Source organism: Ochlerotatus camptorhynchus, unplaced genomic scaffold (genome assembly GCF_037179485.1).
Source record: "Ochlerotatus camptorhynchus isolate MF236.1 unplaced genomic scaffold, CSIRO-AGI_Acam_v1.1 ptg000416l, whole genome shotgun sequence".
NCBI lineage: Eukaryota > Metazoa > Arthropoda > Insecta > Diptera > Culicidae > Ochlerotatus > Ochlerotatus camptorhynchus.
Genome location: NW_027040902.1, coordinates 206,155 through 278,243, shown reverse-complemented (window position 1 = coordinate 278,243; position 72,089 = coordinate 206,155). Strand labels below are relative to the sequence as shown.

Sequence of the window (72,089 nt, the reverse complement as noted above, 5' to 3'; positions counted from 1 at the left end):
TAATTACCATCATTCTTTGTGTATCTACAACAGTATTAACAAGGCATCACAAGAATTTTCACTTCGGTTAGCACATTTTCCACATACCGATATCATTAACTTCCGCTGGTAACAAACTGGCATAAACTTCGAATTACAACTTCCGCCGTTTTACACCTCAGTCAACTATAATCCTAAAACCGAAGTCTATTATGTCCCGCCGCGGCCACACTCACACTATATCGCATAGGAATAGCTTCACATTGCAAACAAAAAATCATTGCACATTTGCTTATTGATTACCCGTCATCGCCGTCGTCGTCTTCGCCATCGTGGGTACCCAGAATGCGATGATGATTATGATGCTCCCACAGGTCTACATATCCCCGTGACCGACAGCACTACTGATATCCATAGGAGTTGCACTTACACGCGATCCTAACTAACCTCGACCGAAACCAACTCCAGGAGAACAGCCAGCGCACCGTTTACAACAACACACGCTCGGAACCGAACCTGCAGCCCATCTGAATGTGGACTCGACCAACAATGAGTTCTTTGTTACGAGGCACTTGCTACAACAGCTGCTACTCCTGCTGCTGCAGACGGTTGTTTAGCCAGGAGTAAACAGTCGGCATGGTGATCGGAATCGGAACATTATTGGTTCCGCCAAACGGAGACGTGAGGTGGAAGGTGCGACCGGTCTCTATTTGAATTACACCTTGCCTACAAGCCTTCACGTTACCCACCCCGGATCCACAATACAACTGACAAAAAAAAGCACCCAGCTCTACCACAACCGATCATCACAATTGTAATACAATTTGAGGAAAATGTTCGCCGTTCCTTTCCATGTTGAGGCCAATCCTGGTCGACCTCATTAGACAGCGCGCTCAATGGCGAACAGCGAACAGGGTTCAATGGGTTGGTGCTAGGAATCGAACAAATTTATCAATAGGAGTCTCCAACATTATAGGTAACGTGCCACCTAAAAATAACGATTTGTGAATGAAAGTTCGTTCTGGAATTCAAGGGTGGCAAATGTAGGTTCACGTTTTGTGCACACTTTTCACAAGGATCAATAGCAGTTCAGTCAGTATTACAATTTAGAATTATCGATTTATGGGCACAGTTTGGGTGTTCACAGTTATTTCAATCAAATCTGAGTGACTGTGTGCTTTCAGGTGCTAAGCGGAAATATTTCGACCAACAATTGAAAAGTGCGGGTAAGTGTTGTAGGTTTGCGAAGGCGAGATTCGGCTCGCGTTAAAAAGGACATTACAAGCTCAGTTTACAAAAGCTGTTAAGCCTTTTTCAATTGTTGGTCAAGAGGTCAAGGCTTACTCCCAGAAGTTACTGCAAAATTAAATCGCAACATGAATATGAATTAATGGAATATGGGGTTATTTATTATAAAGGGTGATACGGTCAAAATTTGGTCAAGGGAAAACGCGTGTAAATCGGTGAAATCGTTTATTTAAAAAATCAAATTAAATTTCTTTTTCAAGTTCAATTAGTATAAAATTCAGGAAAAATATTCAGTTAGGCTTCCGCTTTTCCAAATCTGAATTGCCGGGCCTTACGCTTGACCCCTGCCATCAGATTTTGTACAGCCACCTTGTCCACCTTCTTCGCCGCAGAAAGCCAGTTTGCCTTGAACTGCTGCTCGCCCTTAGCAGTTTTTTTGGTCTTCTTTAGGTTCCGCTTGACAATAGTCCAGTATTTCTCAATTGGGCGGAGCTCTGGCGTGTTGGGAGGGTTCTTGTCCTTGGGAACCACCTGCACGTTGTTGGCGGCGTACCACTCCATGGCCTTTTTACCGTAATGGCAAGATGCCAAATCCGGCCAAAACAGTACGGAACAACCGTGTTTCTTCAGGAAAGGCAGCAGACGTTTATTCAAACACTCTTTCACGTAAATTTCTTGGTTGACAGTCCCGGAAGCTATGAAAATGCTGCTTTTCAAGCCACAGGTACAGATGGCTTGCCAAACCAGATATTTCTTTGCGAACTTTGACAGTTTCATGTGCTTGAAAACATCTGCTACCTTTCCCCTTCCTTTTGCCGTATAAAACTCCTGTCCCGGAAGCTGCTTGTAGTCGGCTTTGACGTAGGTTTCGTCGTCCATTACCACGCAGTCAAACTTCGTCAGCATCGTCGTGTACAGCCTCCGGGATCGCGGTTTGGCCGTCGTATTTTGTTTATCATCGCGATTTGGAGTCACTACCTTCTTGTAAGTCGATAGTCCAGCTCGTTTTTTGGCTCGATGCACGGTTGTAGACGATACACCCAGCTTATTTCCGGCATCTCGGAGAGAGAGGTTAGGGTTTCGCTTGAAACTACCGGCAACTCTCTTTGTCGTCTCAGCGGCTTCCGGTTTTCGATTTCCCCCCGATCCAGACTTCCTGGCTGTCGACAAACGTTCCCCAAACACTTTAATTACATTTGTAACGGTTGATTTGGCAACTTTTAGCGATTTTGCCAACTTAGCGTGCGAGTAGCTCGGATTTTCGCGATTCGCGAGCAAAATTTTGATACGCTGCTCTTCTTGCTTGGACGGCATTTTGACAACTGAAGAGTGAATTCCAAAATCAAAATAGGAGCAACATTCTACACACACACACCTTCAAAATGAGGGGTGTTCAGGTTTTTTAAATACAAAATTGAAAGAAATACGTCAAGTAGATATTGACCAAATTTTGACCGTATCACCCTTTATTGTCGCTATTATGTTTAATTTTTAGTTGGTGACGGTCGAAGCGCGCCACTCATAACCGCAACCCTGCCTGAAAGGATTTTATACAGGTGTACAGGGGACAATGGTACATAACGCACCTCCTGGGCAGAATGCATCAACTCACTTTCATTTGTGTTTTTCAAGGATTTTTCGTAACTTTTTTGATGTCTTATCAAACAGCACTTCTTGCATAGCATCTGAACTTGAAATGGTACATTATAAAACCTAGAATTGGATTAAAAATGTCAAGAAAGACTCAAAATAAAATGGAAAAGTGCATTTTACCCTAGGGGTGCGTTATGTACCATTTTCCCCTACCTTAGATAGTATTTTATGGCTGCGGCTTTATCAGCGAATCCTGCATAAAGAGCCACCAAACTGAGTTGAGTTGACCAACAATCTTCGTGGGGTAGCTGAAGTTGCAAGGCCTGTACTCGAAAAAAAAAATGCTCCAGACAAAAGTGTTCGCCAAAAATTTATTTTAAGTCGGATTTTCTTGAAACTTTCAGGGAATGAACTAATACATATGGATTATGATTCGGCATAATTACTTTATTCAATTTCTTTTCCATCGCTGAAAACCCGCACCTTTCCCTTAAGACCCCTCATTATATTTTGTGCAATGATTGAGCCGAACCTTTTGGTCACTTCATCCATTCTTTCTTCAACTCCAGCTCGTTCTTAAACACCTTGGATGATTTTCGAACTTTGGCCCGGACGAATCTCTGGTGAATTTGGGGGGTTGGCGGTTTTTGGTACAAAAACAACGTTATTGACTCTGTACCAATCCAACGTCGATCGCGCGTAATGGAATGATGCCAGGTCCGGCCAAAATAATGTCTCGCCTTCGGCAGGGCAACAGACGCTTCTGGAGGCACTCGGTGCGGTAAATTTCGCTGTTGATGGACCCATTGTGATTTACGGTTTACTCAGTTTACCGCATTAGCATATGGCCTGCCAGAGCAAGTATTTTTTGGCGAATTTGTCCACTTTCTTCTTCCTTATGTCTTCCGGAACATAAAACCGTGATTTGGCAACGTAGAACTCCAGCCCCGGTATCTGCTTTGCGTCTGCCTTGATGTAGGTTTCGTCATCCATAGCCACACACATCGGTTTCGTTAACCACTCTTGATACAGCTTCCTTGCGCGGGATTTGGCCACCGTGTTTTGTTGATCACGCCGGTTCGTTGCCTTCCGGACCTTGAATACACGAAGCCCAGCTCGTTTCATGGTTTGCTGAACGAACCAGGTGGAACACTTTGCCTTCACAGCCGCGTCGCGAATCGAAAGGTTTGGATTATGCTTGAAATAATCCAACACCTTCCGGGCCTTTACAGGGTCAGTTGTCTTCGATTTTCTTCCACTTCCAGCCCACCGCTCGGTCGTCTGGGACTCCTTAAACGATTTTACCACCCGAGACACAGTTGTATGGGCGATTCCCAGTTGCTTTCCGATCCATCTCATGGCCGCAGTCGGATTTTCCATGACTGGGCGCAAAATTCTCCGGCGATTTTCTTCTTGTTTCGATGACATCTCAATAACCACTGAACCGATTATTATGAAATTTTGCACATGTAAACAATTCACTCTAGTTATACCCAGATTTTCATAAATTTTTACCCACGGATAAAAAAGTTACAAACGGATAAAAATGGTCCATTTTTTTCGAGTGCAAGCCTTAGGTTCAAATTCGTTTGGAACTGGGTACTGCGGAGTCGTCCAATTTTATTTTGCAAGCCAATGGAAAACTGCTTGAAAATTAACGAAAACCGGGACGAAAATGAACTACTTTTCTGTCAAACGTGAACCAGCTCCTGATTGGCCGATTTCATGTGCGTACGATAGAGATAGAGACAGAAATAAAAGAGGAAGAAGCCAATTGTCACCTCTTCCTCTTAGGTCACCACCTAGAACTTCCCGAGTAATAGGGTGCTCATACAACTTTACACGCTATTTCAAAACTACCAAAATTTGGATAGAATCCACCCAGATCGGACGAATGAAAACACGAAGGACACGACGAAATTCCGGCCCATCGCACTCACTTCCTGCATTAGTAAGGTCTTCGAGCGGATGGTGAACCGCAGGCTCAGGACATTCCTGGAGAACAACAATCTACTCGACCATCGACAACACGCCTTTCGGCCAGGATTCGGCACCTCTACTTATTTCGCCACACTAGGAGACGTGCTGAAAGACGCCTTCGACCAGGGACATCACACTGAAATGGTCTCACTAGACATCTCCAAGGCATTTAACAGGACCTGGACTCCGGCTGTACTTGCCAAACTCGTCGGCTGGGGACTTAACGGACACATGGTCAACTTCGTTCGGAATTTCCTCACTGACCGTGCTTTCCGTGTTGCTATCGGAAATGCCAAATCTAGGAGCTTTCAGGAGGAAACGGGGGTCCCCCAGGGATCAGTGATCTCCGTCACACTCTTCCTAATCGCGATGAACGGAATCTTCCGCCAGTTACCAAAGAACGTCCGTATCTTTGTGTATGCCGACGATGTCCTCATCGTGGTAACCGGGCCCACCACAACACGCACCAGGAACCTCACGCAAGCCGCAGTCACAGCCGTAGTAAAATGGGCCGAAGCTGCTGGTTATCAGCTCTCTGCCAGAAAAAGCATCAGATGCCACGTCTGCCCGTCACGACACAGGGTCAACGGGACCGCCATTAAGATTGGCGACCAGGCTATTCCCGTTAAGAACTCCATTCGGATTCTGGGGGTACTTGTGGACCGCACCCTCTCTTTCGTGCAGCACTTCAACCAGGTCAAAAAAGATTGTCGAAGCAGGGTCAATCTGATCCCGATCATCTCCAGGCCTCATGGCACCAAAAATCGGGCAGTTCGTTTCCGGGTAGCGCAAGCTATCATCGATAGCAGGCTGCTGTACGGAACAGAGCTTACGTGTATCAATTCTGAGAAGCAGGTTGAGATTCTCGGTCCAACCTTCAACAGCAGCATCAGGATAATCTCTGGCCTCCTACCTTCCACCCCCACCGATTCCGCTTGTGTCGAAGCAGGAGTTCTACCCTTCCGGTACCGCATCATCAACGCTACCATTTTCAAAGCTGCATCCTTCGCCGCCAAGACAGCAGGAAACGGCAGAATCTTCCTCCTCGACGAGGGGGACAGAATCCTGCACACGATCGCCAGCATCGACCTCCTCCCGGTGGCTAGGACCCACTGGCACGGAGAGAAGAGCTGGCTCTCTTCCAGCATCCATGTCGATTACCACATCAAAAATCGATTCAAAGCATGAGACAACTCCGTGGCCCTCCGTCGCACAGTAGTCGAACACATCAGAACCCATTACGCCGAACAAACTCACCGGTACACCGATGGTTCCCGATCCAACACGGGCTTTGGCATCGGAGTATCCGGAAGTGGCATACTCGCTAGCAGCAGCTTACCACAACAATGCTCCGTTTACTCGGCCGAAGCGGCCGCAATCTTCCATGCGGCCACGTCACCAGCAAACCAACCAATCGTAATACTAACCGACTCCTTCAGTGCTATCCAAGAGCTAGCTTCAGCAGTTCCCGCCCACCCGTGGATTCAAGCTACCATCGAGTACGCCCCGAGCAGCACCATTTTTACATGGATTCCCGGCCACTGTGGAATACCCGGTAATGAGGCAGCAGACCAACTCACTGGAACTGGACCGGCGGGTCCGAGATTCACGGACAAAGTTCCCCTTCCAGATCTCCGGCGATGGATCAAAACAACCGTGCAGAAAGCCTGGGCCGACCAGTGGTTCAGTGGTTGTTATCCGGAGGATCAAAGGAACCACGGAGGCATGGACGGACCTCCCAAACCTCCGGGATCAGAGAGTGCTCTCGAGGCTGAGGACCGGACACTGTCGGTTATACTATAACTTCGGCGGCGGAGGTCCCTTCCGCAAGAGCTGTGCCATCTGCCACGTCCCGGCCACCGTTGAACACGTCCTCTGCATCTTTCCTGAATTCCAGGACCTCAAGGAAGCCTATGGGATCACCTCCAGCATCCGGAACCTACTCGGAGAGGATTCACCCGCTGCAGACGCCCTGCTAGTTTTCCTCAGGGAAGCTAACCTATACCATGGGATCTAGGAAAACTATGGCTGTTATATTCGTTTGTATACTCGTTCATTTGTTTATATGTTTAATTTCTTTCGACTGTCGGGACGGCACCGCACGGGATGAGCCTTTGGACCTCGTCACGGTGTCGTCTCGTTCAGATTTGTGTCATTCATTTTGAACTTGTTTTCGTGAAGAGCCAGGAGAGCTGTCACCTACAGCCTCAGCAGCCGGAGGGGCATCACATGGGATGAGTCTTTTGGCCCTCATGAAGGTGTACCCCCCAGGCATTGTCAGTAGAAATTCAGTTTAGCCTACACGCAAACCAAAAATCTATTACAATGAATGTTAGTTCCGTTTACTATCATCCTCTGTTCATGAACATCGCAACGAATGTTAGAAATTGACCATGCAGGCGATGTAATGGTTTTTTGTCTTTTTTTATTTCGTGTTCCATCTACGCTTTCGACTATACCAGTAAGCTTGTAGAACGACGCACATTGTAGAACATTGTAGAACGACGCACACACTTGTCTCGAATCTCTCCAGCAGAAAAAGCATACGAAGTCGAGCATGCGAGAAAATGAGCGCTTCATGTTTGCTTTTAGGCTATCCATAATATATAAGCATAGAGAGAGCAGTGGAGAAAGCACAGGTCTGATAGTCGCAACGTCCGTGGTTCGAATCCAGTCGGCAACCTTTTTTCTATTTTTTTCGACATAATTAATTTCACTCACTAATACACTCCACATTTTTCGGTCTCCAATTTTCTTACATCGGACCGCAGCTAGGTATATCGCATCCTCGGTTCATGCGGTCTCTACTAACATCCTCTGATGATGAATCACACATAATTGTAAGCGAATCTTACATCCCCCGGTTGGGTGTACTATGTCCAACTACTCCGTAGGAGGTTCTCCTTCTGAGACCTCAACAACTGACTAGAGATGAACTAGCCTAAGGCTAAAAATCTCTTTAATAAAGAAAAAAAAAAAACCCAGATTGGTCAAAATTGACCTACCTCCAAAAATGAGTAAACTGTGTTTGGAGTGACAAGTTGAAAAACGAACAAAATCGATCGGATTCATATCGATGGTGTCCATTTGTCAACTTATCACTCCTAACATAGTTTACCCATTTTTGAGTAGGTTCAATTGTGACCGATCTGAGTGGATTCTATCTAAATATGCTAAGAGATAAGTATTGTAAGTCCTTCCTACTTGGAGAATTTTGCAATCGAACGGCTTATTGCAATGCCTCGTCCCCATCAGCAAAAAATCTGGGATTTTTTAAACCGTTCTATAGCATAATTTTCCAAGTAGGATGGACTTTCATAGCTTATCTAAAAGCATACATAAGAGGTACCGTCTGATAATTTCAGTGTTTGGTACAGAAATCTGTAATCCGTTTCCTGGATTTTCAAACATTGAAAATAACTTTCGAAATGTCACGTTAGTTAAATTTACCTCGGCAAGTGGGACACAGAAGTATTTCTCGATCACTTTTGCGAAGGGACTTATCAGCTTTTGTAAACAGCGCATTTGCTCGTCGATTTGGCGTAGCTGGTAACTCAGTATGCGTGGGCGAGCTGTCGAGGCGACGGCGCTGCCAGCAGCCAGTGATCTCGACAGGAACCGCTGCCTTCCTACTGCTGCTGCTGCTACTGCTTCTGCTGCTACTGATGCTGCTGCTGTTACCTGTTCACCCGCCGTCTGAACCGATAATGAGTTAAGGCAACTTGACTTTAAATGATCTTTATTTCTTGTATTTGTTTGGTTTACATGTATGAATTATCAAATGACACAGATGCGTATTTTCAACTTTAGTACATTTGAAATTTTAATTATTATTTACAGTTCCTAGTCCTATCAGGTCTGTTTTAGAGAATGACCACCTTGTGGGATTAGTTTGTTTTGAATTCGAAAAAGGAGACTACTTATAACTACTATTTACAACTACAACTAACCTATAACTACTATATACACCTAACCTACTATATACACCTAACCTACTATATACACATAACCTACAATATACAAATTGCTTATCAAAGCATTTTCTGATGTATTGCATTCCTGTACAAACCTAGTCTTAATGTCATCAATTTTGAAATCTAATTTTGGAACGTTCGCCTCTTGGTGGTGGTCTGAAATTCTTGTGTCAAAGGGACGATCAAGGATCATCCTCAACGCTCTGTTCTGAGCGACCTGGATTTTATTCCTGTGAGCCTGTGCACATGATTCCCACACCGGAGCTGCGTAGAGGATTGCAGGTGCTATCATTTGTTTGTAGACAGCCAGTTTGTTCACCCTTGAGAGGAGGAATCAGGGCGGGAAATCAGCGCATACAGACACCTAACCAAGGCGGAACACTTGATTACGGTTTTCTTCACATGAGAGTGGAATAGGAGCTTTTCGTCAAACAACATCCCGAGATAGGTTACTTCGGTGGACCACTCAACCATCCACTTGTGCCATCCATGATTACAGTACAAGATGGAGCCGGTTTTAGTTTGGGCGATTACCGATGGAGGAACATGATTGTTTGTGTTTTGGAGGCATTGATTATGATTTTCCACGTGGTGGCATAATCAGCAGTCAAGGCATCGTTGGAGCTTGTTTGTTATTTCACGAGGCATCCTACCCTTGACAGGTATTGCGGTATCATCTGCGAAACAGGAAGAACACGCAACCGTCTCCGAGGGGAGGAATGTCAGAAGTGTAGATGCTGTAAAACCAAGGGCCCAACAGACTTCTTTGCGGAACTCCTGCTGGGATGGAGAACTTGTTTGAAAGGCATCCATTCAATGATACCCTGAACGGCCTTTGCTTAAGGTAGTTACGGATAATTTTAACAAGATGCAAAGGAAAGTTGGAGTTACAAAGCTCATTGTGCCAGACATTGTCAAACGCTTTCTCAACGTCTAACAATGCCATGGCTGTGGACTTGGATACAGCCTTATTACTTCGGATGTTATTCATCACCCGTACTAGCTGATGATTTGTGTAGTCCCCCTTCCTGAACCCCAACTGTTCCGGTAGGAGAATGTTGTGTTCCTCGACAAACTTGAGCAAACGATTGAGAATAAGTTTCTCGAACAATTTGCTCAGCACTAAAAGGAGGCTGATCGGTCTGTAGCTTGAAGCTAGCGTTGGGTCCTTCCCGGTTTTGCGGATAGGTATGATTTTCGCTGTCTACCAGATACTTGGAACGTAGTGCAGTTCCAAGCATCTGTTGAAGACAGCAGCCAGCAGAGAGTGAAGCTTTGTACTGAGATTTTTCAACACTAGGTTGAATATTCCGTCGAACCCAGGGGCCTTCACGTTTTTGGTGCATTTCAGTGTTGAGCAAATCTGTTCCACTGTGATTCTATCCTCCGAAGGGATAGCACAAAAGCAGGAATCAGGGTTGAGTACGCATTGCTCAACCTGAACTTCAAGCGGACTTTGGATGTTAAAGCCAAGCAAGTGCGATTTGACAATATGCTAACCAATCGCATTTACTTTCTCCTGAGGGGTGATTATGAGCCGATCGTCATCATATTCATCTTTGAGTGGTGGAATGGGTTTGGGGTGCGCCTTTAGGACCTTGGAAACTTTCCAGAATGGTCTGGAGCGGTCGTCCAGATTCTGGACGAGCCGCCTGAAACTTTCGTTCCGGATTGAGACCATTCTGGAAGCAATCTCCTTGTTCAGATCGGCAATTTCTCGTTTTCTCGCTAGATCTCCGGTTCTTTGGAACTGGCGTCTACGAACATTTCTCAGGCGAATCAAGAGTTGGGTGTGGGAATCAATGGCAACAAACTTACCCCTTACAGGAACTCGTCGGAAGTACGCCTCGTCAGCCACGTTTATGGCTTGGTGAAGTCCCTCCAACGCTCGGTCGATGTCCTCCACCGTGTCAAGCGGCGGGTTGTCGATCATGTGGAGCAGGGTCCATGTTGTAACCCAGTTCAGCCGCCATCGGTTGGTGGTCGGAGCTGAGTTCGCTCAAGGCTACCGGCTTGGACAAGCCGGTATTTGTCAGGAACAGGTCGAGCGTCGATGGGTTACCCGCCGGTGAGATAAATGTTGGCTCATCCGAAAACCAAACGGAGTACAGCCCATGCTGTGAGTGGTCGAACAGCAGACGACCGTTCTGGTTCTGCCTGTAGTTAAGCCAGGCCTCATGGCGAGCGTTTAGATCTCCTCCTACTACGAAGCGGGAACCGGTACGGGTGATGGTGGACAGATCCTTCTTGAATTTAGCCGCTAGTCCACTCTCGGCGGCACACTGTCGAGAGCAGTAGAGGGCGATGAACTGCACGTAGCCAGTCGACGACTCCACCTCCACACCAACGACCTCGGTGCGGATATGGGACAGAGTGTGGTATTTTATTCCTTTCTTGACGACGACCGCAACAGCACCACCCCTGGAGCTGGTTCGATCAAGCCGAATAATGTTGTAGTTAGGTAACCAGAAGCTGTCGCTGGAATTTAGATGGGTCTCGGTTAGAAGGACCACGTCGATGCTGTGCTTGCGGAGGAAGTCGGCAAGCTGAATCTGTTTAGCTCTTACAGAGCAAGCATTCCAGGTGGTGAAAGTTAGCGGTTTAGACGCCATACTGGATGATGAACTTACCGAGGACTTGGATCTGCTCGGGCTTATTGCGGTACTTACGAAGAGCACCGGTCAAGTTGACGAAGATTTCCATCAGTTCATCTGCTGAGAACAGTCGGGGTTGTTGTTTAGCGCTGGTGGTTGTCTCCAGAATTCAGGAGCGGGGGGGGGGGGTGGAGCTCTTTGTCTAGCAGAATCACCGGAAGCTTCTTGAGGGGGAGCGGGTTGCAACCGCGAATTTGCTTGTCGTTGCTGAGGAACACGAAGAGGAGGGAAATCCTCCGTCCTGTATGCTGGGGTTTTGTCCTTATTGCGTCCTGGTTAATTGTTGCTTGGTGGCTGCTTTCGGATGCGTTTGAAGTCCTCGCGTTTGGAGCACTGTCTGTCGAAACCTTGATGTGCACCACCACAGTTGGTGCATTTTAACGCCACGGCTCCATCCGCAGGGCAGTCAGAAGTGGCATGTTCGTGAGCGCAGTTGCTGCAGTGTGACTTGATGTTGCAGTTGCGGGTACCGGTGAGTTGAGACACTAAAGCAGCGCTTTTTTATAACTTTTCAGATTCAAGCAGCACAATCTGCAACCAAATGGTACTTGATTATGACGACTGGGTTTGGGGAGAAGGTTTACTTGATGAAAACCGCGATAAAATTATCACTTTTTATTTGTACATTTTTCAACAGTTTTTTTTTATCAAAAATTGAAAAATTATTTATGGTAGTTAATTTTGAGAGTTATTTCCTATCGATTGGTCTATTTGGATTTTAATTACATATATAAATGACAAAGTTATAAGCGTTCAAAACCTAACACCTTTTCGTGACGGTCGCAATTTTAGATTTTAGATTTACCCCCAGTACATGTACCTGTACCAAAAGTTAAAACTGAAATAAATATATGAACGACGATCGTCCCTCATTGTACGTAGTCACGTATTGTGATCCCATAGTTATCTATGCGAACAGGGATGCAATCCTGGGATTGACATGGGGACTTCATGTGGACCATTTTCAGAACCGGATCAATGTGACTCAGGATTATTACATCCCACTAACTTTAGTGACGAGTTTTGAACGTACAGTCTACTCTCCATTTTTCGATGTTCTATGTGTCGAAATGTCTCCATATCTGATGGTTTGAGCAGTTCTTTCAGATTTTGATACATCCAGTTCTCTATATCTCGGTATTCTCTCTATCTTGATGGTCCCAAGAAAATAACAAATTATGCTTCATATGTCGATGGAAAAATCTTGTTCACTAGTTTTTTTTCTCCCAGCATTTGAAGTAAGCGAACCGGTTTTGTTTTGGATATGTATTAACAAATACAGGGTGTTCAATAAGCTCGAATACAACTTTTCAACGTTAGCGGTGCCGGTGGTGTAGTGGTAAGCGTGATTATCTCTCACCCCAGCAGGCCTGGGTTCAATCCCAGTCGGCACCGCTGGGATGTTCTGAGGCATAAAATCTCTGATCACGGGAAGTAAAGTCGTTGGTCCCCGGTTCATGAGTTGATGGATCGATAGGTAGGGTCCAGGTGTAGGAGCTGCTTCTCTGGCATCCGTAGCATTGGTGGAAAACAAGGTCGACGGAAAACAAATCAAGGAAAAAAAAACTTTTCATCGTTGTGAAGGTGCGCACCATGTGCAGTCTGTGTATTGGTATTGGTGTCAGCTTTAACCTCATATATAGGCCAACCGACGCGCACGGTGTCGACTTGCTATTATTTGTTGTTAGTTTACCGCGCATGATGAGGAAGTACCGCGACGGCGTAGTAAAGTTGTTTGCGACCCGGCGACATATTCCGGCGGTTTAAATCCCACGGGGTGAAGTGGAATTTTATCTATACCAACATCCGTTGGCACCAGGAGACGAGCTCGGCCAAGGACTGTGTTGGACCACAACAAAAAAACCGAACCGTCATTGCTCTAAAAATTATTACTTAGCATCCTAATTTGAAATGGTTTCTCTCATCAGTCTCATCCAACTGTTCTGGTATTTGTAGGCAGGGTTGGCATGCTCAATTTTTCGCACAACTTTCTCATTTGTTGATAACTCTGCTCTCCTTGGCGAATAATAGTTTTTTTTTTCTTGAAGCAACCGTTAAAACAGAGCTTGAGGATTGAATGGGTATATAAAACACAGTAGATTTGAATTCCGGGACAAAGCTTTTCTCATTTTTGCGTCATAAAAACGAGAAGAAAAATAATCGCTGCTCATTTCGGTCTTTCAATGAAAAACTTATTCGTGTGAATTTAAATAATATGATTCAACTATGCCATGCGTTTCTATAGTGAACTTTGATCTTACTCTATCAATTGCCTAAAGTAATATTAGCTTAATCAACCGAGTGAAAATTTATAAAAAGAGCAATTTGTGTAGAAAAAATAAACATGTCAATCCTGGTTGTATGGTAGGTGAATTAATCAAAGCAGATTAAAAACCTACTAAAAGGTCATTTTGGAAAAATGGCCTATGCGGTTTCTTAAATAAATGATTTAAGTAATTTCCAAATAAACTTCAAAGTGCTACACTTAGTTTGAAGCAAAATGTTTTCCAATTCTAGAAGGATGATCACCGATTTAAATCAGCGGCTATGTATGAAGCAAAATAGCCCAATTTGAACCACCCTAATGTCAACAGTGAATTGATGTTTGCGCTTCTTACCGTTTTATATTGAAGTCATTTACAACCAATTCAAACCTGTAATCCCTAAACATATGTTACAGTATATGATGTTTGCCTTTGAAAAACACAGAAAAATTGTTGTTAAGGGCACTATTGAATTTATTGACTTTCCCTCGCCTTTTTATACCTATTTGCTTTGAACTAAGAAACCGTTCCGATCCCCATTCTCGTATTGAACCGTTCTTCCATGTACGTTGCTGTATATTCAGTGAATAGGAAAATAATGATGTCAAAGGACACCCGTACCGATGCAGCCATCATCGGTCGGTAAGAACGGAACACATTAGGCAGCGGGTGCGTGATGGTCACACGAAACGGGTTGATTTACGAGCGGCATTAGATTCCTTCAACGGTGAAGGACACAGTAATGAGTTTGATGAAAGGTCGTATAAAAGTTCAATTAGTATGACACTTGAAAGGAACGTGTTGATGTTTGGACAACTGGCTATTCGGGAAATTATTGATAATGGAGCAGTCAGTGAATTCAGCACCTTGTCACCCGGAAATGTGGGTCATAGAAGTGATTAATTCGAACAATACTAATAATTCATTACCGCTTTGTTGGAAGGAAAATTTGTTTGATTTCACAGCCTGATGGAAAGTTCTTTTTTAATGCAGTAGCTGATGTAATGCTCAAGTCTTTATAGCTAACTTTTCATGGTCAGTTAAAACTCGATAAAACTTTCGCAATTGAGTCATTATGAAGACATTTCCTCAGAGAAAACTTTCTTGCAAGCGACAACAAGTAGGTCTATGCACAGTTTCAGTAAGGAGGAGGTGGGACTTGGGGGTAAGTGGGATCATTGGATTGTGTGACAGAAATCTAATATAAATTCTTTCTGATTTCCACTAGCATGTGGAAGTTCGTGTTGAATTATAAAGGGTGAGTTAATAATTATTGCGACACTTTTGATTTATTGGTAAATCGGCTATAGTTATCGAAATGAAACCAAATTGTTACAGTAGTTCAGTATACAGGGATGGTTCGCTCTTTCGGGGCTGTTTCAATACTTATTAATATAGATTGCTTACGTTAAATACAATTGAATATTCAGGTAATCAATCTTAAAAAAATAGTTTAGTGCTACTAATCTCCCTATCAAAATGCAAAATTTTTGCACCGCAGAGCCACACCCTGTGTTTTCTTTGAAGGTACACTTGAGAGCGCTATCGAGTGCAACTTCAGTGGAAACACAGAGTGTGGCTCTACGGTACGAAAATTTTGCATTATGATATGGAGATGAATAACATTGAACTTTCTATTTAACGATGGGTTCACGGAAAATTCAACTGGATTTTACGTTAGCTTTCTATAGTAAAATGTAATGAAAAAGAACCAAAAGAGCGATTCAGTACTGAGTACACTGAAGTCTTTTTTTACACGGTTTGTCGCGATTTACACGGTACGTTTTTAACAATTTCTCGACAACGATACAACCTATCGACTTGATTTTAATCAAATTATCCGTTTCAAGCTAAAGGTCATCGAAAGGCATACTTTAAAAAATCACAATTTTTGGTGTAAATACAGAAATTTTTAAAATATATCTATATGGACCATTGCTAGTCTAGCATGCTATAATTACAAATGGCATCAAAATCCGATTTTTTTTAAACATTTAAGCAAGTGAAAAATCAAAATCTCGGTAGTTTTTTTTTAAATGGTACATATCCCCAGTGTAAAAAAAGACCTGATTGTATATGTATTTATTTCAGCTTACACACAACGGTTAAATTTTAGGATGAGTTTGAGTAAAATCGAAGACTACAAATCAAGAAGACTGACAACTGCTCCCTTCTACCATACAAATGTCAAACGTCACTGATAACAGCGCCTCTGTCAATCAAAGGTGGAACTTTTAAGCACAAGTGTTAGTGAGACTGCTCATAAACAGTGACTGTGTGTGTGACCTAATGTCACCGAAACGAATAATCATAACACGGTACTCGTTGTTGTTTTTGTTTTATTCTTCAAAATTTCACGGCAATTTGTATCCGAATCCCAGCAAGCCGGTTGTTTTCCAACTCCAATAAAGTAGAGGATTGAAACTTGGATCGATACCTAGTGAAAAAAAAAACTTTTACTTGTGAACGAGGAACCGAAATATTGTTTATTTTGCCTGTTGGAAGCAATCAATTACAAGGAATTGGCAGTTTCCACCACCATTGAATGAACTACCATCATTCGGAAGCTGCTGAAAAGTCAAAAATTGTTCGGTTGCCTTTCAGTTTATCATTCTTTCCTTGTACTGCTGTCAGTTCTGAGTCGACCTGCAGAGTCACTTGGTTGGAAGCATTTACACTCGTTCGGCAATCTGTTTGTAGGTGCCAATTCAAATGGTCAGCGAGTACTGTGCCAAGTTGTCGAGCGTCACAACTTAACACCCCCCACTGTGGCTAGGGGCCAAAGCCATGCGGAACGGGCATGCATTTTACTAATGCACCATACGAATGCCCATAAATGCATCACTAAAGGGCTTAGGAAAAGTGGAAGATAATTCTGAGATAGCAAATTAATGATCGAGGAAGGTCCCACCATCATTGTGAATGGCATCATTTCGATGGTTTTAATTTTCAAAACAAATTTACTTACGCATCTGTTCAATTTCAGCTGGAATTTTACTCGTTGTCAGCATAAAGCAAAGAAAGAAACGTTTCACTTTTTACGATAATCATAACAAAACCAATAATTGATAGCTATTTATTTCTACCGATGTGTTTGAATGTACTTGTGAATTAACACACACCATCATACACAGGTTCCACTTTTGCTCAGAAGAGGCGTTGCCGTTACTGTCTCCTGATTTTTGGCAGAGTTGCCAGTCTTCTTGATTTGCAGTCTTCGGTAAAATGCTCGAAATTTGCGGTTGACACCCTCCATCAGAACCTTATCGTCCTTTGCCTCTCCTTTGGTCTTCCGAAGATCGCGCTTCATCATGGCCCAACAGGCGAGCGTTCGTCCCGATTTGGGAAGTTCTGCACCTTGTTCGTTTTTAGTCCGGATCTTTTTTGGCCCTCTGGACGAAACATCAAGTTTTTGGCCAAGTCCCGCGTCGAAATGTTCGGATTCCGTTTGAAATGAGCAATCATTGCTCTCCCGGTTTTCATTCAGCTCCTGGCTTGTGGTCCACTGTCATTCATCTCTGGAACCTTTGGAGGACCCTTGAGACGGTCGAATTATGTATATTTATCAACCCGGGGGCAACTTGACAACTCCAGTATATTTCCAGTGTACCCCGATAATTTGGTTCTGGCACTCAGATATTTTTTAACTTAGATGTAACATGAAAATATATATAGATTTTTTCCATCTAGTTTTTCACGTGAATTTTACGTTTTTCATATGTAGATCAGTTCCAAAGTTTTAATTTCAATCCACATAAAACTGTATTAGGTAGTATCGGCCTTTGAAGTAAATTTCACTATATTTTCATGTAACATCTAAGTGAAAATTACACAAAGTGAAAAGATCATTCCCCAATCCACTAGAAAGCAACATTATTATTATTATTATTATAGTCATTTTAACGCTCTTGGGTCATTCGTGACTTGTCCGGGGTGAGAATTGAACTCGTGACTTTGGCGTGAGAGGTATGGATGCTAACCACTACGCCGGGGTCGCCCCCAGAAAGCAACATAGATTTTATAGTACTTTCTAAGTGAATTTTATTACACTTTCACTTAAATTTTAGTACATTTCTTTGTAGCATCCAAACTGTTGTTAGGCGTTCTAGAATGATTTTTCGAAATAATAAAAATAACTGAATAGATATTTGTTTATTTATTTTATTGTTCAGCTTAATGCAGATGGTTTCTTACACCTATTTAAATACCTGTTTAAGCTATTTTTTACACCAAAAAAAAAAAACTTATTGTCAATCCAATGCAATGCAACTGGGGCTGCACTTCCTCCACCGACGAACCGACATGCCACAGGAGTATTTCGTTTGTCCACAATTCGAATTGTTAAACGAGCTATTCGAACTCTCAAACGGGCGATCAGGTCTGACAAACGAGGTGAGACGCAAACCAAGGCAATATAAATTAAACGTGGGTTCTTGTCCTTGCTCATGGTATGACGCGATCGGATGAGTAGATGTTGTTAGTGTTTAACGTATTTTAAATATGGCGTCTTGGGCACTAATTTGCAAGTAGCTTGTATGAGCTGACACGTCGGTTCGTCGGTGCTTCCTCTACCAATGTTTCGAGTGAAATGGTAAGGAAATCAAACTCGTTGATTCCTCGTTCTACAAAAATATATGATTAGTAAATGGTGAATGATGGCGAAAATAAAACAACTTACTATTCAGAAAATTCAACACATCCAATTGTATTTGCAAATCTAGCAACCAGACATCAGCAATGCACCGTTCGGACGCCATATTAGGTTTTGTTTATGCCATCACCACTCAGAAATTTTCACACTATAAATTCATGTAGAATCTAAGTGAAATTATCTTACATGAAATTCACTCGAAATTTATATACATTTCATCTAAGTTTCAAAGCTTATCACATTGCTTTTAATATGATTTGTAATGAATTTTATCAACGTCATGTACTTTTCAGTTCATTTATAATATTGTTTATTGTTTATTGAAAAATTCAACTGACTAATAATTTCGGCTCCGTGGTTCCAAAATAAGAAAGTCGCGTTGACGAAGAGACCTCTCAGGGGCATACATATTTAGCTGTAACAGCAGTGTTGGACAGTCAATGTCACCCGTAAGCAGCTTTCCAGCGAGCATAGCTTGAGCGACCGTCCGTTTCACCTCTAATAGCTCGAATCCCACGAGACCGCACGCTCCTCGTACGGTAGCAAGTTCGTTGGGTCACGCCAGTTGAGGAAACGAAGAGCATATCTCAACAATGGATGAATGGATTCAATTCTAGTGATCCAGCTAGCATGGAAAGGGCACCAAACAACTGAGCTTGATTCCAATAAGGATCGCACAAGCGAGCAGTAAAGTGACCTGAGGCATAGCGGGTCACGAAACTCGTCGGCAATTTTGAAAATAAAGCCCAATTGTCGATTAGCTCTGGAGATGATGTAATTGTAGTGGATTCTGAAAGTGAGTCTGCAGTCCAAGGTAACGCCGAGATCCTTTTTGTGCTCTACATGAGCAAGACAGCGTCCGTAGAGAACATAGTCAAACATGACTGGTTCGATTGTTCGGTGATAGGAAATAATGTTACATTTTTCTATGCTTAGAGAAACCGTACCAATGAGTAAATAAGGCACATTTACCAACCTCTACCATAACGCTACTTGCGTACCGGGGGTAGCTATTCAGGTGGGGGAAATAGCAATCCGCACCTTGGGAAGTAGTGAGTTCATAAATTTAGCAACTTGGTAGCAACGCATCTGACGGTTACTATTTTAATAAACGTCAAAAGTTTGTTTTGCCGGTGTGGAAAACGGTTACTTAAATTATGACTCTGATAGCAACGACCGGTGTGAAGAAGAGTGATTAAGCCAAAATGGAAACGCTGTGCGTTAGCAAAATAGTGCCGCAAATGGCAACGACTGGTACGGTTGCTCTTGTACTCATCAAATTTCTTGAGCACCAGTCAGCAAAAATACAGCAAAAATACATATTCTGGAGATCCCACACACTTAATCACGGGTTCCATGTTCGGTAAATTTTTTTACAGTTTTCGAACTGTAAATCTCAAAAAATACCGATCATTCAGCTATTCTCAACAAAACTGCTGATGCTCAGTAGCTATTGCGACAAACTACTGAATACGGTAAAAGCATGTACTGAATTTACCATAAAATAACAGCTTTACGGTGAATGAATGAAACTCAGTAAAATGAAGTACCGAGTTTTCAGTATTCATTGTTTTTTACTGAAATTTACTGAAAATCACACCAGTAAATTAACTTACATACGCCATCTTCCTCCGTTCTATACACACAGAGTTTAGATTACCGGAGTCGGTAAAATTTTACTGGGTTTTCAAACAGCTGAGTTTTCAGTAATCAACTGAGTACTTTTTGATTTAACTGAAAACTCCGTAAATCGCAGACTCTCTGAAATGTCAGAAATTACAGTTTTAGTCAGTAGAATAATTGCTGTCTTTTCCAGTAATTTATTTGTTTACATTTTTTTGCTAAGTTTATCAGTATTTTTTTCAGTAGGTATTTTTATGAATAATTCATTAAATTTATGATGATTTTTTTGATTAATTTGAATGATTATTTTGGATACATTTTGAACTATTTTTATTCCGGAACTGAGGTTAACATGTTTAGTGGTGGAGTAGCCGTGATTCTGAGCTAGTTCTGGTTGAGCGGTCAGCGCTTCCTGATGATTCAACCGGATTGTGGCTCTCGCGGTGTGCTGGATTGCGTGCCGAAGTCTGGAGCTTTATAAGGCAATTGTATTGAATAGTTCTGCTTCAAAATCAAACATCTGGAAGTCGATGCAGAAGTGCAGAAACTGCCCAATTTTGTGGCAGTTTCTGCACTTCTGCATCGACTTCCAGATGTTTCATTGATTTTCACAATGGTTTGCTTCTTCACGCGGATATTTCCGTTGTCAAGTCAGCGAGGTGTATAGTGTATAGCGATTCACCAAGTAACATCTGAACCAATCCACAGCAGTAGACGAGATGCCAAGTATCTCCAGCTTGGCCAGCAAGATATTATGATGCACCGTGTCAAATGCGGCTTTTAGATCCATATACGCCGCATCGACTTGCCATCCTGAATCCATGCATGACAGTTAGAAGTGAACTGCACCAAGTTCGTGGACACGGAGCGCTTCGGGTAGAAACCGTGTTGTTCTGTATCGATATAATTTTTGCAGCGTGCGAACAGAGCACCATTTATGATAATCTCGAACAGTTTTGAGCAGGCACACAGGGAGGTGATTCCATATCTGAAGGTTACGTGTTTTTTTCCAGTGAAATTTATGCGACTAATTTTTTGAGTGGGTGGTTCTCTCAAAATCACAAGTTTTCAGAAGACAAGACCAACAATTGAAAAGGCCTCAACTCCATTTTGTAAACAAACCTTGTAAGGCCATTTTTTCGCGAACCGGAGGTTCGCCTACGCAAACAAACAAAATGAACAGGTAGGGAAAATTCTCTTCTACCCGATTGTGTTTTAGGTTCGCGAATGTAGGTTTCGGTTGGCGATAAAATTGCCTTATAAGGTTTGTTTATAAAATGGAGTTGAGGCCTTTTCAATTGTTGGTCTTGTCTTCTGAAAACTTGTGATTTTGAGAGAACCACCCACTCAAAAAATTAGTCGCATATCTGAATAGAAAGAGTGCGGAAAGTTTTAAATTCATCTTATTGTCGCGCGCACCAAACCGGAACGCGCGTGTGGTACACGTTAAGCCTGACGTCAAAATTGACATAGGAAGTCCAGTGATGTCCAGTCATATGATTTTCAGTAGTATGTACAATTCATAATCAGTTTTTTATGTAAACTCGTATGTCTTTGAGAAGAACAGAACCAAAAGCTTAAACATATGATTTGTAAATCGAAAATATGTGGTTGTCATCGAATTAATCGAAACAAATGGAAATTGAGCGATAATAATTTTGGTGGATTCTATAACAGTCCCCAGAAAAGCATTCCCCAGAATGTACCATTCCCCAGAAAAGATGATGAAATTAGTAATTTTTACTTTTCTATTTTACTATTGATAATACACTACGTTTACTTTTATGGATCTATGTATTTACCAATTCCAAACCATTTTTTAGCTCTTAATAAAAGGGCAACGTTCAAGTTTTCGAGCACTTCGTTCATCATTTAAAAAGTCAAAGGGTCTATTATGCAATCCAATTCAACCAGTCGGAAACTGTTAAACCTTATCGAAGAATTGTTAGACCTGAGTTGAAGAATTTCTCGTGATGGATTAAAAAAATCTATGCATGGAAAGTTGAACTACCGATTACAAATTTATAACATTATTCCACACGTTATTATCCCGAATGGGCATTACCCCAAATCCCTTGCGAAAAACTATTGATTATATATTTTCCTTATATATTAAAAGAAGGGAATAAGGGAAGTTTTTCTCTTCTTTTTATATACGCGAAAGAAGATTCCAGGAGTGATTTTAGCGTTAGCGTTGTTATGATATACTTCGTAGATTGGATACTAGGGACACTCACGTCTTTTCTGAAATCCTCAGTTAGACTACTTTCAGGAATAATGCTGGGGAGTAAACATTGGTTCCAATCTAAACAAGAGTAACAGAAGCATGACTGTCGCTATTCCCGGCCACGCCCATCTTTACCATAACTAGGAATAGGGAAGGAAATGTTGATGTAGTACTTACTTAACGAGAGGCCACCGACTTAGCGACACCTTCATAAGTGCTACGGAGTTGGAGGGTTGGGTAGGGTATTCGGTTAGGATTCGCCTCAAGTTGGCGATGCAACCAAAAGTATGTATTGTTTATTTGTTGTTCGTTTAATCTCTCGATAGCCCACTATCGAAAGAAAATATTCATTTTGTTTAGTGATCATGGATTTTAAGAGTCACGATGGAGAGCTTGGGATTAAACCCATGATTTTCTGCTCAATTAGCAAAAACGATCCCTCCAGGGTCATCGAGCATCTCAGAACCATAACGCTTCGCGACAATACAGGGCTACGTTTTCGATTGATATGCAAATAGTTTCCGAGGTTAATGTTCAATATCAAATATACAAATGATGGTGCCGATTTATTGTGCTGTGGAAGAGCTTGGGGTTAAATCCATGATTTTATGCTCATTAAGCAAAATCGATCCCTCCAGGGTCATCGAGCATCTCATAATCCACAGCGCTTCGTGTCAAAGTACGAATATATTGATGAACTATCTATTATTGAATAACTATTATTTACGATAATTACATGAAAGAAATAAAATATAAACTACAAACAAAACGTGACTACAAAAATCTCAAAAATATATGCTCACAAATATATTTCACGCAACCAGGAATTTAAAAACCATAAGACGCTATAATGATACTTTGCACTGACACAAGAAGAGGCAAAAAAGCAAGCGTCTGACACACAAAATCCGCCAAATCCACTTCCAGTCACAATCAATGATTCTACGAATCGCGAGCACTCACGAATCATAAAACCGATGACTGCGACACTCTGAAAGCGAAATGGACAGGCTCTATGCGTCAAACACCCGCCCTTCAATCTCCTCCCGCATCCAACAACACAAATCTCCATTACAACATCTAACGAATTCAAAACTCCGATAATCACTCATCTATAGCAAGTGAGTGGAAGCAACCCTGCATGCAACCATTCTTCGTGATACTTTTTTTCTGTCTATCTTTCTATTAGGCTTGTGGACATGCGTTAGCTTCGAAACTTCTAACCAAAGTGGGAAAAAATTCAGATCACAAAAAAAAACTTGAAAAAAATTTCAAAGGTAATTACAAGTAAAATAAATATTGATTATTTTACGCAAAAACGAGCAAGTAATATTAAATATCTTGTATCGTATGCTAATGCTAATTGACTGTAACAAAAATAATATGCTTAAATAAAATAAAATATTCATAAAATTATATGCAAAATTTACTAGAAGATCATTACTTTATTGGTGAGAAGTTTTTCATAAGCCCTCCCAGTTCCTCTGTATACAGAACAAATCTGATACTATAATCAGAATTGCTCAGTCTGCATGAAGCAGCCGATTTCATCAAGGAAGTTCTATTAACAACCAAGAATTAATCGTTTGAGGCATACTGAAGCATTAAGAAGGTGATATGTGTCACTATAGGAAATCATCATCGTTGCAAATATTAAGAAATTAAACATAACCCTTTGCTTCAGTACCGTCAACCTTCATGTCCATGGGGAGGGAGAAGATTCCAGGAGTGATTTTAATAAACAAAAATTGTCAATCTAATACATGGCATACTTTTCTGGAGAATGGTACCGTTCCGATTCAAATTTCGGACGATTCAAATTTCGGACACTTTCATTTTTAATTAAATATTACATCCAGTTAGATAGAAACAAAGTAATAATGTTAGATGATCGTGGAGGGCACTAGTCAAAAAAATTTAAAATTTACAAGACATGTGGATCATATTCGACCGAGATAATCAACTTTTAAAAGTGTCCGAAATTCGAGTTTAAGTGTCCGAAATTTGAATCGGCACGGTACATTCTGGGGACTGGTTTTCTGGGGAATTGTTCATTTTGGGGAATACTTTTCTAGGGAATGGTGCATTCTGGGGAATGAGATTCTGAGGAATGGTTTTCTGGGGAATGGTTTTCGGGGGAATGCTTTTCTGGGGAATGTTATAGAATCCTTCGGTGATTTCGACAACAGTACTCTAGAAAAGTATGGACGACTGCCACCACAAAACTGAAAAAAAGTTGATAAACAAAGAAAGAATGGTTTTGCAGCAAGTAAGAGAGTACTTATTATAATATCCCCCGGCTACTCTAATAAAATGTGATGGTTAATTTGATTAATGACGTGTTCGGGGTATCATCCAAACCATTTGTAGAATAGTTCGATAATTTGGGTTATCGTTCGTTTATGGTAATTTTTTATTAGGGTAATCCGACAAATGTATAGTGTACAATTTGTGTACAATTTGAGTTAAAAGAGTACAACGTTAGTACTACGGTGTACTTTGTACGTCTGTCGAAGGCCAATTTTAGCCTCTCAAACTGTACCCCGTAAGAGAAACACGGGAAAGAAAACCTTCATCGCACAACTATGTTCAAAGCAATAATCTGCAGGCCGATCAAATTCAAGAGCAAAATAGAACTGGAGAAATGAAAGTATTTTGATTACCATTCGATGATATAAGATGAAACTCAATCAATCGGTTCAATTTGTATGGATTTATTTAATTTCTCCACGAAAATCATAAACTCACTCTTTTCATATGGCATTCTTGCCTGTTGTTTGACATCCACATATGGTGAAACAAAATTTTTGTTTCTCATAGAGAAACACCGTTGTGGCGGTGAAGGACAATCCCATTGTTAACGTTGTGTTGCGACATCTAATATTTGCAAGTGGGTACGAGAAACTAAGGTTATTTGTCATCTTGCTGGGAAATTGGTTTTCCCAAGGCGCAATGCGACAACTCAGGATTTTGCATGTGGGTGAACAAAATCCTTTCGCGAACTTCTTCTTCTTCTTCTTCATTCCCTTATTTAACACCGGTCTTTATTCCGGAATCTAGTGCCAATTATCGGCGGACATTGATTGTCATCCATTGACGGCAATCGAATGTGCAGGAAGGCAACCTCCACACCTGCGTATGATATCGCACCCTTTGGGATCAACAGCTTTGCTTCCCATTCCGAAGGAAGACGTGACCAGAGATTTTTATGCTGAAGTAATGAAATTGGGTTGTTAGCGGAATGCTTAAATAAAACAGCAAAAAAGTTTATCTTCCATTTGTGAAACGAAAAATGAAACCAAGTTGAGAAGAGGCCTTAGCGGAAACATCCTTGAAGGTGAGTTGTGAATCAAGTATGACGCCTAAGTCTTTTATGGTTGACTCACGGCTTAATATTTGCTCCTGCATGCTGTAAGAGTAACAGATAGGTGATTTTTCCTGGAAAACGTTATAAAGGCACATTTAGAAGCATTTAATACCATCCTGTTCTTGTTACACTAAACATCAAACAGCTCTAGTTTGGCCACTGCAATATCGTGATTGATTTTATCAAAAGCAGCGGAAAGATCGCTATAGATAACATCCACTTGATGACCTCTTTCCATCTCGCGTATGATTGATGCTGTGTATTGAACGAGATTTGAAGTTCTTCGGCATAAATCGCGTTGTAACTAGAGCAAATAATCTAGCACCAATAGTTCCAAAAGTTTTGAGACTGCACATAAAGCAGCGATGCCACGGTAGTTGAACACCGACTGCTTATTGCCTTTTTCCAGCCATCGGGAAAGATCCCAGAATCCAAAGAGCGGTTGAAGATGGATGCTAAAGATGCAGCCAGCACTCCAATGCAGTTCTTAATAACCGCGGAAGGGATTCCATCAGGGCCAGTGCTGAAAGAATTTTTCAAACGAAGGCCTGCTCTACGAACATCATTAGTCAAGATAGGTGGATGCGGTCCAACAGCAGAAAGTACGGGAACCTCCCTTATGGCGGCTAGGATGTGCTCGTTAGGTAAATTGCTGAATTGTGACATGAACAGGTCAGCGATTCCCTCCATATCAGACTCTTCTAGATCCGTATTGTACATGGTAGAAGGTAAGCCCGCTTACTTCCGTTGATCGTTCACATGATTCCAGAAACTCTTGGGATTTGCTTTGAGTTGTAGATGGCGCTGATGGGCTTGATAAAGTTGTTTGTTGAGCTGCTTATATTGGTTGTTAACGAGGTTGTACTTCCTCTTGGATGCCTCTGCAGCTCGTTTGGATGACTTCAGTTGCTTGAGTAGGTGGTTGGACCAAGAAGTGTTACTAGATATGGGTGGAATTGTCATGGGTACAAACTGATCGATCGCATAAACGACAATATTCGAGAAAACAGAAAATGCAGCATACGCGTCACGATCTCCGAGTTTATCGTCCCAGCTGATGTTTTCGAAAAAGGTTGTCATTCCCTCGAAGTCAGTCCTTCGGTAGTCATACGAAACGCTGTCCACGGTAATCCGAAAAGTGCAAGCCTGATATAAGTGTAATGATAACTGCAGAGGTAAATGGTGCCTACAACGTTTAACTAGTCGTCCGGGTGCCTTTTGGCTCGAGCAAATCAAGCAGTCTATGATTTTCATTGGAGATCTCGTTCCGTTGCAGAAGATCAGCAGTATTGTAGCAATCTAGGAGATATGCTACTAGAGGTGTATTATATGAGCCATTAGACCGAGGATGAAAGAACCCTGCTGCATTCGATGACCAATTGACTGAAGCAAGATTAAAATCGCCAACAACCACGATCTTGTCAGTCGCATTCATCTTGGATACAACCCAAAAAAGTGAATCAATGTGTATGCTGTCCACATCGTATATGTATATATCGCTGTACATATCTAGATAGAGCTGGAATTAGGGCGAAACAGTTTTTGTATGGGAAGACTTCCCCAGAGTCGATGTTATAATAAGAGTCCCGTCAAGAGAAAATGTTGCGAACAAGCAGCACTGTTTGTCAGAGTAAACGGCAACCAAATTTTTTGCGTTAGCATCGGATGACTTTCATTCAGAAGTGAAAAATGTCATGTCGATAACGAAGCTTCAGGGAGACAAAAACAATTATATAACCTGAAAAATATTCAAACAAATTCTTGGTTTAACTTATAAATAACACAAAGTACTAAATACAGCGAAGAAATGTTTTTCATCTAAAATTACTAAAATTTTGTAATGAATGCAATACTTTTAGTTCACTGGCTGTGGGAACAATAATGTTTATTTACTCTGCTTGTTTGGTACAGCGCTTGACAGTTCGATTGGTACTTCTGGCTTCACTCTTGGCGGGACTCTTATTATAACATTGACTCTGGACTTCCCCTACTCGATGGATATGTTTCTTTATGTAGGCGTACCTTGAATTGCTAGAAATCACCGAGAGAAGTCATTGTTTACAAAGGTTGTTACGCCCTAATTCCAGCTCTATCTAGATACATCCAGCTGCTACACAAAGCTCAAAAAGCATCTAAAAACATTTTTCCCTGTTAGTTAGATACTGAAAGAGTTCCATCAAGCTATTGGTAGCGCTGCTGTATTTTTACTAGCGATGCAATAGCAATAATAGAAGAAAGTGATACCCATACCTGAGAGTAATTGTATTAACTTTAGAGCCCAATATGTTTTATGCACCTTCAAATGTGTTGGAAAGTATTTCTATTCGTCCCATTTAACCCCATCTGACAAAAGGGACCGCAAACCGCAGGGTAAAACATACAAATCGCTTTTGACAGATTAAGCTAAGCACTCCATATTTTCGGAAAACACATTTAACACACCACTTTCATCAAGTTCAGGAAGTCATCAAAAAGAAACGGAAAACTTTTCCATCCGTGACAATTGCACTCCACTTTGAGTACGGTGGATAGCTTTATGTATATATTTCGTCTACTTGTCTACATGAGTTACTGAGTTTTCCATTCACGTGTCGTCTCCTAGAAAAAAATATGTACATCCAGTGGCGAAACACCAATGATTGCAACAAGTGAGACCATCTCATACAAGAGATTGCGTTTTTAGGTGTGCAATAAACTTTTTGAAATTTGTTTCGCCTTGTTCTATTTTCAGTATGATAATACATACAACAGAGATCACAAGCATTGCATGACAGAAAAAGTGGAGATGATTTTGTCATTCTAAGGATGGCCAATGTTAACATATCTAAAGTGTTTTAAATTAGAATTTATTGTTCAGCGTTTACCTACATACCTACACAAACGAATAGAAGATATACAGCAGCAGTATTCGTTTGCCAAACTGACTTGATTGTAAAATTTACATACTCGTATCGACGTTTGGTGGTTTGTGGAGTAGATAGAGAATCACTATGGTCGTTAGGGCACTCACCAGGAAGATGACATCGAACCATCGGTGGTAGAAGTTGAAGTGCAAGCCTCCCAGCACCTCGGTTATGATGACCCTATATTCAGCGGGCATGTTCATTCGCATCAACAACACCGACGAGCAAAAGTACATGCCCATGATTTGGGCCAACACTAGCACTATTATATTGGATGATTTACTCGAGGAAATCTTGTAGAAGAACTGCAATTATATTACTTTTTGTGTGAAAAGAATGATTACGAAATAAACGACAAAGTGCAGTTTTACCTTCGTTAGAGTCAACAGAAGACCTCTTATGGATGTTACGACAATACAGCCCACCAGCATAAACGATACGTGCTGGCTCCAAAAGGCAACATCCATATCGAATCCACACCAGTGGACTGCGATTTCTATACCCCGCGTAACGGGATCTTTCTTACCCACACGATCGAAGATGATGTTAATAGTACACTGAAATTTGAATCTTCAATGATTATTGTGGTTCAATAATACATGGTTGTTACTTACGATGAAAATCTTCCACAAACAATATAAACTGAAAAAGTGACCCAAAACGTTGAAATATTTCCCCTGTAGAGTACCAGCCCATCGCTCCCGCTCCTGCATATTCTTCATCGAATGCGCTTCTAGGAAAAGCTGCCGCGAAAGTTCTTCTAAGGCTGAAATTTCCAGCCTCAGCTGACCGATATCTAAAATAAAATAAAACCTTTGAGATAAGATTAAACCTATAATTTATTTAAAAACAAAATCTTACTTTCGGCACCCGGTGGTCTCTGGGTCACACTGCTGATCATGCCCCAAATCCCGGGCTTAGCATTTGGTTTAGTTCTCCTCCGGTCCAGTGCGATCCGCTTCTTCTTCACCAGTATCATATCCATCGTTTGCATCAACTTTCGTTCGATGTTGGTCACGTCACTCTGGGACACTGGCCTTATGAAGTAGGACATGCTCGTGTACGGATAGTTCACGGCACCAAAACCGGAAAGTATGGCCATTACCGTTACTCCCACCACGCCTATCCTGGAAACAGCTTGTTCGATCGTGAAAATCCCTTTGCTTACACTAAGCAGTGGGAACGGATCACCGATTCTCCAGAAAACGTACAAATAGCAAAACCATAACAACGTACTTATCGGTTGCACCCACTTTTGAGGCACTATAAAACAAAATTATGTAGATAATTTCCAATCGACTGCTTCCATATAACAATCTTAACTCACCCATCCGAATGTTGTTAATGGAAGAATACACTATCACGTATGGAATCAACGCAATCACCATAAACAGCAGCAGTGTCAGGCCCAGCCTCCAGTGAAAGTACCTGGAGCTCGAGTCTAGAAATCCGATGATTTCGAAAATTATCAACTCGAACATCGTCAACGACAGAGCGAATGTGATGGAGAAAACCAGCTGCACAAAGACATGTCGGATTTCGTAGTTCCGGAACAGTTGTTTCACAAAGAATATCCATCCTCCGATGAAGAAGCACACCTACAACGTATGGGATACAAAGCCGGTATAATTAAAACTCGAATATGTATTTGGACAAAATTCAGTAAAATACGCACCTGCGAGACCAAAATGATTATCGTATCCTCGATGAAAGCCATCGTTTATCAGTCGCTTTCGGATGTTTGGTGTTCTGAGAACATTATTCTGTTGAAAGGATTGTCGATTTGCACAAATTTAGCCACAAAATAGTCCTAAATTGATATTAATAAAATTCAGTAACGATGAAGACCACGAAAACAGTTTTGAATCTGTTTGTTGACGTTTTTTGACAGTTACAAGTGTCAGTGGATGCGAAAACGTCATCAATGACGTGCAGTGCTGAGAAGACCGGCAATGTTATTATTTGAAAATTACAGTACAGCACGATGATTTGGAACCGAGGTTGGAACATGGTTGAATGTAAACAGCCTGAATTTATAAAGAGACGACACCTTATCCATTTGACAGGTCTTCTGCTCGATTGGAATGACTTTTCCTATGACTTTGACAGACAATCGATTGTTCCAATTTTGACATGTCGCCTCTTTATAAATTTAGGCTCTTCAGTTGAATGTATTCAGCAAACCACAGATTTTTCCAATGACAATATTCCCATAAAGCTTAAAAGTAATACAAATGAAGACGATATAAATCATTCCATATCACTTAAAAACTATGACTGCGATATGGAATGATTTATATCGTAATTTCACATACTTAGTACTTGATAATACTTTGCTTCGAGCATTGTTAGCGATAAATAAGATGTATATGCATATTGTCTGATATATTTCATGGTGAAAAACTGGTGATATGTCAGGCATAACATTTGATAACGGCACAAAAGCATTTGTAAACAAACTTTCTAAGGCCCTTTACACGAAAACCAAAGTACGCCTACGCAAACCAGCAACATCATCGGATAGGGGAAACTATCACCTTTCCGAAAGTGGTATTGGTTTGCGTGGGCGTACTTTGGTTCACGTGCAAAGGGCCTTAGAAAGTTTGTTTACAAATGCTTTTGTGCCGTTATCAAATGTTATGCCTGATGTAATGGGTGGGAACAGACATCTAGAAACTAATGGAAAATCATATTAGTTTGCACTATGAGAAAATTCAGTAAAATATTCCTGTTTTCATGATGAATAAGCTTACTAAAAGATATATCTTATAAGATAATTATGTTTATTTTATTGGAGTTGCTTTTAACGTTTGTTGATGTTTGTTGATATGTTGCGTGTAAACAGACATGTAGAAACTATTGGACAATCATTTAACTTTGCAGTATAGGAAAACATGTATATCTCATTGTAATAGCTTCCTTTGATTTTTAACCTTTAAAGATTGTAAACAGATCTATCCCAATCATTATATAGTCATATATATTAGCCTTTTAAGAAATCCAACAGCAAACAATTGTATTGGCATGGTTTTCTGGGATGAATATCGCTCCCAATAAAATACATCTTACATGATTGTTCTTCATAAATTATTGAAACAATTTTGAACGATGTTATTGTACACTCATTAAAATGATAAGTCGTACTAAATATAGCTAACAACAATGGTACTGTATTGAATAATCCTTATTTGTTATTGTTCCATAAGATAAGGGGTTCCGGAAAAGAATGTATTGAGATTGAAAAAAATGATTCTACTGTAATATTTACTTTGCGAAGATTCTAATTAATTATATGATTTGAGTAGTAGCTATACTGAAGATCCGAGAGATGTCGCCCCTTCAGTGGTAGGAAAATCATTTTTGCAGTATGGAGAATATCAGAAAATCCACGATTTGTGACTAAACATGCTTTCACAGAAGGAAACAAATAAACGAGTGTTTACCTTATCACCATAGTAATGTACTCGTGCAATTTTTGTGCATCTAAAACTGCCCATAAAAACGATAATGAATAAAAACTGAAAATTTTCATGCATTTCCAAATGGTTTCCTACCATTCCCATACATTCGAAAGTGACTGGCCCTCTGGATGTGGATGATGTCAAAAACAACAAAACATGATTAATTGTAGAAACGTGCCGAACTTTTTGGCTCAGCTCTGGTACTATCTTCGGTCCCAAGCTAATCGATTCACCCCTCGAAACATAGAAAAATCCACGAACCCCTAATTTTATCTGTCAAACTTTCAAAGCGAATCAAAACAAACATAGTGTAGTACTAGAATGTTGACTAGAATGGGGTACGTTAATCGATTTGCATAACATGCAGGGGTGAGTGAAATAGCTTGGGACTGCTTGGGACCGTTGTTCTGATACTGAGTGAGCCAAAAATAATAATGATTTTCTTCGGGACCCAGTGGTCTTAGAGTTACCTCTATGGCTGAACTGTTCGGTAAAAGCAGGGGGAACGACACTCATTCAGATGAATTCTATTTTACCATGCTTGCCTGTAAAAATAATGTAATTGAAGAGAGTTTTTTCAGTTTGTCGTCTTGACGAAAATTGAGTAAGGATAGAAAAAATAATATGGGATTGCATTGGATGCGAGGTTGCTTTAAATTGTCATGGGGATGCGTGCAACTGAAATGAAACAGTACGAAAGAAAAACATCGAAGTAGCCATTTTAGTCAATGCTCAGTGAAAAATAATGTTTGGATGGTGACAGCTGGACTACAAAAGCCCTCTACTATCGATCTGATATATGTGATATATGTGATCTTCACAACCGATTTGCAATTCTCCACGGATTAACTTAAAAATTCTACCCTGAATTTGAACTCACAAAAGTGACGTGGAGTGAAAGTCTAAAATCTCTTAGAGCGCTTTCTAAAACTACCTTTAATATCATCTGAAATGACTTGTTATCCCTGACATTCATTCTAAAATCTACTCAAAATTCCAAAAAAGTTTAGTCTGGTTCAAGAATCTTAAAACTTTTCAAAGCCCCAAAATCTTTTTTCTGAAAAATAGATGAAGTAATTTTTTCCCCGATTTGTCATTGAAATTCCCAGCTTTTTCCCGATTTCCCGGTTCACTGGTCATCCTGCTCATCCCACACCTGCCCTATAATATTCGATCGACTCTCCGCAAATGAGAGAGCGAGATATATCGTCGGACTCGTGCAATACTGGCACCACTCAAAATCTGTGAATTTTCACATTCAACTTTTGAAAATTTGGGGTTCAGTTTCAATTTTATGATTCTTTTTATTTCCATTGGACTGAATCGAGTGTGTTTCATTAATTCTTTCAAATTCAGATTAAAAAATAAACAGTTTAACGATTTTTACTGTTTCTTATTTCAGATGTTCTCATTTGTTTTTTTTTGTCTCCTCTATGACGCGCTTGATGAATTTGCCCCCGCGACCAATTATAGACGAGTGGTCCGTCATCTATTTTAATTTAAGCTCCCCCGGGAATCCAATCGAGAAATCACTTCATAGATATACGTGGTGGTTACCTTCGTACTATTCATTCCCTAATTCATTTCCACCAGCTTCACCAGGACAATCGTCACCTTGAACGACTCAACGCATATCAAATTTTTTTAACACCATGTTTATTATGGAGATCGTTAAAAAACTGACAGTGCTTCACGATCGACCTGAAAACTGCACGGCTTGCTTGATGATTTGTGTGCATGCAGAAGGGATAAGTTGGGAATAGATAGGATGGATTGAAATTTTGTGCACGTTGAAAATTTAGGAGTAATTTGGGTAAAAATGGGATAATCCTGAAGTGTTGTCCCCCCTGGGTAAAAGCTACTTTGAAACTAAATCTCCACTAAAATGACAAGACTTGATCATATAAACAAGTTTGAACTTTTTTGAAACTATTTGCAAATTCAATTGCCTTTAAAATGAAGGTCAAAGTTTTACCGAATGTTCAGGTAAAATTTACCGAACACGGAAACAAAATCTTAGTGTGCACGGTTAATTCAAATTCCAGCACTAGTACTCGAACTTCATGAACCAGTTCCATGAACTCATATAATGTGAAAGCCCCCACTGCCTGATGTTTATTTTTCGATTTATTTTTAGAAATCGATTAAATATATGTGTCAAAAGAAGAAGTAAATTTCATGGGATGTTCACATAAACTTTACTTCGATTGATTTATGACACATATAGTTATTATATTGTGGTGAAAAGTTAAGCTTATGCTTATGAGTTTCAAATCCATTTCAGTTAATTATTATAATTTGACCGATTTTCATTTATCATATGCCGATCATATAAAAGTTACCAAATTATCAGCATTGTAAATGTATCAGATTTTCATATAGAATTTACCTGACACATTTTCAATCATATCGTTTTCATTGGATTATCTTATAGAACAAATTTATTAGACTTCCACATAACAGGAATATGTCATATTGGTTCAGTGTAACCACCAATTCTGGATATCATTACAATTCTATGTGGTATGGTCGTACCATCTATGATATCGTGAATGTATGTAACATTGCAAGTTTTATCGAGGTTGTAAAACATTCTACGAGTCTAAATCATGGTCCACAGAACCCTGATAAAACCATAATTATTACTTGGGCAGACCATTCTGGAAGGTAGCCAAGGTCATGAAAACTCATCCCAAACCCGTTCCACCTCTCAGAGTTGAAAATGATGACGATCGGTTTTTAATCACCCCACAGGAGAAAGCAAATGCGATCGGCGAGCATGTCGCTTCATCGCATTTGCTTGGCTCGACTATCCAAAGTCCGCTCGATGATCAGGTTGCGGTAAACCTAGATGCCTCCGGTGGATATCATTACAGTACAACAGATTTCCTCAGCGCTGAAATGCACCAAGAACATGAAGGCTCCCAGGTTTGACGGTGTATTCAACTTGATCTTGAAGAGACTCAGCACGAAAACCTACTTATTGGAAACCAAACGTTTGATTTGAGAAAAGTCACAGTATTCTATTTTCCATCATTCTACGAACACGCTGTAAACTACATAATGATGATGCATGATAATTTTATGTTAAAGTTTGTTGTCGGTTTAAACTCCGTATGATCGTTTTATCAACCAGTGGAAACTAACGATTTTAAATTGGCTCACTACTTGATCCCTATGGTTATATCACAGACAAAGTTATATCATAGAGCTAACTCTAAGACCAGAAGGTCCCGAAGAAACGAGCTCAACATTTTGGCTCAGCTCTGGTACTATCTTCGGTCCCAAGCTAATCGATGCACCCCTCGAAACATTGGAAAAACCAAGAACCCCTCATTTTATCTGTCAAACTTTCATAGCGAATCAAAACAAACATAGTGTAGTACTGGAATTTATACTAGAATGGGATACGTTAATCGATTTGCTTGGGATCAATAGCACAAACGAAGTGACAGACGACTAACTGGCGAAGAAATCCATTAAAATAATGTGGTTCACTGTAATAGAATTTTATTGGAAGCTTGTGCCATCATCCACCAGATGGGTTAGTTTTTTTGTTTTGATTTGAACAAAGTTGATTTTGTGTACAATGATTCTTTGACAGTGTGCAAAGAGTGCGTATCATTTTGTCATTTTTTTATGCATTTCAGTTTTGAGTAGAGTGAAAGAGATAGAACCAAAACATTCTAGTACATTTGGTGAAAATGCTAGTTCAATCTAGTAGTAGTGTTGCCATGTGGTACAATCCAGTAGTAGTGGTGTTGCCATGTGATACACTGAAAAATTGAAATAGCAGGTTAGTCACCAAAGTTTTCGAGCCGCTCCGCCTGTCACTTCGTTTGTGTCAATAGGCTAGTCAAGTAGTGAGCCAATTTAAAATCGTTAGTTTCAAATTGATTGTTGGTTATATCCCTTCCTCCCCTACTTCGCTGAACTATAGAGGGTCTAGTACACACAAAAAATATTGAAATCTAAATAGTATAAAAGCTACGCTAAATCGCAACTCTCCGTACCGACGCAAAGGTCGGTATAAAGGGAGAGAATGCAAACTTAGTATAAAAATGGTTTATGCGTGCCATAGTATAAAATCGAAATATACTTACAATGCATAGATACGGTTTATTCGAGAGAATGTATTTTTCGCTTTTTTATTTTATTTATGGTAAATATTATTGTTTTCAAATCAAATATTATTGTTTTCAAAACAAAATTAAAATTGTCTCAGGAAGGTTTTTTAATTATTTTATTTTAATGAATATTATTTAAAAAATACATACCTTTTCGATGATCATTAGGATGAGCTCGTGCTCACGCAGTCTAGCTGCACAGCTGATCACATGCACTGTGTAAATCCGCCGAGACGAAGCTCTTCACCAGCACGAAGCTCTGAAGATCAACCAGATGATCTTTTTCCTATCATTTAGTAAACACTGATCGAATTCCACTCTGTTATTCGGACTTAGTATAATTTTGACGAAAATTTTAATCGAACCAATGTATAAATTTTGAAAATCCATAAAATGTATACATTTTAATCTATATTCGTTTTATAATATTTTTGAGTGTATAAGAGAGGAGCGGATTAAAAACAAACTGCCTTGGCAACCTATGCCTATTTGATTTCTAGCAACACTGGTAATACAATCAAGATATGCACTGCTTTGACAGTTCGTTTGGCTCAAAATCAGCCAGTCCGCTCCTCTTTTATAGTCCTTATAGTAGACCCTCTATAATATGAATCAACATTATGTTCAATATTGAAAGTACCGTCTTCTGATAAGGAAAACAACTGCCTGTTGCGTTATCATAAAAGGCAGTCTTCACTCTCTTCTCTGCTTCAGAGACCTAAGTTCAAACTAATAATGGAGCTGTTGAAAAAATAATGTATTTTTTCGTTATTGTTATATCCGAGGGGTGCGACACATCTAAATCTTGATTTTAAATGGTCGGAAAAATCTCACACTAGCGAATCAATCTACGAAAAATCTTTTTTCATCTCTTGCATCTAAACCCATCTACTGCATCGCTCTCCACCTTTTTGCAGGAAGTCTTCAAAATCATAATCAATCGTGTTTCTATCTATTAAACGCGAGTGCATCTGACAACAGCAAAGCAAAAAAATTCCTGCATCTTACACACTTAGAAATTAAGAGATGAACTAGCCTCAGGCTAAAAATCTCTATAATAAAGAAAAAAAAAAAAAAAAAACTTAGAAATTTTTACAGAAATCTGTAAAATTTTACCGAAATCTCAACAGCTGAACGTTCGGTAAACAGTTACGCAAATTTCCTGTAATTTTTCACAAATATCTGTGATTTTTTTTACAGATATCTGTAAATAATTACAGGAAAACTGTAAAATTGTTTACCGAGCGTTCAGCTGTTGAGATTTCGGTAAAATTTTACAGAAATCTGTAAAATAATCTTAGTGTGTAGATAGAGTCGCCCCCTCGGTTTTATCCCACAACTTGCATGGCGTCTTTATGGAATATACTGGGGTGCTACTCCAAAATATGAAACGGCTTGTTTAGACCTTACATTTGAATTTTCAAAATTTATTACATTCCAGGAAAAATACTTGAACCAACATTGAACCATAACCGAAACATTGAAATACTTGAAAATTTTAAGATAAAGTATAATCAACCGGTGGAAACTTATAATTTTAAATTGGCTCACAACTTGACTAGCCTATTGATCCTAAACAAATCGATTAACGGACCCCATTTTAGTCAAAATTCTAGCACTACACTATGTTTGTTTTAATTCGCTATGAAAGTTTGACAGATAAACTGAGAGGTTCGTGGAATTTCCTATGTTTCGAGGGGTGCATCGATTAGCTTGGGACCGAAGATAGTACCAGAGCTGAGCCAAAAAGTTGAGCACGTTACTTCTGGACCTTCTGGTTCCCTCTATGGTATGATAGTCAAAAATGCATGACATACATCAATTTATATATACACGGTCGTGTCTAGAACACAAGTGTACAAGTGTAGATCAGTATCCTGGTGTTTTTCTCCTTGCACCGAAGAAGATTTTCTGTAGTCGCCATTCTGTCCTCTATTTTGATTTCATCATAAACACACAGAAAAAAAATCACCCAACTTGAAATGACAGATCACGAAATTAACTCGTTATTAAGGAAAGATTGCAAGCAACAATAGTTCTCTGACTTCTAAGTCTTAGCGACTTGTAGTATATGTGATAATAGGGCCAGAATAACCGCTTGACAGCATTTGCACATGTAGAAATTCAAGACCAACAATTGAAATGGCCTCAACTCCTTTTTGACCCTTATTTCGAAAGCTGTTCCACTAAATTTTAATTTCAAAACACTGTCAGCCTTGTCTTGCCATTTTAGTGATGTTTTCCTTGTTTTGGAATATTTAAACTAAGGAATTAAAATGACTGATTTTTACCGAACAGTTCAGCTGTGAAAAGTTCGGTAAAAATTATCAAAGTCGGTAATCATTTCTAAGTGTGTGATAAGTATAACCCAAGTTTATTGAGGTTTTAAAGCATGCTACAAGTCTAAATCACGGTTTTCAGAACCCTTATAAAACCAAAATTGTCACTTGGGAATGCTCTGTGGCATCTGTCATGCTGTAGAATTACTTTTAAATCGAATCATTGCTGATTTGTGGTTTTCGGATAAAACGTATCCTGAATCGGGGTTGATATATAACAATAATAAATCAGAAATTTTAACTTTTTTGAGAAGATTGAAGCGCTGCGGAAAAAAATGATTGTTGTATATTCCATAACAAAAATTAACAAAGCTGTTTGCAACTACCTGATTAGAAAGTCGTAGGATGCGTTTAATTTTATATTACACTGGTGAAATTAATCACAATGATTATTCCCTTTCGCTAATAGTTACGCCTTCCGTTTCAACTTACCCCGCATTTCAACTTGCCCAGATTTGCCTTAAAAATAAACATTGTTTTTTTTTTTGGATTTTGCCCGGCATTCGACCGGAGTGTGTCGTTCTGTTTCATGCACTAGGCACGAAAATGTACGGTCACCTATACCGCTTTGCTAATGCAAATGAAATTGCTGCACATACGTACTTTAACAGTAGATCTTGTAGCACTGGTGGAAAAGCTTGCTAGCTGAGCTTTTCTCCGTAGAATGTACTCTCAAAAGCTCTCAACATATGGGACCACTCGCATGAGGCGTATACGAGAGAGGAAGCGTGTGCATCAGTCAGTTATGCTCTCGGCTGGATATACCGATGCAGGGAAGGGCAGGTCAAAATGCACCCTTGGGGTAAAATAGATCCGCGCAGATTTTCATAGCTTTCGCATAATCAATTCTTGAATTTAACGAGCAGCATAGCTAGTTTAGTACCTAAACTAGCATTTCATCACATAAATTCCCTGAATTATATGCATTATATGCATTGTGGACTGTTCTTCCCTACATGAGACTGTAGTGCTACCCCTTTGCAGCATAGAAACAACACCTGTGAGAGCTGAAACTTTCAAGCTCCGTCGTCGCTCACACAACTTCCTCGGGGAGCGCACCTACTGCCTGATACCTGAACATGTGCCGTGTCGTGGCACAACTCGATCGCAAGAAGGAGAAATCGCAGACTAATGGAAACTGCTCGAATCCCACACCCAGCAGCGATCGCCGGGGTCTGGGTGAGACTTGCGCCTGCTGCCTGAGCTGATCCATCTTTAGTTCGATTTCGAACCTTCAGGTGAACGGTTTGGTACGTCTGTCTGTCTGTCTGTCTTTCTGCCTGTTTGTATCTTGTATCTACGCAAAACGCAAACACAAGTGTTGTCCGTTGGAATTTCTGTAGATTTGTCTGCCTTTACTGTGTGGCCAGCTACCTGCAGAAACGCGCGATTCGACGTACACTCATTGTGGGAATAGAGTGTGCGGATTTTGGAGTGCGCGCGCATATCAATGAGGAGAAAGGCTTTTGCACCCCTAACTGGCAGTGAATAAAAATAAGAGAAAAGTTCAAATTTCATACACGTGTGCGATCGGTGCGAAGAGGAAGAAAGGGATCAAACTGGATCTGGCCGAAATTGGATCAAGTGCAACTTTGTACTGTGTGTCGTTCAATAGTTTGGTATTTGTGCTGCAAAAAGGGATTTGCGGAGAAATGCACCATTGGTACCAGGAGTCCATACCGAGTTGAAGCACGAATCGAAAAAGTTTGTAAACAAGTGAAAATTTCGGATCGACGTCGAGAGTGTTCAAGCGGATTTCAATCAGATTGACCAGAAGCAGAGCAAGAGAACGAAGTGCGGTGAAAGAAGCAAAATAAAACCGAAACGAGTGGATTATTGGAGAATAACTGGAGTGATTCGAGGTTTCGTAATAGAAAAGAAGCGAATGATCGATTGAAGAGAGAGAAGAAAAAAGAGGAGAAGAGAACAAGTGCGAATTTTCGGTGTTTTTGGATCTATCGGTGGCCACTTTGGAGTCGAAGGAAACGCAAAGAAGAGCCCCATCGTACCTACTTTTATTGCTGGGTGTTGGATGAAATATGTGAAGCTGGAGAAAATCGGCGAATCACAAAGAGTGAGTGAGATGTTGTACGGGTTTCATGGGGGATTTATAAAATGCTCCAGAAAAGCAGCGGTATAGGCAAAACGAACGGATTGATTCGATCTTGATTCGGGTCGGGACTAGGCCAGCGCGGTTAAGTGAATTGAGTTGCATCATGCGTCAAATTGTGTTGCTATAAATGCTCCGAGGATTATAGCTTATTTTTATTTATTTTATTAATATCACAAATTGAATCTTAAACGAAATTCTTCAGCATAAAGTATCAATTTTGAGATGATTTACTCATTGAAAAATGTGATCATTTTCAATATCATAGAAATGGATGGATTCGATGTTATATGCTAGTAATGAGGTATAATTACTAATTATACTCAAAACATGTTCAACAGGTTTGGATCAATCAAAAATAACATAACTTATCATTCAAATATGATAATGGAATAAACTGTAATAATTTGAAAATCATTAGAATATCCACGTACACTCAATTCTGTACTCACGCCATTTTTTCAACATTATTTTTGATTTTGTGATCTGAAATTGCAACCAAATTTAACGCAACAACCCCATTAAAAAAATATGGTGGTATTAAAAATGCCCATAAAGGCTAAATCGAAGAAAAAAAAATCGCGGAAAAACATAATTGAGTGCACAATGGAATCATTCTACGAACAAGCAGTCCATCATCAAATATATTTTCGAACTAATTTGTACAATTTGCCCTAATGTTAAGCAACCAGTTTCACAATGTTTTATTTTGATTAAAGTTTGTTTGTTTTTTTGTGTTAATAAGTGAATCAAAAACAAATTATGTTGATTTGTCACAGGAAAGATTTCTTTTTGTTGTTTTGAGATGCGTATTCACTGAGTAGATGGATTTATAAAGATTTTGAAGATTTCCTGCAAAATTTCGTTGTGAATAGGCCGATTTAGATAAAAATCAAAGAAGATTATTTGTTAAGTGATCCGAGGAGGTGAGATTTTTCGAGCTTCACCCTTTCTCAATAGAGGCGAGTTTCAGATTTGTAAGAGGGAAAAGGAGGCAATTTCCCCACTCCCTAGGTTATCTTGTATTACTTTATTTCTTTTCTTATTGCTTTTGTAAATTTTTCATACTTTGTTTTGTTAAAGGAAATTATTTAGATTTTACGTCCAATCGTAAAGTTCAGAAACAATGTTATTCGAAAGAATCTTGTCAGTTCAAACATCGGTTATATCCAATTATGTAAACATCTTAATAATTGTGCAACGAAATCAACACAAATGAACACCCCCTTCATAAATTATGCAAAAAAGGAGGAAGTTATCGTTCTCTGTGCCACCTTGAAAATACCATTCTGATATATTCAGTGTTTATAAATAAACTTTCAAGCGTTTCAATTCTTGATGTCATTGTTAACCAGCATCCAACATTCACAAGCACAAAGGCAAGCAGCGTATCAAATGGTTTATATCAGGATCAAGGTCTTTGTTGATCTTTACAGTTTATGGGGAGCAGAGCTACGAGTTGAAACTGAAAAGCTATTTACCCTCCCCCCCCCCCCAAATATGCTACAGCATATCATCAGGATCTTAGCTTGATAGTCACCAATCGATCAGGTGAAAGATGTTTCAAAACATTAGCTATGATTAAAAAAATGAGTACATCGATGCCTGACAAAAGCTGAGCTTTCATTGTTTGCTGAACATCGAATGTGATATTCTTAAAGTCGATTGGGGGTCTGTGGTATATTTTTGTTTTGTTAAACTACGGTTAAATAGAAACTCTTGAACTGCTATTCAATCAAAAGGCGTCAAGGCTATTTGTTATTTTATTTTCCTGTTGAATACATTTCAACTTCGTTAAATAAGATGACCTATTATGGCGAGGCTTACACACCAAATTTTAGTTTTCATTATCAGTAAAACGGTTTGCTGGATCATGATCAGCAACGCAAAAGTTTTACTGAAAAACAACAAACAATATTTTTACCGAAAAATTCAGCTAACATAAACGGTTTGCTGGATACCTTAGTAAAGAGCTGTCAAACTGTTAGCGTCACCCTCGCAAGAATTCGCATTCGTTCATACCACCGAGGAGGAGGAGGAGGTAAACAAAACTATGTACAAATATATAAAATTATGTTGGTAAGAACACTGGTTATATTCAATTTTCATAAATTATGCATGGAAAAGACCCTGGTGATTTTGTCTTTATTATTTGCGTATTTGTATCGAAAATCTTTAACAGAATCTGCCAGCCCCAAGTAAAAATAAATTCGATTTACTGAGTTTATTCAGCAAAATGCTGTCAGCTGTCAGAATTTTTTATTGCTGAAAAATCAGTGAAAAAATATTGCTGAAATGTTTGCTGATTATTAGTAAAAAGTTGTCCTTTTGACAGAATTTGTAATTGCTGGAAAATTCAGCAGCAATACTTTGCTGGTAATTTTGCTGATCTTTTATCAAGTCTAAAATCAGCGAAATACTGCTGAGTTTCAGCGATTTAAATTTGGTGTGACTATTATTTTAATAATCAAAAATTTAATTTATATTTATTTCAAAACAAGCCCATTTTCTGGATCTCATATGAATTTTAAGGATCTCAAACTTAAGAAAATTATCATGTTAGGTAATTCTGCGAGTTGGATAATTCCATGAATTTTGAAACTACACACTTGTAATATTAAGTGCTCCAAGACTGAAAAGCTCGTTGTTGGACAAAAGTACGTTTGATTGAGTTATATTTCACGTCTGTTACGACTCAAATTTATGTCAAAATTGACGTTCGTATATGTCACTCTCAGAGCACCTAAATTTACATGATTTTTCTAAGTGTGTAGATTATTTTTAAGATCTTCAATCATCAATTAAATCACAAACATAGGTACCAAAATTAAATACAAGGACTTTGAATTCATAATTTAAATAAAAAACCTGGCTGTTGTTCAAAATATTAATTCTTAAAATTCTGAAAGTTAAAACGAAAATAGTTTTGACATCTCAAACACATATGTTTTCAAGATTTTGTAATTACAAAATAGATATCTCTGATACAGATTGTAAGTATGAATTCTTTTAATTCAAATGTAAATACAAGTTCGTGGAATTTGATCAACTATCATAATTTAAGACAAATGTAATTTCTAACGGCGCCGGTGGTGTAGTGGTAAGCGTGATTACCTCTCACCCCAGCTGGCCTGGGTTCAATACCAGTCGGCGCCGCCGGGATGTTCTGAGGCATAACATCTCTGATCACGCCTTCCTTCGGATGGGAAGTAAAGCCGTTGGTCCCCGGTTCATGAGTTGATGGGTCGATAGGTAGGGTCCAGGTGTGGGAGTTGCCTTCCTGGTACGTCGGTAACATTGGTGCTCAGCACGGAAAACAAGATCGACGGAAAAACCAAACCAAAGGAAAAAAGAAAAAAATGTAATTTCTGTAATTTAGGACTACGTGGTCTTATATAATAAATCTTATTTGTTAACTGTAGCAGGAGCTTCTGTTTTATGTAGGAATAGGAATTTGAGCGGGGTTCTCTCTGTTTATAATCTTTAGTATGACGCGCTTGACATAGATGACCCACAGCAACTCACGAAGAGCTACTGATTCCGTTCAACAGCGGTGTGGCTTCTTCCTCCTTCTATGGATGCTCATGTGGGCTGCAGCTTGCTGCTTGCAGGCAGCCTTTCGTTTTGTAATGGAGAACACCACCAGTAGGTGATCGAATAAACACCGTTTGGTGAGATCGGATGGAATTCAACTTTGAAATCTATATTAGGGAAATCACTTTTCGCAGGCAATCGGTGATAATTTTAATTTTCATAGCAACAGTTGCACATCCGAGCAAATTTTCAATAGTGACATTTTGAAAAATGATAAAATTTTATATTTACCTGATGCGTAGTAATATATCTGATCAATTGGTGCTAAAATTATTGAAATTGGTGTAGTTATTAACGTTCAAAATCTTTCATAATTTTGTTACATGTTCAATTTTCGGTTTTCACAAAGTGTACCCCCATATAAAAATCAAAGACGTAGTCCTACGTCAGAAAAAAATAATTGAGGATTTAACAATTTTTCTATGTTTCACCTAGTCAAATATTTAAGTTTCATAAAATGCCAGTAAATAAAAAAATCGACTAAAGGTTTTTCAATGTAGAAAAATATCAAACAACCAATAGTTTCAAGCACATGGGCCAGTTTTTTTTATGTATTATGGACCGTTTTCTGGGTTTATTCAGATCTTTCTACACTAATTACAATAAATTGGTTTCACTAGTTCTTGTTAGTCTTCTTCGATGGTTTTTGGCTCGTTCCCTTTGATGCATCGTTTCGTTTTGAGTCGGCGTTCATCCTGGTGGTCATCTTGCTGACTAGCTTTTAATCTTTTAAACTTCAAAATAAAATCGTAATTAAAGACCTTAGAAAACTAACCTAGATTGATTTCGAGAGGAAAATTTTAGTCTTAATTTTCCTCTCGAAATCAATCTAGGTAAGTTTTTCAAGGTCTTTAATTAGGATTTTAAAATTTCTAATTTCAGTCATAGAAAAATCATGAAAAATCAGGATATAATTAAGTTTCCTTCAGACTTTTAAGGTACCTACTTGTTTTCGAATAATCGAGTTTCTAATGCTTGAAGAAACAACAAAATTATAAAGTATTTGCCAGAATTGTTTTCGGACTAACTTAGTTTTCTAATCACAGAGTTAGATAAAAAAAAATCAAGATTAAAGTCCCAAATCTAACTTTAATTCTAATTTAATCGAAAGGATTGAACTCCAAACTTGTATGATTGTGTCTTTGTTTGATTGACAATAAACCAATAAGCTTTTTGTAACATTAATTAAAAATAGTATCTAGCTACCAAGCTAGATACTATTTTTAATTCATGTTACAAAAAGCTTATTGGTTTATTGAAATTTTTAATTTGAAATGGAGCTAGTTTTGGTTGAACCCATTCGTTACCAATTTATTATTCGCTCGTAGTTTATACGGATAAGAGCTTTTTCGGTGTTTTTATATCAATAAATACACACATAATAGAACGAAAATTTTATGTAATGTTCTAAGCCATCCCAACAACCCTGAAGTGCTATATCTTGACAAAATAACTACAGTGGCGCCGGTGGTGTAGTGGTAAGCGTGATTGCCTCTCACCCCAGCAGGCCTGGGTTCAATCCCAGTCGGTGCCGCCGGGATGTTTTGAGGCATAACATCTCTGATCACGCCTTCCTTCGGAAGGGAAGTAAAGCCGTTGGTCTCCGGGCCAATAGGTAGGGTCCAGGTATGGGAGCTGCCTCTCTGGCGTCGGTAGCATTGGTGCTCAGCACGGAAAACAAGATCGACGGAAAACAAATCAAGGAAAACAAAAAATAAATAAATCACCAGGGTAAGAGTCTTGGCTATAGAAAATGTACAAACATGTCCATACAATCTAAATTCATCATTCAAGATTCCATCAGAATCGATTGTCTGGAGTACTTTTGAATGCTTCAACCTGAAGTCTTAGAAGAATATATGAGAGACGTCATTTGTACTTTTTAACAGTTGGAGATTTTCAGAACTTGATCAACCTGATGTCTTGAAAAAATATCCAAAGAACTTCACTAATATCTTCGTCTATCTGGAGATGTTTTGAATATTTCCTGCTGTCTAGAAAAAATGTCTAAAAGAATATCCTGTAACCTATGCAACGTTCCCTGAACATCTACAAAACGCCCTTAAGTTTTACAATTCTACGAAGCTATCTGAATTTATTCCAAATTCTATATTTTTATTCTACGAAGACCCTGGAACCTGGGACTGGAGAGATCCCATCATCTATAAATGTGTTTGAACATCTGGGAAGTTCCTTGAAATTTAACGAATTCCCAAAACTTCTATGAAGTTCATTGAGCGTTTTTGAATTAAGATCTCTGACAAACTGCAACGTAGTTCCCTAAGCTGAAGCGAAAATCCTTGAAGATCTTAGATGATTTTTGAACTATCTTCTACAAAATTCCTTGCACTTATATGAAGTTTTATGCTTAAAACTTCCAAACCTTCTATAAAGTTTGCTGCACTGCTACGTTTCTCGTTGATTTTCCGTGAAGTTCCACCTATGGAATTTTATGAACTTGTACGAAACTCCCTGAACTATTCCAAGCTCATGAGGCTTCAAAAAAAGTGTCCTGAAATTATATGAAGATCTCCGAACCAGTGTTGGAAAAATATCAAAAAATCAATTCTCACCAACGCCCAATATCACGCTTGATTTTCGTAGACAAAAATCAACGCACAAACATCTGCGGTTTAATTATAAGCTTAGATATCGCAGCTCGGAATATCAAGCAAACAAAACTCACCAACTGCAAATCTCACCAAACTGTGGTGAGATTGAGTTTTATGATTTTTTCCTTTACATCGGTGAAGACTAAAAAGATATAGCAAACTATGCTTTCTCTTTCTAAAAAAACGATGTGCAACGGAATCATTTTTGTGTCAAGTCAACTCTCAGCTTGATTTTTGCATGCTGTGAATAGTCTCGCAATATCAAAGGAGCTTGTAAAATCAATATCAAGCATGATATTTTGATCCAATATCACACGTGATATTGAGAGCGTATGAGATCAGAAAAATATTATTTGATTGATGATTTTGCCAACACTGCTCCGAACAACAATAAGGTTCCCTGAAATTAAATAATGACAAACTTCTACGAAAATTTCAAATCCTAATTAGAGTTCCCACTTCTACGCAAATTTCTTAACTTTTCCAAAGCTCCCTGAGTTTTTAAGAATTTTCCTGAAGTTCTTCTACTAGGTTTCGTTAATTTTTACGATTTTCCCTGCACCCCAACAAACATTGAAGGCAGAATAAGAGTTTATTCAGGCAAAATTATGCTCCTTCAGCTAAAAAATAGCTTATTCACACTTTAACCAGCACAAATTGTTTGTTGGGACTTCAGTCTGAAGTTTTCCCTGAGGTTGGAGGAAACTCCCTGAACTCTTGGCCAACTTGTAGAGCTCTCTCGACATTGATTCTTCTAGTCTAGAATGTTAAGAGAAGTTGTTCGTGCTGGCGACTACTACTGTCTCTACCCTTAACATAAAGTAGCTTCTGTACCTACCCAGAGATGTAACCACTTGTCCCCGTATCATTGTCATTGCTAGTTTTGTAGTTTCCTTGTTATGTTACAATAAATACACGTTTGTAGTTTAATGCCTCGGCCATGGCAGGACAGTCAAATAATCGTTCTCGTTTCAATATATCCAATATATCACACAACGTAAAAATCGGGTCCTATCCATGCGCGATCAGAAGTAGACATTCATAAAAATCAATACAAATAAAAGCTAACCTCAAAACTGCTTGACAAAGTACCGGCAACAATCAATACGAAACTAACGATTTGGAATTGGCTCACTACTTGACTAGTCTATTGGTCCCAAGCAAATCGATTAACGTACCCCATTCTAGTATAAATTCTAGTACTACACTATGTTTGTTTTGATTCTCTATGAAAGTTTGACAGATAAAATGAGGGGTTCGTGGATTTTCCTATGTTTCGAGGGGTGCATCGATTAGCTTGGGACCGAAAATAGTACCAGAGCTGAGCCAAAAAGTTGAGCTCATTTCTTCGGGACCTTCTGGTCTTAGAGTTACCTCTATGGTACCGGTGTTTAAAATCCCAAAATTTCTGGGGGAGGGGGGTCTAGATAATTCTGGCTGGGGCCTGGTCACTTTGGTACCCCCATTAGCAACGCCAATGGGCTCGGTAGCTCAGTGTTTACTGAACTGAGGGTCGTGAGTTCAATCCCAGATCCTTCCACTTCTTCACATTTGTCTCTATCAGGGCTGGCAAATGTCATTTTCAATGAAATATCTCACGATATTTACAGAGATAGTGACTATCATCGAATGAGAAAACGATGATAGAGTTTTTCTTCAAAATCTCATCGATTTTTTTTGTCATGACAGAACGTGACAGTGTTGTGATCATCGTGATTACTAGCTCATGTAAAGGGTGTCCACGATGAAATTGCCACACACAAAATTGATTCGCAAAATTCGAGTTTTCATCCGATTGCCATCAAATTTTCAGGGATTGAGAAATAACTATTAAACTTCATTTTATTATTTTACTCGTATTTTATTTACAGTCCATACGCAAATGCCCGCACCTTGGCCTTAACCCCGGCCATAAGATTCTGCACAACCTGTGAATCAACCGTTTTTTGCATGTAAACCCATACTTTCTTCAGTTCCTCGACTGTCTTCACTACCTTAGGTCGTTTAAGAAGGTGCTGCTTCATAATCGCCCAGTACTTCTCGATGGGGCGGAGCTCCGGAGTGTTGGGAGGGTTGAACATTTTCGGCACGAAATTGACCTTATTGTCCGCATACCACTTCAGCACGTCCTTGGAGTAATGGCATGAGGCCAAATCCGGCCAGAAGATTGTTGGGACGTTGTGGGTCTTCAGGAGAGGAAGCAGCCGCTTCTGAAGGAACTCTTTTATGTACACCTGTCCGTTCATCATGTCCTGGGTCACGAAAGGTGCACTCCGCTTCCCGCACGTGCAGATGGCTTGCCAAACCAGGAATTTCTTCGCAAATTTGGACATCTTCTGAGTGCGGACATGCTCCGGAACGCTGAACTTATCCTTGGCCGCGAAAAACAGGTTGCCGGGGATCTGTTTGAAGTCGGCCTTCACATATGTTTCGTCGTCCATGATGCAGCATTCAACTTTCGTCAGCATGTTGAGGTACAACTTCTTGGCACGGGTTTTGGCGGACTTGTTCTGCTTCTCGTCGCGATTAGGGGCCTTTTGTACCTTGAACGTTCGAAGCCCGGCCTTAGTTTTGGCCTTCTGGATAAAACTTCGGCTTAGGTGCAGCTTCTTAGCCACATCCCTAACGGAGGCGTTCGGATTTCGGTTGAAGGCCCCAACTACGCGGTTGTGATTTTTGGTGTTGTACGGAATACTTTTCCTTCACTTCTGGGCTTCCGATCGGTGGTCAACCGTTCCTCGAACTGCTTAATCACTCGCGACACCGTGGAATTCGTGATTCCCAACGTTTTAGCGATGGAACGATGCGAGAGATCCTTGTTCTCGTGATGAATGCGCAAGATTTTATCACGCACGAGCTGTTCTTTCGACTTCATTTCCGCGAGTTTTGATCACATGACTTTAAAACTTACAGGATGTAAATAATGCACTATGAACTAAATCTACCCAAATTTTAATTAAATTCTACCCAACGGTTAAAAAGTTAGAGCAATTTTATAGTGTGGCAACTTCATCGTGGACACCCTTTATTGCTATTAAAGTTACTTTTTTTTTTTTTTTTCCTTTGGTTTGTTTTTTCCGTCGATCTTGTTTTCCGTGCTGAGCACCAATGCTACCGACGTGCCAGGAAGGCAGCTCCCACACCTGGACCCTACCTATCGACCCATCAACTCATGAACCGGGGACCAACGGCTTTACTTCCCATCCGAAGGAAGGCGTGATCAGAGATGTTATGCCTCAAGAACATCCCGACGGCGCCGACTGGGATTGAACCCAGGCCTGCTGGGGTGAGAGGTAATCACGCTTACCACTACACCACTGGCGCCGTTATTAAAGTTACTTGTATCGAGGAAATCTTAAAAATATATTCATTCTACCGATTACATAGGTTACTTGCTTAAACTAAATCAGTTAGAAATGTTGATGTCAAAACCGAAGAATTATTCTCATGAATGCTTGATCATTGGAAAATGACAAGAATGCTAATGATCGGTCGCTTCGTCTCGTGATAGTGAGAGGACCTGTTTTCTCATTGTCACATGACAGTCGTGATATTTACCAGCTCTGGTCACTATGCCTCATTTTATTCCAATTGAATTTAACGATAACAAATTCTCCTTTAACCGACTGGCAAACTCCGTGGAGAACAGAAGAATTATGAAAGTGATGATGGTTTCTTAATTTTTCACGGGAAGGTATACGAGTGCAATCTTCAAATGCATTTATTTTGCAATCAAATTATTGTAGTAATTTGCATGAGATATAGGAGAATTTACGTATTTCCGTCAATCTAAGCAGCGTCAGCAGTTCGAAAAGATCACATGCTATAGATTCTATGGAAAATCATCTCTACTTTTTGAATGTATGGGTCCCGGCTTGTTCCTCGTTCATCATGTTTAAAAAAATGACCTATATGGAGAAGAAGTGATTAGTAAATCAAACGTTAACAGATATTTTGTTCAAGGGGTTTAAATAAATTAGTAGCTAAATATAATTAGTAAGATGAGCTAAATGAGGTATGAATTTTTGAATGTGCATCAATACTTTTAAAATCTCAAACTGTTGGTTGATCATTATACATTATTAGGCGATATATTTTGGTACTTGGTAGGCTGAATTTGTAGTTTGAGTCATTTTGGAAAATGGTTCTTACAAAAATGGCGGTTTTTAATCCCAAAAAAATCCATGCCGTGGATTATTCATCTATGCCAAGAGTGGCACATCCTCACAAAATACATGTATGGTTTATAACTCAAATGTATATACAGATTAAAAAATATACACTCATCAATTCATTTTCCCGTTTGTGTACTCGAGAAGAATTAGTGAACTTGCCATGTTACCCACTTCCATGTTCCAACAGCGATCGTCTCTCCCAAGTAACATTTCAAATTTTATCGAGGTTTTAAAGCATTCTACAAGTCTAAATCATGGTCTGCAGAACCCTTATAAAACCCAAATTGTTACTTGGGCTAGGACTTGACCAGATTCACGGCATCGATCTAACAGACGGTGGAATGTGAGTGATTAAATGCTACAGCTTTATCTACGTATCAGATAATTCAAACGAAAAAAGACTCATTCGTGCAAACAAAAATATTTAATCGACTTTATAAATTTTATTGAGAGTTCTGTGATTCATTCTCTAATTCTGTCCTGTCTTGAGAAAACATTTCCGGACATTTCTATTTCATTTTTGGGAACCTCAGACTTATGAAAGTTCCATCTATAATCATAATTTTATGATTAAAGTCATATGAGTACCATAGAGGTAACTCTAAGAAGGTCCCGTAAACAGATATTTTGTTCAAGGGGTTTAAACAAATTAGTAGCTAAATATAATTACTAACATTAGTATGGTGTTTTTAATGTAACGTTGATCAGGACGGTACCATTTTGGTTTTGCTTAAGGGGGTCGATTTTTTTTTGTATACTCGGCATCTTTATACCTTTTGTTGCGTCAAAAAGCCAAACATAGCAGAGTGATTGTAAGTCGCTATTAGCATTGTATTAAACGCAGTTAAATATTACTCAAATCTTCGAACGCATTTTTCTCGAAACCATTTTTTTACCTTGCGAGACAGGGATCTCGGAGACTATTCGATCAATTTCGGATATAGGATTTTCCAGATATTTCAACCTTCAACATGCAGAGTTCCAGAGTTCCAGTGCCTTAAGAAGAATCTTTAATTTCATGGTGAAATTGTTGAGACAGTCAGAAAGACCGTTGTGGCATACTAGTTTTATATTGCAAATTTAATCAAATTATCTCTTAAAACCCTGTTTCAATTCAACATCATCATCAGCACCTATACCGTTGCAAAAGAGTGATCACTCAAGAAATACCGACCGACCGCTCAGCTGCGAGAAAATATTAAGCCAGCTTAATATTTAATAGTTGCCAATCATCTGGTGTGCAATGCAGTATGTATCTGAATTTGCCACGAACAGCAAAACAAATAATTGCCAAAACAAAACTAGTCAAATCTGACTCACCCCGTAGCGATCGAGAAACACCACCGCTCGCCACCAACTCCTCAATGGGAACCACGGTTACCCATGGACTTCTACAGCAGCTTTGTATATACGTCTACGATCGAGTGCAGGTGTGATACACATAAATATACAACACCTTCATGTAAGAGAGAGAGATACCTACAGCGTGGTATCGTTGTTTGCGGATGGAGTTCTAGTTGGTATTCCTTTCTCCCGATTCCTAGCTGCTTGATGTTTGGAAGTAAGAATACTGACCGTAAATGGTATCTTTATTACCAAAATCCAAGTATCAAGGAGCCCAGAAAATAGAATACCCTCTAAAATCCCATCCGCAAACAATGGTACCTCTCTGTACATACATTCAATGTCTGCTGCCGTAACAGTGAATTTAGTGTTCTAGCGGTCCGGTTAGTGAATTTGCCAGATTGTGCCGCCAGGTTGCAATTTTACGATTCCAATGTGGATACCTTTTCTATGAATACATACAGACACATGTACATACGAGCGAGAGACTACCTGTTGTTTTTGTTGATGTTTGACTATATTCTGTGGACTAGTAGGTTCATGCGAATCACTTGGATCCAGCAATGACGCTTTGGCGAAGCAAAACACGTTTAAGCAGCATTCCCGGTGGCTAAATAATTGTCCGCTGGGGTGGTTCGCCAATTTTGGATTCACAAATTCATTTTTAGTTTACAGGATTTGTTATTGAAACCCGACGAGGTTCAAACGGTTAAAATCAAGTCTGAAAACAATCCTGAATCTGAAAATAGACCACCCTATTGACGACGTCGAGGTGACGGGAACCAGGTAATCAGTTGCGAAAGAAATTGGTGGAAAGGCAAAAGAAACCGGCAAAGCTATCTGGAATTGCAAATATGCAAATTGTAAGCTTTTTCTACTCTCCCCCCTCGCATGTATGTACGACCGATTCTTCGTACAACATGTAGGGGAGATAAGGGTAAAATGCCCATGCTGAGGAAGATCTCCGTTTAATCCACCATGTGAATCGATATTTAACTGCAATGACACCTATTATTGAAATTGAAATGGCTAACAAAACCTGCTTTTGAAACGCTGCGGACCAAAATGCACATACTGATTTTATGCCACGTTATTATACTGAAGCTATCAGGATGTATCCACGTTTTGCCTAATTTTTTAACAGTTTTATACTGTAACTAATAAAAATTTAAAAGTTACCCGTAGTAACGTAAATATCATTACAGATTTGGAAATTGTGAGAAATTTTTTATAATAATTTACCAAGTGTTTATGATTTGAGTAGCCCAACATTAATTAAAAATGTGAAAACAACATCAAATCAGTTTGTCCCATCAAGCAAAATGATCGCATATCAGTCCCATCGCATCTTTCTGAGTTGTCATATTTTTCGCTGATATAACAAAAACAAAAATGCAAGCTTCAATGCACTTGATTTTAACTTGATAAAATATTATTACATTTATAATGGATTTTCAAATATTTGCATGGGAATTGCACTTCGCAACTTCAACTGGTATTTTCTCAATGCCTACTACTTCCATATGTGACTGATATGCGATTGTAGACAGTACACTACTTAACAACTACTACCTATACGTTTTGAGCTACTCAAATCAGAAACTTTTGATCAATTATTATAGGAAGTGTGTTAAATACTTTTCAAATCTGCAATAATATTTAGGGGATGAAATTCATTTTTTTTTTCAGTAACAGATCAAAAACTATTTAATTTTTTCAGCTACAGAACAAACATTATAAAAAAAATGTCAAAAACAGTTGTAACGTCAAGTAGAAAGTGTCTATTGAATCGCAAAGGTTCACGCTTGATGGTTATGCTTACCACACTACAATTCGCGGGGCGTATCATACCCCACTTGGAGTAACCAATAGTAATGATGAAAATAACTACAATTTTATGAATCGACATGCTAATCAGCCTGTCGAACCGAAAGATGAAGGTTCCATCCAAGTAACACAAATTCATAGAATTATGTTGAGTAAATTGCTATACAACTAAAACCCATGATGTAAAGGTTATATAAACTGTTATAGAACATGTATGTTGCTTGGGCATCTATTAACTTGCATCAGTCAAATCTTTAATTATTAATATTCAGAGATACCAGCTGTCTCAAGAAATTACTATTAATTTCAAACTACTTTTGACGTAGGACTACGTCTGTGATTTCTATATGGGGGTACACTTTGTGAAAACCGAAAATGGAACATGTAACAAAAAATGAAAGATTTTGAACGTTAATAACTCAGCTGCCCCTGAACGAATTTCAATCATTTTATCACCAATCGATCAGATATATTCCTACACATCTGTTAAATTTAACACTTTATCATTTTTTAAATGTCACTTTTGAAAATTGCACAAATGTTGCAACTGTTGCTTTAATAATTAAAATTATCACTGATTGCCTGCGAAAAGCAATTTCCCTAACACAGATTTCAAAGAGGAATTCCATCCGGTCTCACCAAACGGTATTTATTCAATCACCGCCGTGTGAGTGGTGGTGTTTTCCAGTACACAACGAAAGGCTACCAGCAAGCAGCGAGCTGCAGCCCAGATGAGCATCCATAGAAGGAGGAAGAAGCCGCACCGCTATTGATCGGAATCAGTAGCTCTTCGTGAGTTTCTGTGGGCCATCTATGTCAAGCGCGTCATACTAAAGAGTGTAAACAGAGAGAACCCCGCGCAAATTCCTATTCCTACACAAAACACAACTCCTGCTGCAGTTGGCAATAAGATTTATTATATAAGACCACGTAGTCCTACGTCACCATTGCGTACAACCCCATAAGGCTGTCTCTTGTAGTTTTTCTAAAAGTTTTATGTTTCGACATCATATCAACTAGCAGCTGAGATAGAAGGGAGGTTCATTTTGCCTGCCATGTGAATTTTACCCCCATTACCGCTATGTTTGAATACACACGGTAGCCGCAAAGTTTAGACCAGTTTCTCGCCCGTTCGTTCAAACTTCACTGACTGTTTCCAGTCGATTGATCGTTTTCTACACATTTACGTGGCCTATCGTACTATTTCCAGTTGGAGCCGCCCGATCTACAAGTTAGGAGGAACGGGAGAGTTTTTTTTGCGAATGGAATTAAGATTGGCGCGGCTACGTAAGCATCTGAATAGACCACATTCAGCGGGCGAGTGAACCGCGTTAAGTGTGTGCGTGTGTGTGGCATGGCTAAGCCTAGTGGTGCTTATCATAATTTTAGGATCTCTCGATCGACATACGAGTTTTGGAATGTTTCAACGGACCAGTCGAGCAAGTGCGGAACCGGTGAAATCGAACTTGATTTTGTGGTTTGAGTGAAAATTCTGGTGTTTTATCTTGATGATTTGCTCTGCGGGACAGTGAATGGCGACGTGCGTAACAGAGATTTATCAGCATTGCGTAAGATGTTACAGGTTTCGCGGGAAAGATTAGTATCCTGTGTTGTTTTTTTGCATTCAAATTTGAATGATAGTAAGCGGCTTCTTTCAAAATTCATTTATGGATTCAGACTGAGGTTCATTTTGCTCATTAAGTGGCAAACTTTCAAGTGACTAGAACAACATCCACGAGTTCGATTCAATTATGGTTGACTAATTTTTCGTTTTGATAACATAGTAGATAAACTATGATATGATCTGATTTGAAAATGTTTTTACGCAATTTTGAGAGTTCTGGTACACAAAGCGCATCGTAAACATTTACGTTACAGACAATGCGCAAACTTCCATTACACTTAAATGGACCCTGGTAGTTTTACGCCAGTGTATACGTTTACGATGCTCGTAGTGAATACCGCTAGTGTCGTTTGAGTAGTATTGCTCTTATTGATATCTTAGATCGCTTCCAAAAGAGAGGATCGGTTGTAATTGCAGGTCAAGTCATCTATTAGATAAATTTGGATATTATATCCTTAGCAATAACAACTTTTGTGTACACCTAAGAACACCCTGGCCATAGTCTGAATGGTAAGTGGTAAGCTATACTGATTAGCAACTGTAAAAGGCCAAACATACGCTCAAAATAAATTGCTGAGTGAATGCATTTTATTGGTTATAGTGCGGTGGGCACACAACCCCTTCACCGTGGAAAAACTTACCGAATGAAGTATGAATTTTTGAATGGGCATCCATGCTTCTAAAATCTCAAATTATTTGTTAATCAAATATACCTTATTATTCGGTATATTTTTGTACTTGATAGGCTGAATTTGTAGTGAATTGCTCAACAGTTTTGGTAAAATGGTTGTTACAAAAATGCCGGGTTTTAATCACAAAAAAATCCATGCCTTAGAATTTATTCATCTATGCCAAGAGTGGCACATCCTCGCGAAATGCATGTATGGTTCATAACTCGAATGTATATACAGATAAAAAAAACACTCCTCAATTCATTAATAGCATCAAGGTGTCAAAACAGATTCAATAAACCTTAATTTCCCGTTTGTGTACTCGAGAAGAATCAGTGAACTTGCCAAGTTACCCACTTCCATGTTCCAACAGCAATCGTCTCTAGGACTTGACCAGATTCACGGCATCGATCTAACAGACTATGGAATGTGAGTGATTAAATGCTACAGCTATATCTACGTAGCAGATAATCCAAACGAAAACAAAAATTGGTGGGGTTGTGCACAAGACACGACCGCATGGTTGACGTAGACTACGTTAAGCTATGTAGTGAAATTCTCGTGCGTTTTTCTAGATATTGATTTAAAATACAGTAGAAGTAACCTATGATTTCGGTCCTGCGTACATATTTTGGATTTCCTACTTAGTAAAACTTGCTTAAATTCAGGACCTCATAAAAATGCGACTACATATTCTATTTCATTTGGTTCCTAAATAACAATCAGATATGAGTAAGGCTTTCTTCAGGTGATTCATTGAAGCGTCCAACAATGACCGTCATGATGGCTGATATTCCCTAGCACTTCAAGATGGCTAGGAAACTCATGAAATTGAAACTCCTTGTGTACTGGACTGCAACAAACTGTTATAAGTTTTGTGAGAGCTGATATCTGTACTCTTGAAATTTTTATGTGGTAATGAGATTGATCAGCAATAAGGTTTCCTCAGCGATTCAACTCCAAAACGCCAAACGGAGTGCATAATTTTGCACCAATGTTATGCAACATTTCATAGTTGATCGGGATATCAATTAGCTAAGAATCGCTCCAATAAGTTCTCGGTACATCTTTTATCTACCGATTGAACAAATAAAAAAAAATACTAAGGCTGTGTTCACTTAGATTTGACACTTCGGAAATAAATTAAGATGTTCGAAAACCCCTGTTGTTGATCGGCCGATTTTCGAGAAAGCGTCTGTCAAAATTGATCCTTCTTATCACCACAGAAACACCCCGTTCCCGTTTTCTTATGCAAAATAATGAATGTGCGTTCACAAAACGCACGAAATCTTATAAAAAAAAAAACATTTTAAGATTTTTTTTTAATTCAATCGATAGATTAAAGATATACCGATATGAAGAGCTATGAGTGGGTTGGTTTATTTCCTTAAAATTCCGTTATAATTGCTTATCTTTTGACAGATACGCGTATTTCGTCTACTACTTGCAGACTTCATCAGTGCCAAGTACTCAACACCTACTTGGCACTGATGAAGTCTGCAAGTAGTAAACGAAATACGCGTATCTGTCAAAAGATAAGCAATTATAACGGAATTTAAAGGAAATCAACCAACCCACTCAAAGCTCTTCATAAAGGGATTCCGTTTAGAGGTTCGACACATTTAAAGGAATGTACCGATAATTAAATGGAGGATTTCAAGCTTAAATGTTCTGATCGCGAAATATTGATGATCAATACCGAAATTGTCCAACCCGTTTTGTGTGGTGTGCTGCTGATTTTCAGTGTCGCTCAGTGGGAACTTTCATAAATAACGTAGTAGTTGAGGGAGGAGAGGGGTTTCAGAAGTTGGGCCCGGCCATGTATTAGGTGTATTGCAAAACACGCTCCGAGGGGAAAGGGGGGTTAATTGGTAAAAAAAATATACGTAATTTATGGATGACCCTAATTTTACTTCCAAGACTGTGTCGCAATGGGCGAGTTAAATTTATCTCGTGGTTAAAAGTGACAGATGAGTTATCGAATCTCGATGAACACTTCAAATGGTCCTATCTGCTTTGATCGATTCTCTTCATCGACTTTCTCTTTTCATAACCACTGCTATGCAAACAGATTTCGTGCTAATTCTACCACATAGTTTGATAAAGGAGGTTCTTATCTAGCGCCCAAAACGTCAAATACAACAGGGAAAGGTTTTGCAGCTAAGTTATTGACGAAGGAGAAAGTCGATGAAGAGAATCGATCAATGCAGATAGGACCTTTTGAAATGTTTATCTAGGAATAACTCTGCTATACGAGCGTGGTTATTTTGGACGGACTAGAAGTTAAATTTTGGTAACCGTGGCTGAGCTCTGTTTGAAAACTGATCAATTTCCGGCATTTTCGAACATTGAAAATAACTTTCGAAATGTCACGATAAAAAAACTCGGCAATTGGTACACAGCCCACGAAGTATTTCTCGATTACTTTTTCGAAGGAACATATCAGCTTTTGTAAACAACGCATTTGATCGTCGATTTGGCGTAACTGGTAGCTCACAAACGCATGCTAACACTACCATGAGATAGAGGAAATTTTCCCCTACCTTATATAGTGGTGTTAGTATGTGTTAGTGTTAGCCCGAGGTACACGACCTCTTTGGACCATTCCACCACTGTGCCGTTCAGGCAGATCTTGTTATTCTCCGACGGAACAAGTCTGGGAGGTTTAGAGTGTGGAAAGGATACGGATCTTCCAGCTGTAGAAATATTCAGACAGGATGTCAAGGCCTCTATGAAGTTTGGCAGTCAGAGCTCCGATGACCCTACCCTTGTAGACGATGGATGTGTCATCTGCGAACAGAGACAACGATCCACCATCAGGGAGAGCCGGCATATCGGAGGTGAACAGGTTGAATAGGATGGGGCCAAGGAAACTTCCTTGTGAAACCCCGGCACCGATGATGAAAGCATCCAATGTGATGCCATTCAGAGAAACTCGGAACGTCCTGTCTAATAGGTAGTTGTTTATTATCTTCACTAGGAAGATTGGAAGACCGTACTGCTGCAATTTGAACACCAGGCTATCATCCAGACATTGTCGAACGCTTTTTCATCGTCCAAAAACGCCATGGCAGATGTTTTCAAAACAGACTTGTTCCGCCCGAGAATGTTTGTTACTCGAGTCAGCTGGTTGACGGTCGAACGAACTTTCCGAAAACCAAACTGTTCCTCGAGTAACAAGTTGTTTTCATCGGCAGATGTTAGGAGCCGGTGGTATACTGCTCTTTCGAACAGTTTTGATAACCCTGAGAGAAGGCTGATTTGGTCGAAAACTGGAAGGAGAGGACGGATCCTTCCCAGGTTTCCGGATGGGTATGACTTTAGCTGACTTCCAACACGAGGGGAAGTAGCCAAGTCTGATGGTTGTAGAATCTGGAACTCAAGTGTTTGAGTTCGAGATTCAGGATGTTGTCGAAACTTGGGGCCTTCATGTTTTTAGATGATTTGATATAGGCCAACCGTTCGTCAGCTGTAATCTCGGATTCCTCTGGAAAAATGTTAGGAGTCTGAAGAAGATTGGTTGCATTTTCAGCAACCTCAGATTCATGAGGGCTGACGATGTTTTGTCCGAGATTATGGGAGCTGACGAAGTGTTGACCTATCGCGGCAGCCTTCTCTTCAGGAGTTATCAGATGAACCACTGGGTCGCCGGTACGATCCAGTGGGGTCAGTGGTGGAATGGGCCTAGGCTTGTTTTTAAGAATTTTTGTAAGTTTCCAGAAGGGCTTAGCACAAGCTGGGAGAGAGCGGATCTTACTAGCAAAATCGTTATTTCTAAGATCCACCATCCTGGCCTAAATGATCTTTGTTATTCGATTACAATTGGTCTTCAAGTTAGGCAGGTCAGTACTGCCTACGAATGGTGTTACAGAGTCTAATGAGATCTTTGGTAGGGCTGTCAAGGATACTGGCACGTGTTGTTCCCTGGCCCGGGAAATCGCCTTCTCGATGGTTTGTAGACACCGGTCAACATCTTCGGACGTCCCCGTTTGGACATCGTAGTCGATGGTTGTGTCGACGCAGTGTTGATAATGCCCCCAGTTGACTCAATGGTAGGTGCGCCGGAAAGCTTCAAATCGGTTTACCGAGGATCCAACTTCGGCCACCACCGGGTAGTGGTCTGAACTCAACTCCTGGAATGCCACAGGTTGCGAGATGATGAGTTCAAGCACATTAGCATCGCTGTTTTATAGATTTTCAGATTCAAGCAGCACGATGTGCAACCAAATTGTACTTGATTATGAGGACTGTGTTTGGGGAGAACGTTTATTTTCTAACAGTGATAAAATTATCACTTTTTATTTGTCCATTTTTAAAACAGTTTTTTATGAAAAATTGAAAACGTAATTATTGCAACAGCTTACGAAAGGTATTTCCTATCGATTGGTGTATTTGGATTTTAATTTCATCTATAAATTACAAAGTTATAAGCGTTCAAAATCTTACACCTTTTCGAGGCGGTCGCAATTTTAGATTTTCGATTTACCCCCACTACCTTCCCGTAAGACGTAGTCGACCTCAATAAAACTCAAGGGCTAAACAAGGGCTGAAATAAACTGTCATGTATAGTTTGAAAATAGATGAACATTGATACTATTGCTAAATAAAATGTTTAAGAGTTGAATGAAAGTAAACGAAGTATAAGTCAACACTTTTTATTTAAACTAAGGCTGGATTGAAAGAACACTTCAAGCTTAACTATTCAAATCGACGTATCTGCTTTTATAAACAATCACTTCAATCGACGGTTTGTCTTAACTGCTAACTCACCCTCGCAAACAAACACCAGGTAGTAGAATCTTTCCCCTACTAGCTGGTGTTGTTAGATTCTGTGAGTGAGCTAGCAGTTGCCACAAATCGTCGATTGAAGTGATTGCTTACAAAAGCAGATACGTCGATATAAATAGCTAAGCTTGTCTTGTTCTTTTGCGGGGCGAACATTATTTAGACTTTGATTCTCGGAAACATTTCAAATCATATATTGAGCAATTCCCTACGAATATGCAAATCTGTTGATTTTTGTATTTTTTGATTTGGTAGAAAATTTTCGGAAACGTTTTTTATGACCGACAATGTCATTTTGCATCTTCATATCGCCATTTTGAAACCTGCCTTATTTTTGAAAAGGGCGTATAGAAAAATATCAAGCTTATCTTCAGAAAATTTCAACTCAAAAACTGTTAGTCCGATCGGTTTCTTGTTTTTGGCAATATTCCAGGTAATAGATGAGACTGTTTGAAAAAAAATTCTCAACTTTTGTTTTTAAATTGTGCACAGTGAGGGTTGCTCCATTGCGAGTAGACTCTGCGCTAAAAGTATATGTTTCAACGTTGTGTATTTAAGTGGATGCAATGATTTCTAAAACCACATTAAAAAGTATACTACCTTTCCTTACCACCACCCACATATGATCCCTTCATTCATTCCTTTATTTAACGTCGGTCTCTGTTCCGCAATCTAGTGCCAATCACCGACGGACATCGATTGCCATCCATTGACGGCAATCGAATGTGCAGGAAGGCAGCTTCCACACCTGCGTAGGATATCGCACCCATTCACAACACACATGGGCCGGGACCAACGGCTTTACTTCCCTTCCGAAGGAAGACGTGACCAGAGATTTTTATGCCTCAGAAAAATCCCACCGACCTCGGCTGGGATTGAACCCAGACCCATCGGGGTGTTAGAAAGCAGTCACGCTTACCACTACACCACCGGCGCCGGCTGACATATGATCCCTCATGCACCATATTCACATATTGGGTGACATCCGATAGAGCTCCGAGCTTCAATTAAATGCGGCATTAAAGTTGCAGAACAGGAAGCTGCAATCCATCGCCAAACACCGTTCCCGGTTCGATCCAACGTTCAAGTCTTTCATTTTCACCGCACTCATAAAAGCAGCCTTATGCACTTCCTTGGCAATGGACGCAAAATGAATGCGTCACCGTCATCGTCGTCGTCGCTGTTGTCGACCGTAACATTGAACTACCAAACCACAATCACTCACTCACTCACTTACCTACTCGCTTCTTCGTATCGTTTGTTGGGTCCATCTGTTGGCCTTCCTCTTGGCTCCTGGCTGACTACGAGTCCATTCGAATATAAATATAAATATACATACGAATACATATATTTTAGAAAGTATCAACGCCTGGCCATGATGGCCTGATGGTGACCGGCTAGCAAGAGAGCGGGAAATGTATCGATTTCTTTTCCGAAATGAAGAAATCGAAAATATTTCTCTTCTTTCGTCAGGCGCTGTCTGGTCTGGATGGCGAAGGTTTTGGTGTTTGTCACGAAGGAAGCCCGAAGAGAGGTAAATCTGTATTATCAACACTTTCGCTATATGTGACAGTGACCGCAACCGGAGAGTTCAACCGAACAGTTCATAATTTTCAACCCGATTGAGATTGTTGATCGGAGTTAGTGCGCGCCATGTTGATTGTAGTGGGCACCATCAACATAAGTAGTTGATGATTTATGATAAACACTTACCGCAAGACACAATAACCAACTAACGCTCGGTTGGGCTGGGGGACCAACATTGTTGTTGCGGTGTTATGGGATTTTTTTCCTTGATATTTTCATAGAGAGAAAGGATAGACGACGGCTGTATGGAAACTAGAGTTCATTCATGGTTGTTTGAACAAAATAGCTGGGAGTTTTTTATTCATTGCTGCGAGGAACATACAATGCAAATCGTATAGCATCGTATGCTATCTATCGCTGAGCTAGTGCGTTGTTGGGAATGGTCGTCTAGGAGCATTTTGTTTTCCGATCACTTTCTCAATTTTAATGTGATGTAAACTATGTTTACTGTAATAATTTCATGCTCATCAATATTCATCAAATTTAAACCAAAGATGGCCCATGCAATCAACAGAGACCATTACAGATGATGTTATCTTTGAATTTGAGTATAACAATCTCTAGACTACTCATTTAGAAAAATTATCTTCACTCCCGCGGGTTTTCCCCTCTCACAAAAAAAAATGATAAAACACAACATACAGTTGTGTTCGATAAAATAGCAGCACATGCCGATATTCATACAAAATGGTCAACTTTAAGTGATGTAACTTTGTTAACTTATGATCAATTGAGCTGAAACTTTCGCCAAAGAACTACAAATATGTTCAATTTTACGATTACAAAATATTAAATTTTTGGATGCACCTACCGGAAAGTGAGACATCATGTAAAATTGTTCAAAATAATAGCAACACTGACTGGGTGTATCCTATGGCTTACCTTCCCTACTAACATGATTCCTAAATTCCCGAGACATTTATGAGGGGTCGTAGAGTTCTCTGCATCTTTTTTAAGTAAATGTTGCACTAACATACCTTTCCTATCCCTACCTTAACTGTTGGAGCGGGATATGTCTTTATCTGGTAGATAGTAATTATTTCCTTCTTACTATCTGTCCAGTAATAGATATCCGTCTTGTTCTTAATAGTTTTGAATTCGTACCACCTACGATATTGTGCCACTTGTTCGATGCTAATGCTAATGCTAACAATCTCTAGACTACTCATATGCGAAAATATCCACGGAGCCAGAATTAATTTCGAATTGTGAAATTGAATTCATACCCATTTTAGCATACCCTATTCATGAACGATCTTAGCCATTGGAACTTGTTGCAGATTGTGAGGCATGCCATCCTTCGGAAGGAATTTAAAGCCGTTGGTCCCCGGTCTATGAACTGATGGGCCGATAGGTAGGGTCCACAGGTGTTGATTTATTTAGCAGCAAATTATATTTTTTTTTGCTATCGATTTTTTCATCACTTTGGTCTATCTGTTACGTTACATTTCCCAGTAGGGGTAGAGAATAAGTAACGCAAACTTGACCACCTCCATTAGAGTGATGCAAAATTTGAAATTTTCGCTCCACAATACTTAAACGATTCCAAATCGGATCCTGACTAACCTCTCAAAATTTGAACCCATTTGGTGAGAAACTGAGATGGCACAAACCATTTTAAGTTTGTATGGGAATTACTATAGCAAAACCAAGATTTTTGTTCATGTCTATCTTTTAATTCACCATATCGGTCTGCTTCAAAAGCTTTCAACTGTACTTGTAGGAAATTTTCCCAGCTACAACTTTTCTCAAGACTACTTTTTGATTAAATGCAAGAATCGAAAGTTATCAATGGTTCAATGCGCTGATGTCTTATGATCATGCTCAATCAACTGCTCAGTAGGCAACATTGGTGTTACTGGGGCGTTGAATAGGACACAAAAATCATGGCTACTATGTCACACTGCAAAATACAGTGTTGCCTACAGAGCAGCTGCTTGATCATGTCATAAGTTTACCAATCTCTTAAATAATTAATAACTTTTTCCTGTCTCGTTTAAATAGAAACTCTTCAGCAAAGTTGTAGCTGAGAAAATTTTCTATAAGAATGGCTATCGAACTGTTTCGCAGCTCAATATGGAAAAAGACTAGAAGGCAATGAACAAAAAGTTGAGATTTCCCATAGTAATTTACATGTAAACTTCAAATGGCTTGTGCGAAGTCTGTTCCTAACCAAATGAGTTGTAACTTTGGGAGGCTAATCAGGACCCGATTTGAAACCATTTAAGCACTGTGGAGCGAAAAAGTCAAATTTCGCATCAGTCTACCCTCCATGCATTACGTATTTTGTGGACGATGCATTAGTTCCTTTCATGATTTCATCTCTTCCGGTTACATTGATCACCGGACCACGTAATAAACACTCATGCATATCTACATAATCATGCGTTGAATCAAACATCATCTATGCAACAATGTGAGCAACTCCTCTCCGAAACAATGCATATCAATTCACGCCCAAAAATTATAACATAAGCCTCTTTTGTAGCTCCCCAAACCCGAAAAGAAAAACATTGTTGCGAGAGATGTAAATTTTTTCACCATGACCATTTAAAGCCTGCTCGTCTGACTGTCTGTCTGACTGGCTGGCTGCCTGCCTGCCTGCCTGCCTGCTTACGGCCTGTCGGGAGAAATCACACGCGTGAATGTAACTCAATCATGGTTGAAAAAGCGCGGAACCTACCAACGCAACCACCCGAATGCAATCGAAACGAAAACACAGTGCGAAATGAAATAACCTATAATTTCCGATCGTTTTGTTCCTCCGCTGATGCTGAGATATACTATATGTCTATATGCTGCAACAATCAAAACAAAACAAAAAGATGAAATGATCTCAAGGTACTAACGTGAAGTTTTCTTCCTTTTCCGATTTTTCTCGTTTCAGCAAGGGATTTAAACAATTGAAGTAAAAACAGATAAAAATACATGTGAATGATAGTAATCACCGTGCTCTGCAAGAGAGAGAGAGAGAAAGAAACGGATAATGGTTGCATAACTTGGGACCGAAAACTATTTTCAAAAAGAAAACCTGTATCCCAAATCCCAACGCACATAAAAAGAAGCGAATAACACTAAATTTGTTATTGTGGACACGATAGGGGAAAAGAAAATTCAAAGTGGTAAAGCAACAAAAAAAAATATCCAAACGTGTCGAAGTGAATCTCTGTTATTTTGAATCCGTGAATCTTCTCGGAACAAAGGGAACACACGCTCGGTGGAGGACGTCAAACGACGACACGCGAAGGTCTTTTTTCGTCCGTTTGCTGTGGTTGATCGTGGTGGTTCGAGATGGATAGTGAGACGGGGGCTTCCTGCTACGGCGGAGGTGACATTGCCGGTGCCATCTTTGGAACCCTGTTTGCGATCGTGCTGCTGAGCGTGCTGGCCTGGTGGCTCTGGAAGAAGGGCTATATCCTGAAACAAAAAGGTAAGTGGAGTGCCGCCATTCGCTGTGACGATTATCCGACATGCACGTATCAGGTTTGGTACGCCTAATGACAATAATTTCGGCACAGGGAAAATGATGAATAAATTGTTTCCCGAGAAGTTTGGGACTTGTTTTGCAATGAGGGCAGTAATTACTTTATTGTTGTTTCGTCGATTGTGGGATTGTTGAACTCTAATGACTTTGTTTGGGCGAAAGTTTTGTTCGGTCGAATTCTGGATTGACACTGTTACATATGTATGAGCATCAGTACCAGTACTCGAATCCCAACGTAAAAAAATCCTATTTTAGTTCACGCTATGTTAGAATATTGAGTGTTGTCACAATCATCAATGTGGCTTTTTAGATGGATTGACAATCAAGAATTATGAAGTTAAGATAGTTTTAGAATTTTTCACTATCAGACGTGTGGAGTTTGTGAGTTAATATTGTCTCTAATATTAAAATAACCAAGTATTTTAAAATAACTTAGTTCAACTAGCCTTGGAGAAGAAATACACTAGACCTGTTAATTTTAACAGAATTTTTCGGAATGCACCGGGTCAACCGTGATTACTGTTCGTCATGTTAATTTGAACTTCTGTGCAAATTTTCAACAAAATCGGTGATGATTTAGAGGTGCTTCAAGTTAATTTTATGTTTTTTAGGTAATTTACCGCTTATAATATTTGCATCTCGAGACTGAAACAACGAAAACTGCTGTAACAACTTTCATAGCAAAGCTTAATGTGTTATCTACCAACTTTATGACCAAAGGTTGCCTATTCAAAGTGATTTTATTGGAGTTTTACTTAGTTTCATTCAGATATCTTAAAAAGTGAAGAATTTTAAAGTATTTGTTCTACGAATTTTCCACCCATATGATATAGAAATGTGTAGTCTACGGCATAATATTCCTTATCCTGTTCTAGCAATTTCGTTAAAACATAGTTTTCGTGTAGATTCCATAGATTGAGAGATAAAAATAAGAAAAGAGGACGTTATAGCTAAAATTCACAAGACAACAGAGCCAATAAAGGTTTCAATTAGATTGACTGATCATAGTTGCACTGCTTTTCAATAACTACCAATGATTCAATGAGCTACAGAGAGGTCATTGAGGTAGGTAGTCCAGCTCATTGCCAATGACTGTTTCATTGATAGATGATATTTTTAGAAATCAAGATCAACAATTGAAATGGCCTTAACTCCATTTTGTAAACAAACCTTGTAAGGCAATTTTCTCGCGAACCGAAATCTTCATTCGCAAACCTAAACCACAATCGGGTAAGGGAGAATTTCTCCTACCTGTTCATTATGTTGGTTTGCCTCTGCGGACTTCGGTTCGCGAGAAAATGGCCTTACAAGGTTTGTTTACAAAATGTAGTTAAGGTCATTTAAATTGTTGGTCTTGTAATATGAATCCTCAGTAGACGTGTTTTTTATTATCTAAGGCAAGTGACACTTGCCTTTGTTAAAAAAAAAACACGTCTACCGAGGATTCATATTTCTAAAAATGTCATCTATCAATGAAACAGTCATTGGTCGTTATTGAAAAGCAATGCAACTAGGGTAACTGATGATGGTTGGACCTATCCAAAAACTGATGATGGTTGGACCTATTTTTTCAATTGCTAGTTTAGTCAATCTTCGCTAATTTTTTTTTCAAAGATCACTTTACTATCATAAAAAAATTCCTTTTCTTCAATTTGCATGGGTGTTTTATTGAAAAAACTTCAAAACAATTGAGTTTCAATGTGTTTTCAAAACAGTTCACTTTCCACGCATTAGCTCGTCATCATGCCTTACTTTCAAACATACAAAAAAGGAATATTTTTTACATTTATTTTTATTTTCATGCAGTAAAATACTGCTTTAAGGTGTAAACAACACGTTAGTACGTCATTTATCCATTGGTTTCACTAAAATGTTTGAATAATTGACGAAATTCGAATAGATAAATATGATCATGGTTGGACCTACGCATGATGATGGTTGGACCTATGTGTTTCCTAAGACGGCCGCTAGGTGCGCTTCGGTTTGTGTACATCCTTCATGCGCAGCTGATTTGAAATTTGATTTCGTTTTGGCCGAGTGATCAGTTTCTTCGATTGAAAAAATGGCTAAAGAAAGGAGTTATACGGTCGAAAATCTTCAAGAGACTGTTTTTTTAGTAAGAAATAAATCACTTACCGCGTATTAGGCACAGAAAAGGTACAATATTTCGAAAACGACACTTCACGCAAAATTAAGGGAAGCCACAGCAAGAAATATGGAAGGGAAATAGTGTTGAGTGTTGATTTGGAGAACCGGCTAGGGGATTGGGTTGGTATGCGCGCTGCTTCTGGCAGTCCCAAGATGACCAAAAAGATCTTGGAAGCTGCTAAAGACCTTGAGTCACTAGTTGGGCGTACATTTAAAGAAGGAATTCCATCGTCAGGTTGGCTGAAAGGGTAACCACCGATTTCCGAACTACCACGAAAGCGCCGAAAGAATCTGTTAATATAAATTTACATTAAGCACTTCTCATACACCTTCTGTGTGTGAATTAACTTGAAATAAAATGTTAACAAACTAATAATTGCTAACTGAAACTTATTTCCGAAAAAAAACTCCTAGGAGAAAAAAAAACTATAAAAGCGGAATTGTGTTCTGATATTCTGTCATTTTAAGCCCCTAAATTCCCCGGGGGCACCCAGAACATGCCCGGAAGTGGCCAATGTGGTCCTAGGCACTCAATTATGTTATTGATCTTGTTATCGAATTTGGAAGTAATGTGAAGTGTCGCATGATAGGTTTTATTCCTTCCATGTCAAATTTAGGTCCATGTTCCATATACCCTGGAACTTGTTCCGGACATATCTCCGGAACCAGTTGACCGATTCCAAAAATATTCGATAGCTTTCAATGAGACCACAATACCTATATTTTGACGTTAAAAAATTTCCAAATCGGGTCAATGATTTCCGAGGAAATGAGCCATGATGAATAGCTAATGCGTGGAAAAAGAACTTTTTTAAAAACGAAGTTAAACTCAAATTTCTTGATTTTTTTAAATAGCAAATTCATAAACACTGTATAAAAAGGCATAGTTGAAGATGCTAATTTCAAATAACAGACTGTAGTGGTAATTTTTATACGATAGATGGAGTACATGAAAGCATAGAGTTGATAGTTCCGTATATTCCGATGCATGTGCATTATAACACACCATCGACTGGAAATGCTCTCGCAACGTGGGGCTTTAGGTAGTGATGAAAACGTCGCTAGAACTATTCCACAGCCGCAGTCAGTTTATGAGCAGCAAGAGGGACGCACATTTTTGCCTGTGGACTTGGAGACATACTTCAAGTCCCCGCGTACATCGTACGGGTTAGGCAAAAATGTGCGTCTATCTTGAAAAACTGTCGCATTAATGGCCCTTCGCTCATTTTCAACTTCTATTCAATTTTCATACTGCCGTACTCTAACGGAACTATCCACCTACCCTCTTCTAAAGATCATTCTCTAGCTAATAAATCATCACAGTGAGCATGCATAAGGACGAATACGCGATGGTCGATTCTCTTCATCGATTTTGCAAAGATTGCTACAGCTAAGCGAAACAATTTTCTAGAATTTGTTCAATGCAGAGTTGTAACCGGTTGTATTGGCTATCAAAAGCAACAGCAAACGCACCGAGAAACGTTAAATCTAGCGAGTTATTAACAAAAGAGAAAATCGACGAAGAGAATCGATCATCGCGTTTACGCCCTTATGCATGCTCACTGTCGACTTAATTTTACATGAAATGTGTCTTTGCGTTCCATAATTTACGTCCAATATGGATTACGTCTCGTGTAAAAGTATTTATTTCTAGTAACCAAGTAACCACAAAGCCCGCTAATCGTCATTTTGTGTGTGCAATATATGGTTGATATAAGGCTTTCAAACTTTATATTAAACGCTGGGTAGACTGAGCATTTGTAACATGTTATAAACATGTCTGAACATGGTATTAGTCGCATATCAGTCTTATGCCTTGTTCACACAAAAGATTTATAGCATGTTACAAGAATGTTATAATATTTCAAGCGTAACTATTGCAATCGACGTATCTGCTTTTGTAAACAATCACTTCCATCGACGATTTGTCTTAACTGCTAACTCACCCACGCAAACAAATACCATCATCAGGTAGGGGAATCTTTCCCCAACTAGCTGGTGTTGTTAGTTTCTGTGAGTGAGCGTCGATTGAAGTGATAATTTGTGATGAGTATGGGAAATTATTGATTTTCACTTACAATGCTCTAACTTTGGTTGTAATTGTCCAAAGGCTGAAAAAATAGTAAGGGGTTGTCATGACAACAATCAAAAATCCTGTTGTTGTTGTGATGATATTAGCGTTTTTGTCTTGCCCATATTCATCTCTCAATACACCCTAGGGTAGAGAACTACTTCGGCCTAATCGCCCATTGAGGGCTTATCGAGCAGAAAATTTCGAATAAATCCATGATTTCAGAGTTAACAAGTCAACTATGCGTTTGGTACAATGATTTAGTTAATAAGCTACGGAACGAAGTCAATGAGAACGCGCGGTTTGCTCCCATTATTCCCAAAACCAAAAGAAACGCTCCGACCGAATCAATATCATCCGATAGGCCGAAGTGATTTCATTGGCGTTTCAATGGCGTTTCAATGCGTTAGGCCGAGTTTAGAATCCGCAGGCCGAGTTTGGCGTCAAGAAGCAGTGTTAGACTTTTGACAATATCTCAACGATTGGTTTCTCTTTATCAAATCTTATGGTACGTACGGAAAGGTAAATAAATTTGGAAGCCATCAGTAATAATAACATTCCGTTTCGTGCTAAACTGTGCTAGGTTGTGCGGGTTGTGCTAAATAGGCTGGAAATGGAGTAGTTAACCCTACTTCGTAATTTTTTCACATTTCTATCTTTCTTGATAGCGGCACCAGTGGTGTCCAGGAGCTAGGGTCCAGGTGTGGGAGCTGCCTCCCTTGCATCGGTAGCATTGGTACTCAGTACGGAAACAAACCAAGGAGAAAAACAATCTTTTTGATATACTGTAAAACTGATCGTTACAACCAGGGGATGAAACAGTTGACGTTTTATTACTACACTCGCTTCGTTGTCGTGCACGACAGTCTGTTTGTATTCGTACACTCATGCTCTACCGTCGTCTTTCTCACACAACACAAACGGTAGAACAATATTCGAGCAAAACGAAAATTATCAAATAACTATTATATGACATGTGTGATTTCGTTCTAATTCCTCAATATTGAGTAAAATAAACCATTTCTGATCAGAAATGTTATCACTAGGACATCGTTGTTCGCAATTTACAGAATTCACACAAGCCCTACATTAGCAGCTCTTATTATGAGAAAAACTAAAATACATACATTCGTGACGGTCTTCGGCAGCAGTGTCGTATGACAGAGCCTGTCATATGACATTTTAGGCAGTCGATTGTCACAGAAAATGTGTCGACTACTGTGACCGCTTACAAGACTGGTAACAACCTGAGGGAGAGTCGCAAAGAGAGAAAAATGAAACGTCAAATGCAGCCAGACGGCAGCTGTCACGAACTGTCATTGGGAGCCAAGATGGTGCTTTTCTTACAGTTGAACAAGAATACACAAGACGGTATTGAAATCTTGCGTAAAGCAATTTATGACAAACTGTTGTTTCCAACTATTTTATTCAATGGGACACCGTTTCTTTTTAATTCATTCAAAATACACACAAACAATATTGAAAGATACCATTAAAACGCTGGCCAGACTGAGCAGTTATAACATGTTATAACGGTTGTCAAATAATTACAACACAGAAACCACCATCAAGATAGCCCTATAACATGTTATAACTCTCTAGTCTGAACGTACTTTAACCAAGGTTTTGTCAAAACATCTAGTGGCATAATAAAATACCAAACAGCA

General features: G+C 39.4%; 1 protein-coding gene and 1 long non-coding RNA gene across 2 annotated transcripts; one reads left to right on the top strand and one right to left on the bottom strand.

Moving 5' to 3' along the window:
* Positions 1–28,063: 28,063 nt before the first annotated feature.
* GPHR (golgi pH regulator) lies at positions 28,064–30,314 on the bottom strand. Its single transcript, XM_065233751.1, has 6 exons — positions 30,139–30,314; positions 29,791–30,061; positions 29,325–29,726; positions 29,078–29,259; positions 28,835–29,020; positions 28,064–28,768 (listed from the first exon to the last, which is right to left on the bottom strand). The coding sequence occupies exons 1-6, from the start codon at positions 30,178–30,180 to the stop codon at positions 28,499–28,501; spliced, it is 1,353 nt and encodes a 450-aa protein (XP_065089823.1). The 5' UTR covers positions 30,181–30,314; the 3' UTR covers positions 28,064–28,498.
* Positions 30,315–39,599: 9,285 nt separating this feature from the next.
* On the top strand, positions 39,600–65,685 carry LOC135711033 (uncharacterized). Its single transcript, XR_010518451.1, has 2 exons — positions 39,600–40,464; positions 65,607–65,685. It is a non-coding gene; the product is annotated as an uncharacterized LOC135711033 (long non-coding RNA).
* Positions 65,686–72,089: the final 6,404 nt, after the last annotated feature.

Excerpts from the sequence above, each read along its gene's own strand:
- GPHR (XM_065233751.1), bottom strand. The coding sequence starts at position 30,180 with ATGGCTTTCATCGAGGATACGATAATCATTTTGGTCTCGCAG. Across the intron at positions 29,727-29,790 it reads CATTAACAACATTCGGATGG|TGCCTCAAAAGTGGGTGCAA; the intron begins GTGAGTTAAGAT and ends TTTGTTTTATAG. Across the intron at positions 29,021-29,077 it reads GTTTGTGGAAGATTTTCATC|TGTACTATTAACATCATCTT; the intron begins GTAAGTAACAAC and ends TTCAAATTTCAG.